This window comes from Manduca sexta, chromosome 27 (assembly GCF_014839805.1).
Source record: "Manduca sexta isolate Smith_Timp_Sample1 chromosome 27, JHU_Msex_v1.0, whole genome shotgun sequence".
NCBI lineage: Eukaryota > Metazoa > Arthropoda > Insecta > Lepidoptera > Sphingidae > Manduca > Manduca sexta.
The window spans coordinates 6,772,822-6,844,910 of NC_051141.1; the positions used below are offsets into that span (position 1 = coordinate 6,772,822).

The following is a 72,089-nucleotide window of genomic DNA, read 5'->3' on the forward strand; positions in this document are numbered from 1 at the left end:
ATGACGTATGTTATTATTTAATTACAAAGTAATAACTACGGGAAGACTTGAATCAACAAATAAATATAATAAAATAGATATGCGTCGGACAGCTATCCAGCGAATGAGACAAACAGCAGAGCTGTGCAATTTGAACCAGATACCTTGTTCAAACCCAATTACTCTCTAAGCACCGAAGGTAGACGGTGATAAATTCACGCCGTGACCTGCATCACCAAACTGAATAAACTTCACGAATTTTATATCTTATTTTATCTTATTGTGCTGAAATTTTTAGAAGCGACACGTAGTAAAATATCAAGAGGCTGTTAAAAGGTAAATTTAAAAGACGTGGCTGAAGTTATAACTGTCTCTTTCGTGGAGTATTTATTTGCATATCGCCTGGGGGAAAATGGGAGTTACAAGCCGCGCCCAAAGACCTATAGCTTCTTAAATATTTGTTGACTTGGTATTCATAATAAAAATATTAGAACTAGCTGTTTGAATATTTTTATAAACCCCATGTTGCAGCATGTTTTAGTATTCAAAGACACATCATAAATATTCTTCCTTTGCTCGTCTACTGTAAAATTACATCAAAGGCGATATATAGTTATGAATAAAATTAAATTTGAAATCGGCAAACTTTCGAATTAAGGTTTTTAATTTACATTCAGCAGTGTGTTTTATAGAAAGCTAAGAAAGTTTCTCGAACATGAAAAGAGAGAATTTCGACAAAAAATCATTGAGCAAAAAGGGTCGAACAAAGGAGAACGATAATTATTGAGTTTTACGACCAACTGATTTCTGAAAAGAGCGAATCAGTTTCATTTGAACTTTAGAAAAGTTTAATTACTGGGACTACGTAATGTGGTCATTAGTCATTTGGTGATGTGGTGTCTACTGTCCTCGGCTTTGCGAATGATTTTACTTGTTTCACCCTCCGTTCAGTCACATCGTTTGGACTGGAAAAGTAAAAATAATATATTCGTTTATTTTTGCGCCTAATGTCGTCGACTCGTTCTGATTTAAATTCGAATATTTTATTTAGTTATTAGATCTTTAAGGGCATTTTTATTATATGTAATATTTTACAATTATTGAAGTCTAGCTTGTACCCGGAGCTGTCCTCAGTTTAAAGACGTTCCAGATATAACGGGTGTCCTTTAGCAATGACGAATTTAAAAGTAGATTTTTTTTTTTAATAGAAGCAATCGTTTAAGGACTGGTAGATACGTTTAATAAAAACTGATTAGGTATCTGCCTACATTGTTTAAATGTAACCGCTTTTGTTAATAATAATTGTGGAGTGCAATAAATAAAAATCGGAAAAATCAAAGTTATATATTATTGGGAGTTATAGAAGAAAGAAAGAAAAGAAATTTATTTTGCAACAAACACAAGTTACATAAACATAACAAACACACATCACAAACGAAACAGACAAAAAAACTTAAAACTATGTTTGTCACAAAAAAGGCACCAACTCAACAATATGCTGACAGTGAAGCCAGCGCTGATCTTCCGTTGGGCCGTTATAGATGTGAATAGTCTACTGGTGTCGGAAATGCTCACTAGCGTAAAGTGAAGCTCCATTACTAAGGACATTCTAGATAGGATAATCTTATTTTTTGTATTGCAATTGATTTTTATTTTTACTAACTGAATAATATTCTAATGGACCCGAAATCTAACCAAACTAGGTACATATGGATTTTCTTTTAATCTCAAGAATACATAAGATGCCTTTAGACTCATCATCCCAAAATATTATAATTATTATCGATAGAAATGTATGATACATAATCATGCAATGTACAGTGTACACTCAATAAATACATTGTCAATAATCATTCACTCACGTCCGCAATAATAATAAAATAGTTTACAGCTCCTAAAACCGTAACATTGTCGGACTACTTACTACCAAAAACATTTTGTAAATAAAGTCACGCTTAGATCAACACGACGCTCGTGAAAAAATATTAACTACACGAAGCTGTTGAGTTTATGGGAGGTGTAAAGTGTCATCCTTAATGGCGTTGACGACCGTCTACTATATTCTACAGACCCAAAATACTTGATGAACAACGCGATAATATTTGCCTTACAAGCCAGGAGTGATATAGTTATCTTTAGGTTAATGGAAATTCTTTTAGTAACAGGAAGCTAAATGAGAGCCATGGGCTAGTTTTTATTCCGGGTGTGACTATTATCGAGGGTTGAGCCGCGGGCAATTAATCCTATGGGAATATTGATATCTTAATAGTTTGGCTCACTTCTGTTGATCGGTCGCTCCTGATAATTCCTAAAACTTTGGTAAACTGTAAGTTATTTTATTATATTATGTTACTAATATAAGCAATACCGGCTGTTGTTCGCGGCTTGGAACGCGTGAAAAGACTTTCCCGCTACAAAATTTCCTAAAACAATGTACGACGCCAGCGGTATCTATTGAAAAAATCATTATTTCCTATAGGCGTAAATTACCGAGATAAAGTAGACGCGTGCTAAATTTCATCCAAATCAATGCAAATATTACTACGTTTACTTCTAACAAACATACAAACATCCAAACAATATCAAAAACTTTTGCATTTACAATATTCACAAGAATAAGAGAGGAGTAAGATAAGAAAATGATATGAATAACAAAATAACAATAACTTTAAGTCTACTCTTTCCCAAAATATTGTGATCTAAACCTAGACACCTAAAATCTATTAGAAAAAATATTTAACTTCGAAGCCGAAATTAAATTAGGAAAAAATATTAGCGTGAGAATCCGTTAAGTGGTAATGTCCTCAAACAAATTCAATACACATCCGGATCCAGATGATGTTTAGTTCAAAGGGCTGAACCTCGCCGCTGGGCCGTGAGGGTCTGCGTCATCTGCGAGAGGCACTCATCTTAATTGCACACTCACAACTTTCATATTTTATACTGACGACAATTTGCGTGTAATCGCCATGGATTTATCTTTGTGTTTGCGTCAATTTCTTGATATTATCCGGGATTATATCGTTAAAAATCTTCATCGTTGTACTATTAACGTTCTTTTAAAAAAAATATTTCGATATTGCGGACATTAGTGGAGGACCTATTATATAATAATATATATGTATTTCCACCTAACTACGATCTAAAAGTTTTAAAAATATCACTCCATCAAATAAATGCCATTTCACGCGGTAACAATCCTGCTATAGTACCCGCATTCACAAATCCTATTAATGGATTTGCCGGTGCATGCCTTTGTTTTTTTTGCATAGTGGTCACAAGCTTTTAAGTGAAAGCAAATTCTCAACCGAGCCAACTATCAACATCACTGCCTAGGTTTAAAATGTTTGTCAAGCTTTAGTACCTGAACTACATACGTGATAGACTAAAGCCTAAACCCTCTTCCTACTTGCTCAGTAGTGGGACAGCACAATATACAGGGCTAGTATTATTCGTATTATTATTTATGGTACGAAATATGTATCCGTTTAGAGGAATAAAACATTTTGATACCTATATAAAAAAAAATACCTTAAATATGAATTGTTAAACACAGAAAGAACTTGCAAAGTGTGAAATGTTGTTTAATCCTTCTAGAATCATGAGCATCTTCATACTTCTTTGCCATTTGGAAAACACTGCTTGTTTACACATTTCTTTACCATACTACGAATAAATAATAGTCAATAGCAACTCTAAATATGGTTAATATTTATAATAATGTGATATCACCATCACGTGTGTGGTTGCTTCCTGTATAATTTCATTGTGCGGATGCACTTCCGTCAGTCGCGTCTTGCATTTATCCACAAAGTTCCCAGAAGTTAATCCGCTTTTTGTTCCAAAGTTACTGGGAGATACCCCGCAGGATTTCAACATCGTAAACTTTAACGGATTTTCATGTTGAAATTAAAATAAATTGTAGTCTCACTAGTCCGACATGAAAATAAATTTTCTTAAAGCAGCTTCTTACGGACAAAGGTCTCATGACCACCTCATTAAAATACTTTTACAAAGAGATGTCGGTTTCTGAAGTAATTACCACAAGCAACAAACCGACTGAATCGTACACGTTCTGTTACTTTAGATGAAACATTCAAACTCGCGTAAATCCTCAAAAAGTTAAATTAAGTATGTTTCAGTGGATGAAATATATTTACTCACTACTGATTGTTGATAATGTTTTTTAACACCATGTATCAACTGTACTATTAAACTCATACCGCATATCTTAAAGAACATGGCGCGTTTTATAACTTGATTCATGTCACTAGAGCCAACGAACTATACCTGGAAAACATAACGTATTGGGACATAGTTTTAATCCCTAGACTTAACTCGGCAAGCTTCGTATGAATACGTACGAGTAATTTTCATTGAGTGACTTGTTTTTGAGCGAATAGGTAATTTGCGAGAGCGCGCACCTGCGCACCGAGGTATCGACTAACAGGGGTCCTGTGCTTCACGGCGATTATGGCAAAACGTTCTTGGAGAGCCGTACCAAATGAAATTGACTTTATTTAGTTACGCGATCGTGTCGTACTCACTGAGTATGTCTTCACGTTTATCGGCGAGGGAGTTGAGAGTAATGAGCCCAGAATGGGATCACGCAGGTTTCGTTACTTAGCCTACATACTCGGGGACTTATTACTACCAAACCGCTTAAAACCTTGTCAAATATACTTACTATAAAACACTTTATAGCTCTTGTGTCCCAAACACATATAATTAAACTGGGTTCACGTAGTTATATTTATTTTTTTAAGCTTCGTGACAACTGTCTTGTATAAAATAATAATATATTATAATATCAGCCCTGTATTATATGCGGTCCCACTGTTGGGCACGGACCGCTTCTACTACTGAGAGGAAATAGGCCTTAGTCCACCACGCTGGCCTAATGCAGGTTGGTAGACTCCACACACCCTCGAAAATTCTTAATAGAGAATTTCTCAGGTATGCAGGTTTCCTCACGAATATGTCTTATATATTCCTACGCAAATTAAAAAACCCTACAACAGAATTTTCGATTAGGGTAAACGTGTCATATATGGATCTGACTTTTAATACGGACCACTGACGTTTCTCAAAGAAACGTATCGTCGGCTAAGAGTGCTGAGCTGCTAACTCCATTTTTACCGAAAATGAGGTTTTGATACCATCAGATAGAGCGAGCAAAACTCTACAAAATCGTAAAACATACCAAGTACCTCTAACACACGACAATATCACTTTTTGAGCCTCAATAATATCTGACAACTCCTTCGATGTGAAATTAACTCGCGTAAAACTTGCTAACTCCCTCATTTGGCGCCATTTTGTGGGCAAATGTGCAGCTCAAATTCCCGCGGCATGGCATCATAACTCCTATATGAAGAAAAACTACAATTTTACTTCGTGTGTGATATTATTGAACAATGGTGATTCTTGTTTTTTAATTTTTCTGTTTATTTTATCTTTTGAATTGTGTTAATACATAAAAGCTTAAAATTTGGCATCCTCTTGCTTGGCTTGGGAGTTAGCCCATTTTATTTCTTAGAAATAAGTCTTTTTAAAGGAGTTAGACATAATGATTTTTTGCAAATCAATACCCTTCTATGCTTTAATAACACTTTTGTACATGAATTACATAAAGTTGGTATCCACGGTTAAGAGAGAAAATTTGCGTGGCCAAGTAATACAGTAAAGGGTAGCCGAGACATACTGCGATGTTAATATATAAATATTAAATTTACAAATAAATCAGCAAATTTTGGGTATTTTATATTGCTATATCCAGCGATAAACATTGCACATTGATTGATTGTTGGTGAAATCTTTGGGAAAGTATTTCTGTAGCCAGTGATAGTTCTCTTTATTTTAATCAAAATAAAAGACTCCAACTTTCAAAAGTACGATGGCATCCATAAAAAACGAGGGAATCCTTTACGAAGTCAGTCACTCGAAATTTTCTATAATGTTTATACATATTTTGTAACCTAAGCCGGCAGATTAAAAAATATAAGGATTAAAATGTAAATAATTATCGTAAAAAGCAACACGAACGAGTGGCAAATACCACTGGAAATTTAAGGAGAACTTTGAAAAATATATTAAACGAATTCGGTACTGAAAAACAGAGGTTAACAGAATTTTCAGTGGACAAGTTACTTGCTGAACACGGGCACACTATGTTGTGACTGCCACCTTATCAACCCGATTCTAATACAAATTAAAATATGTGGTGTCGACTGAAAGGCTATGTAGCCGCTAGAAACGAGGATATGAATTAGATTACAGTAAAAAAAATATTCATTGAAAAGTAAATATTACCGGGGCTGAAGAATGGAAATAGGTTTGCGATCATGTAATCAAATACGAGAATGAGTATCTAAGAATTTAACACGACATAGAGGATTACGCTGATAAACTAGTAAATTATATGGCCGATAGTGACAGTGATATTGAACTCTTTGAGAGTAAAGATATTTAATTCGCGAGACAGGGGGGATGGCATATCCCTAAAACTGTTCAAAAGCGTACTGTAGGATTTGTTCATAACTCTGAACTGAACAGTGAACAGGTATGGCCATTAATATGGTACAACATAAATGGTGATTACATCTCGCACTTGCAATACGCAGACGACATAGTGATAATGGCAGAAACACTGGAGGAGCTGCAACAGATGCTGTGTTCAGCCTAGCATCAGCCTCACAGCGAATAAGTCTAACAATGAATTTCTGCCTTTAAAATTTCGTCATATTAAATTTTAAAGGCCGAAATATCCATGATTATTAATTATTTTTACGTTTTTCTTTCAACTGCGAGAACTAATCACTAACTAGACGTGAATTTAAATTCTTTACTTGCCAATACTTGTTTAGTTACCCAGATTAAAGGTGAAACAAATGTATGAAAATGGACCTTGAGGTATCGCCTTACCCCCTTATTCATAGACGTTATTTATCTCAGGGCAGAGCATTGCTGTGATAATAGGTCTGTTTCTCAGCTTTGTTTATTTGACAGCTTGCTGTTTGTTCAACTTTGTTTATCTGACAGCCAACTAGATTCGAGTTGTATCTCAATATTAGCCAATCACAACGGCCCTATGTCTACGCACTGCGAAGGCTGCCATGCCGTCAGCACTGAGAAACAGACTTATTATCACAGTAATGCTCCGTCCTTAGATAAAAAACGTCTATGAATAAGGGGGTTAATATATATTTTTTTATAAGCGCATTCTACTTAAAATATTAAGATTATTTATTTAATGTGATAAAATGCTAACTCCAATTTAATAGCAATATAAATCTAATTTTCTAAAACGAAAAATGGCTAACTCCATTTTTCTGTAATAATTCTAAATGATTTGATAGTTAATAGTTGTTTTGTGCAAATATATAAAACTTAAAGAAATATCTACCAACGGGATCTTCATTATTTAGATGTTGTAAGAAATAAAATAATAATTCAGTTTTTTTTATCCTGTTACTAATTGTCTATTATGGAGTTAGCAGCTCAGCACTCTTAGCCGACGGTATACTTTCTTACGATACAATGTGTAAAATAAGAATTTTACTCATTTATTATAACAAAATTTATCTGATCCCTATTGAAAACCATGTGATTCATATAGTGAATGGCTGTTGCAAGTTCTTAAAAATGGCAAGTTGTATAAAATGTTGATTATAACAAAGATAGTATTCGTATAAAACAATGTAATTAATCCCATTTCATGCCAAACTATGGTACTGGTTAAGATAAATAACGTTGATAAAAATTCATAAACCAAAAAAAGGAAAAAATTAAACATCCATAAACCTAGAGACGAAATGCCTTCGTAGAAGAAAACAATTAATAATGCTTGGTAGTTTCGCAGATCTAATGTTGCTACTACACCATAAATAGTAGTTAAATGTTGTGAAATGAACACTGACTATAAAGGAATGTCGATACAGTGATTCACGAAACCTCAAATCGTTTCACGTCTCAACAGACTACGTCACAGAATTATTCTCAGAAGGCAATTATCATACACAAAGTAACATTGTTACCCCTACGTTTTGTAGTACTTTCATATAAACCGCTTCGTAAGAACAATACCATTACATTTGAGTCCTCATTGAAGTCAATTGCATACCATGCACATTTTGCTAAATACGACGAAACGATTCATAGTTACGGGACTTTATTTGTCATAATTAGTTATAGCGACTTCCTAAGTCCTACTATATACATAAAAGTTAGCACCCTAAAAAAATTCATAACTGTTTAAAAAATATGTGAAAATAAGAATCGTTGTATAAAATTGTACCTAATTCACTCATGGGACAGTGTAGCCTCAGAACAACGTACATAGGAGACCTTATTTTTCACACCTGCCTACTGAATATAATTGGTATAAAAATCAGCCATAGGTCAAGTTGTGGCGTGTAGGTTGACATCCACTATCATTGATTAAAAAATATATGAAGTTCCGAAAGTCACATGTCCATTGATAAACATAGGTCTCCATAGGTTTTCAGACTGACATTTAGAAGCAGATTTCCTGCAAACTTCATTTAAATCTAAATAAAATACCGTGTCACCAAAGGGGTTAATTCTTCGCTTACAAAAGCTATGTATATAATCAAAGCACCATATTACGTAACCGTCTTATATAATACGCTAAGTAAGATAAATTTGGCAGAAGGTTCGAAGATGGACCTTTCCCCCAATTAGGCAATTAAGAGCGGTTAACCCTTCGAAAATTGAATAAACGTTTACTAAAAGCGAACGGCAATGTAAAAAATACCTTCTTCATTTTGAAGAAATTCCAGCATTAAAGAAATGACAGCCTTGCAAATACGAGAATGGATATTAGAAAGACGTGAGGTTGGGTGCTGCGAGATATGACGGTTTTCAGCTGTCCGATTTTGATACGATAACATGTCTTCTTCCGAAGATAAAGACGTGTTAGCACTGGCGTAGACTGTAGGTATCTCGCTAATATACAGGATTATTGCAATACTCTGGTCTATAATTATAGAGAACTGAATCATTTTCAATTAAACTGCAAAATTGAATGTTGAATACATAATCGTCTCGTATTTTCACTTAATATACATACAATGATCTTCCCAAGCACGTCGCAATTACTCAAGGACGCAGGTAGATTTGTACTAAGATGTTTTTATTACATAGATGCGTTGTCCGAGCTCAATACTGGCAAGATGAAAGCAAGGTAATAGCCCGACATTCACTTACTCAACCTCCAACCATAGACTAATATATAATACTGGAAACCTCCAACCACTGTCTCGGCTAGTCGGCTTACTAACTTTTGTATTTTTATAAATAAAATGCCTTCCTGTGTTTTTAGACGATGTACAAATTTTACTTCAACTGTGAATGAAAAAATACTTTCATTTCATACGTTAGTAATAAGTATACACTATTTTACTTATTTTTAACTAATAAATTCTTTTAATCGACTGTCATGGCGACGGGGCAATCGACGCTCGACTTACGTCTATTCCGCAACTTCCGTAACTCTGATTATGCGTAGTACGTAACCTATATTTTTATCCCGGAATAACTTTTTCACGCAGGCAGAGATGCAGGCATACACTAATAATGTCAGTAGCAAAAAAATATTGTGCCTTTTAGATAGATATATTGGGTAGATAGAAATTGTATGAACTACAGGAATAACTAAGTATTTTTTTTAATGAATGTATATTTTAAAGTAAGTAATACTTAATTGTAAAACTTGATCGAGGCCATAAATAATCTATTGACAAAAAATAGTAGCAGTCATTAGCAACAAACAATTAACGGCTTTACACTTGCCGACCCTGTTTTTCCGTTTATAAACTTGTAAACACAGAGGTTTTATATAGTTATACAGCATTTACTCAAAACCCGCATGCAAATAGAAACAAAATCGTTCCACAACCGATTCATATTATCATACGGGTAAATACATTGCGACTAGAGATTCTTCAATAACTAGTCTGATTTAAATTTTCAACCCGTTATTAGTCAGTTGAAGTAAGTCTGATAATGCTTGGTCACTAACACCCTTGCAAATAAGGTAAAGACCTTAAGATTCTCCTATTCTTTTTACTGTGAACTTATGATGAGATATAATAAACGATATGTTGATTATTACAATCAACTTTTATTAGACGACTATACAATTGTACTTTTTAGATACCTACCTATACTATGACGTACCGACTGTACTGCCGCGCTAAGCTCAAAAGCGGTATCTCAAAAAAAAACAAAACCTTGATTTTTATCTCGTTAGATAGCTTAAAGAAATATCCATCTAATGAACTTGCCTAAATAACGGTATCTTGTTTAAAACTTGTTACAAAAAACCTTAAAAGAGTTTCTCTATCTCAGACTTACATAAAAAATTATAAAACTATATTTACAAAACTTCGATTATCTTGAAATAAGGTTTCCCTGACATACCGCTTTTGCGCTTAGCACGGCAGCGTACGTGCTTACAGTACGTACCGTAGTATTAATATTATATTGAAACATCTCACAGCCTATCTTCGACACGTATATTGTTATCTCTACTCGTTTCTGAACCTCGTTAGTATAAAGTTATTATTAAGGTATTCAGGTTTTTACATACCGAATATTTTACGACTTATGTATTTTTTATCGTTATTAGAAAATAATTTAGTTTATCGACAAACAGAAATGTGCATTAGCATTTCAGCCATTGTATTGTGTCCAGACTCCAGACATCGTAACTGTTAATTGAAAAGAGCAATAACAGCTTTAATATATATGTGTGTGTGTGTGTGTATCTGTGTGTTTATCAGTACCGGATTTATATTTTTCATGAGTGTTGGCCACTTTATTTCCAAGGCCCCATGTAGGTACGTTTAAGTATGTATGTACATATGTATGTATGTAGGTATGTATGTATGTAGGTTTGTACAATACTTAATATTTTTTCATTTGTTAGTATTATGGGAGGTGCTAAAGTTAAATGAACGTATTATTAATTAAATCGAGTGAGCGTCCTCTGACATTTGCCGCCCCTAAGAGGCTGCCGCCCATAGGCCGCGGCCTATACGGCATATTTACAAATCCAGGACTGGTGTTTATTTGTGTGTACATACGGTGCTACCTTACGACATGATCCATCGTGATTTGCGAACTCCCGTAACGGCCAAACATTGAGTTAGGTTTAGGTACGTTACGTCTAGTGTAGCGGGTTGTTAGCCGCGATATCTCTTCAGCTCGCCAGAAAAACACACGTCATGAGTTGACCAATCGAAATGCATTTTTTTATAAAAAAAACGATTGCGTTCCGGGTTCGAAAGACGTTCACAATTGTAACTATGCGTATTTGTGTGTTAACGCACGAGTCCCCGCTTCAACATAAATTTAATGTACCCTGACACAGTAAACATTGCTCGAACATCCAACTCACGTGTATTTGTAGCACAATAGTACATAGACGATAATATTTTTTTAGTAATATTATATATTTAGACCTATGACTAAATAACTAATTGAATCCCAATTTATGTGTATAATAGGAATTTGTGATGTAGTGTATGTATGCTCCATATATTTTTTTAATAAGTTAGGGGACAAATGACCATACGGTTCACCTGATGTTAAATGATCACCGCCGCCTATAAACCTGTGTACCATGCATTATGAATGTTTCAATAGTCAAATAAAAATTGTTTCATTTTTATATTGCGTGCGCAATATGATTCCACATCACCACTGAGATTCTGGGTTCAAATCCCGGTAGGGCAATGTGATATTGGGGTTTTCTGTCCTGTATCAGCCCGAAGTGTGGAATCTGTGCCCGCTATGGCGATAAACTCGCTTCATATCACTTCACAGGACGGAACGTGGCGAAAACTTTAATACTCTGATCGTACCTTAGCTCAACCTTTCGAACATAAAATTCGTGATTCTTGTGTTTTTGGATTTGTTTCATTGTGTTATTACAAACAAGAGACACTAAAATATTATGAATAATTTAGAATAGAAATAGTACAGAAAAAATACAGACATGGTAAAGGCACAAGCGGTTGTTTAAGTTCCCATTTGTAGACTTTAGATGGCTTAGAGTGTGACCTACACTTTTAAATTATCGTATTCGTGTTCTAATAGTTTACACATGTTGCCTCCGTCCACACGGAGCGTATTCGATACGCGGTGTTCGGTTCGAATCCGAGGTTATGATGACGTTTGGACACAGCATAATGTTTAGGTTTGAGCGCAGAGCGATGTCTTAATAATAACTATGTCTATAATTAATATAATTTGCAAATCGATGTTCTAGATGACGTTACTATAGGCAATCATAATTCTTACTTTTTATCGTAGTGCAATCGAATTGCTCATTTTGTTTTTAAAATATAAAAACCCTATAAACATGAAAATTGAGTTTTCGAACTATTTAATTTGTATTATTGTCTCCGAAGGCAGATGTGCTAACAGATTACCTGATGGTAATTGGTCACCAAACTATCAGAGGCACAACGAAGCCGCGGTATACCCTATTATCATAGGTGTCATCGTTAATCTTGTCAGATTAGATATTGTTTATATTCTGAGGTCTATACATGATTTTATACAGAAATGTCTTCTTTCTTCACTTGCCGTTAAAATGTAATAAGGCGTCACATCGATTAGCCTTCACTGAGTCAACAAGAATGGTAACAATATTACAGATATTGTGACCAATAACGTACCCTCCCTGCGAAGCTTTAACGCTAAACCAATTCTCTTTTATTGATCTAATATACGCTATTATACAAAATTGTGCCATTAAGTAATCCTTTGTTTTTCTCGTTAACATTGTTTATTTTTGAGTAATATTACTCAGGAAACAACAAGATAATACAATATCAAAATGAAATATGAGTTTATGATGTTAATATTCATTTACAATATTGAAACCCGGAGATTTTGAATGACAAGAATGAATAACATGCTTTTTGCTATTTTTAAAAACCTCAGTTTCACACCGTCAACAGAGATAACGCGCCAGTACGTAATTCTCTTTTGGCTTTAGCACAGGAATTTATATTAAGTCTAAAATATTGCAGTGAGTATTTATCACCCATTATGCATTGCAATCTAATTTGCAACCATGCTGTACAGTACGCTTGCAGAATCCTAGTAATTTAATAAAACATGGATATTTACTTTATTGAAATTTGTGTAATTATTAGGTGTCAACAGCTTTTACGCTATACATAATACATTCCTATTATGTAATTACCTACATCCTATATTATTTTTCAAAATTAAATATTGATCACTAGAAATTCATTTTGGATAATTTCTCGATTTCACTTTGGCATTTACTAGATAGGTATGAATGCTGATGTTTTTGTTTACAAAATGGAAAAAGTCATAGATAACAAAACCAATTGGTAGAACAACGAAAGCCACCCGTATTAGGACAGTTTTTTACTCGACTTATTCTTGAGTATATTGCCTGTTGGTGGTATAAAAATATTTAAATACTTTTTAGGAAATGTGTGATTAAAATTTGTTAAAATATAAATACCTTTTGGGCTTTAGTTAGTTAAATACTTTAAACGTTAATATTTGCTATCGATTCTTATCCAAACGTTCACACTTGTCAATAAACTGTCCGCGCGAACCGGATGAAATTCAGTTTTTTTCGTGAGCGTCTAACGAGGTAAGAGGCTCATTAGCTATCTCGAGTGGTGAAGACGAGGCGTGTCACGACCAGACAACCTACTTCGACCCCACACCTTGTTAATACTTGAAAGCTTTGGTATTTGACATGACACGATGATGTGAGGTGATATTGAAAAAATGCTTGTTAGTGTACGTGTTTGCGTAGAGCACTTTGAAGAAAGAATCATTCATGAACCAAGTTTTCTAACATGTTATTAACGCTGACTCTCTCGTCTGATACATGAAGTATCTGTAACAGCAATAGGGATAATTAAAGTGATAACATTTCAAGCCCCTGACTTGCCATTGCACCCTTGCCAGCGATATAACGAATTTGGTTCTGGTACAGTAATGAAAATACATCTCGCAAATATAGTCAATTAATAATATTCATAAATTTTATACATAATATTTTGATTAATCGTAATCCCATTAAAAATCCTTTTTCTTTTATTTCACAATATGTATTTGTCATGCGACGCCCATATGTGACACTCGCACTCATTGATATCTGCCCGCCTTCGTGTCACCAGATCTAGCGACGGTGCCACTAGCTCTCGATGTAATATCGGAAACCTTCCTTAAATTATTTTATAGCTTACGAGGATACGTTCCAACTTCCAACTTACGCAACTTAAAAAGGCTTTGCCTGAAGTGGTTTCTTCACTTACTTAGACTTAAGTTCAAAACTTAGGTAATGTAAACGTAAACATACATCACGTAAATTCTACTGGCTCGATTTTTTTTTTTCATAAGCCGTCCAACTAGCACGTACATAGATCATCGGATAAGGTAATCTTAGGATCAATGTACAACCATGAACCGTTTTTTTTTCGGCTGGGTTATTCTAGCTTCCACCGAAACAGCTGACCTGAATCTAAAAGCCTTTAAGGACTGACAGTTAATTTTCTAATACACAAAAACATAACGAAGCTTCCGCGTAAGAAAACCGTTGAAACCGCAAGACACATATTTCTTGTACGATTGTTATTCAGAGAAGACTTGGACTCCCGAGTTAAAACAAAAAAACAGTGTAACAATGATATTTTTAAAATTAGTTCTTATTATAGTGACAATGAGTTTGACAGAAGCTAAGCATTTCATACATATTTTTTTTTTCTATAAAACGGGTATTTGTAAACAGTTTACAAAATTGCTGTAGGTATGTAAAAGACAATATAGTTCCTACCTATGTAAATGTATCTAGTGTGGTCAGTTTTTATTCATTTATCGCAGGATATAATGCATTCCATCTCAGAAGAGGCGGTCTGTGTATTTGCCGGTAATCTTCCGTAAAACTTGGACGTCTGCGACCCACCCCTCTTCCCCCTACCTATGCTATTTTAACCCTTTTCTTGGCAAGAAAAAAAATCTATGGAAAATCTTTTTTTTTGTTTAATTCTGTTTTGAGCATAAATATTAATGATATAAAAAATGGAAAAAAAAATCCTGGGTATCTAGTTTTGGAGATATACAATGTATCCCACGAGATACATTGCCAAGTATCTGTACTTTTCCCCATATAAGCCAATGTATCCGAGAGGATACAATGCTCAAATAAAATAAAACGACACATTACTTAAAAAACAATTATAATCAGAATGAAAAAAAAAATGCAAACTTAAACATACATCTATTCAGGTCCGGTTTGAAAAAATAAAAGCAGTTTTTATTGGGCAGAAGACAAAGTCTTAGGCCGCATTTTGAACACATAACAGTGGTTTGTCCTTTAATGCATAACTTGCACCCCCTCTTGGTACTGAATATTGGGAAATGTCCAATCTGACATAAGGTGTGGTATAACATTGGCTTTAATTGTTTTACCTGGAGTAGGCCCTGCCGCGTCTAATTCCTCTAATGAAGTCTCCTTTTTGTGCCTTCATATAAATTGGTTTGAACAGATATCATACCCAAGATATCATAGGTATAAAAGCATTTAAAATATTCTAATGGGGTTTTGGGTGCTTCTTCTGAAAACTTTTTGTCAAATATATCTGCACAGTGTTGATAGCTTTTATTCGTCCACGTTAATTATAAGAGGTTTTAGCGTATAGGCTTTGGGCGTGTAATTACAAGCCTTAGTCGTTTAGATCGAAAAGACGACGCTACATATGATGATTAGTTTGGTGTATGTGAAGAGGCTATATTTACACATATATAATGAACGGAAATAAAACGGATGTCGATGGCTGTGTAACAATTAGTGACGGCTGTTGAATCATTGGCGATGGCAAAAGTGGAGACCCAGTTACCGCTGCTTGAACGAGCGTAATTTCTTCATCGGACAATAAATTAAGATTTTCAAACGACGACAGTAACAAAGGCAGATTAAGCGATGAATAACTCTCCGACCTTGCTATGAAGACGGGGTCTATTTCACTATCTGAATCTGAAATCTCATCTAAGTCTGATTTTCGGCCGGACTTAGGTACTGAAGCAAATTTTTTTTTCGCTCGGTACCTTCGCCGCGTCGCTTGTTCCATGGTATTCTGCGAAGAAAATATGCATTCACCACCAACATTAAGCATAAACACCGGCCTGTTATAATCTTCCTTGCAAAAATAGGGGTCCGGTAGTTGCACTTCTAGTATTCACACAAATATGATTAAAAGGACCATTGAGCAAACGTTTAGAAAAATGAGCAAGACTATAAACTACTTTTTTACAGCAATAACTCACCGTCAATGCATGCGGAGACACGTGCAAAGCTAATGCATGAATATCCCTATATATGGCAATGTGCACCATGAGATACATAACATGCATCACCTAATTCTGTTATTACTTGGTGGTGTGCACCTTGAGATACATGCAAAAATAAGATTCGTTTTTTTATACAATAATCAACATATAGTGTGAAAACACACTTGATACACATGTTTACTTCGTAGAGAATATAAAACAATCGCACTCCATAAATATCCGCATAGAATAAAAAAATAACAATATACTTACCTCCTTGCATGGGATCGTGTCAATTCGGTAAACAGTTTTGCATTCAAAATTTAACGGTACTACTAACATCATCATGCTAGATAAAAAATCGTTTGGAATCATGCAAAATATAAATTGTTATGTGAGGTTTCATTTCATTCACTTTATTTTCGAGACAAGGATTTTTTAAAGTTGACTGTATCTGACGAGATACATTGTCAAGAAAAGGGTTAAGAACTTAGTCACAATTTCTACTATATGTCATACGACTAAATCTGTTCAGTCCCGAACGATCTGGAGACCCCGACCGCGCATCGATGAATGTACGGCCTCGGCGCGAAAAATGATCTGACCCCCGAGATGCACGATAGCAGGGGCTCATCGTATTGTTAAGCGTAGAATATAACGGGTATGGTATTCGTTGTATAAAGTTGCATGTTTTATAATGTAATTAAAGCTTTCCAAAAGCTTTTCTGTTTAGACAATAAAGACGGGAGCTCGAGTTTAATGGTGCCACAAAGCGATACCGACCCTGGTCCAGCGAATACGAATGCCTTAAAGACCTCCGGAACCATTCCAATCGCAGAATCAAGTGATCGTTTTATTCAGTATGGCGATATAAGTAAATTCAGAGTTCATTGAACTAACATGTAAATTGGAAAACCGGTGCCCGAATTACCATTCTTGCGCCCCAACGGTACTGGATCGGTATCCATAAGAAGTACTTTTCCTGCGAGAAAAAAAGAACTAATGAATCTCCTACTATATACAATATACACAAATATTTTTCTAACAATTCAAAAAGTTAGATATATTCTATCCGAACAAGGACTGAAACTATAGAACTTTATACCACCTACGCTCATTTCAAACTAGAGGAGCAAAATCATTTTTTCTCAGTATAGAGGTCTATCGTGCGCAGGCTTCAATAATTCATTGCTTAACATGTCAAATTCCATTCATCCTTTGCATTTGACGCGACTATGGGCACTCTGTTTGTCATATCTATAACAGGACCTAGAAAGGAGCTAAAATTTGTTCACTGAAAGCTATAATATAAACAATAACCTTAGAGACTCTGCCGTGTACAAAAAACTATCAAAAACAACCGCGCATTAGACAGTATAAGTTGGCTGGACCAAAACGGTAGATTTGGCAACGCTATAAGCATGTTGAGATTTGTAGTAGTGTTACTAGGTTAGGCGTGTTTTTACTATTTAGGCTATCTTGAAAGGCCCGCGTTATAGTACCCATGTTTAATGGTTTTGCGGTCATTTTTAGGTTTTAAGTCTTCAGTCTTTTTGGTAGCCAGTGTAACAATAGGACATAATAAGACTTTTACCATCTCACGTCTCAGGATGTCGAGCGCAGTGGAATACCAAAGAATACTTTGTAATTCAACGTGTTGGATGGCGTTTCGGCTGTTGATGGGCGGTCGTATTGCTTACCATCTAGCGAACGGTAGGCTCGTCTCGTACTTTGCATGATCAAAGCAGTAAAAAAAGGCCAAAATAAAAATTTATTCTGACACCGATAAATGGAAAATTGGACACATTCCTTGGTCCTCGCCTTCCTACACGATGATGCGAATTAAGTCTTCTTTAAATTATCCGCAACCTGGACCGCCATACATGTAAAGACTCGGCCGACATCTAGCATTACCTTTGTATGTCCGACGTCTACGAGTAGTGACGTGTACTTTTCAAGAAATGTGTAATGTATAAAAATAAATAAGTGCTTAGGTACTAAAACTGACTACTAACACATACATTCTGGTTGTAATATTAATAAGTACGTATTTACTAGTAAAGTGACAACAGATTTTCGATAACCGCATGGATGAGGTCGAGATATATGTACATAGATACTTTTGATAACGTGATATGATATATCTTAAGTAGGTTTTTTAGACTTTTCGTATAGATATTTGTCGAAGTTGAACTGATCTACAACAGGTACTTATTACCTATATTAAATACCATTTCTTTTATTTATTTCATAATTTCTAATAAAAAACAACATTGTCGAGTTCAATCAATTAATTTGAACAAATGTACGTAACTTTTTAAAACAATAGCATCGAGCGAAATGACTAGGTATCATATTATGGTCAGTTTTTATATTGTAAGTAGTTTTCATATACATAACAAATCTGAAATAAACACATTTACAACGGTCAACGTCGAAGTTTATTTAATCACGCGTTACAACCTTCATAGTGAAAGCCTAAATAAACCAATAACCCGCAAGGAAACCCTTTTAAGTCGAATTTTTACATGCCGCAATAAAATTTACGTAATGCTAGAAGGGATACCGCAAGCCACTTCCTAAAGCCTCGCATACATAATAATGATTAAATTCATTACGAGATTTCGTACACTACGGCCCATTGTGATTGTGCGGCCAGCGTGAGCAACGGAAAAAAGTTTATAGCGTTCTACTGCGCTCACTCCGTTAAAACAAATCCTGAAACATCACTGACATAAATTGGCTGCCAGGTTTGTTGCAGCATACATTGCGGGATTTTTCCAATTCTATAGAAATATAAGTCTTTAATTCAGATCGATAAAAGCAAGCAAAACAGTACGTAAAGCGATTATAAACGGGAGAAGTAGTGGAATTAATAATTATAATCATTATTAATGACTTGTGTCTTCTTGTACTTACTTTTTTTTCGAATACTCTTATAGCACTCCAGTACGGAGTGGGCGCAACGCACTTTTCAAGCAAGCTGCAGAAGATTTGACTTCATCCGCATGCCTAGCGGCAACTTCTTTAGAAAAATGTGTTAGATAAATCTAGACATTATGGGATGCGAACTCTAGCATTTCTTATCCTTTCTTATAAAGAGACGAAAAGTGACAATCAAGATGAAACTCGACTTTATTTTATAAGTAAGTAGGTATAGGAAATTAAAAATAAATGATGTAGGTAAGAACTTATGTTATGAGTGGGTTTGAATAAATTCGGAAAACCTCAATTGTTTAGCAATTGATTAATTTCATTTAGGATTCAGAAATAAATGTTCTTGCGCCAGGATGCGAACTTACCCCAAAACACGTACAAAGCAACTGCAATAAATAATTCCTTTGTGGGTCTCAATTATCCTGCTTGCTATCATTATGTGAACTATGATTGAGATTTTAAGAAACTATTTATATTATACAAACAGGTTAAATTATTGTTCTTTTATCACTAACAATATTTTTGACATACTTACTTAATATGTGCATAAAATGCAATATTTTTTTTATGAAAAATACTTATATTGCCATGCCTTTTTCTTTATTAATTCAAATGATTTAGTATATTTACTTAATGTAAAAAATAATAAAAGTACTTACCTTTTATTAGAATCGTAATCTCAAAAATTATTATTCTTACTATTCCAAAAATAACCTTCCTGTCTCCCACCCTCTTTAAATACTACACATGTTGTAAAAACTGTTTTTAGGTATATTGGCCTCATATTTATCGTTTTTTTTTTTGAGATAGTTTGACTCTCTTGAATCCCAAGTCTGAATATCTGCTTGTCATTGTTCTGGGTGAATATCTGATTAATATACAGGGTTACAGGTTAAGTCGACCTAGATCCTTTAAGAGGTTATAGTTTCCATCATTTCTGACTACTTTCACTATGAAACACCATATCCCAAAACGAACCGTTTTCAAGATATTGGACTTTGAAGGTTTTTTCAACCCTGTATAGTAAGTAAGTACTTAATATCTACGGGAAAATAATTACGGGTTACCTACCACCAAGGCTGGAAATTATGGGCGTAAGATTTATTTAAAAATAAACCTAATCATAAGACCAACCCAGAATACTATAAAACTTGCCGGTTCATTAATGCACTTTTTTTTTATAAAATGCGAATAAAATAAACCCTTATAATAAAAACTTTGTTATGATTTCTGGCGCGCATTATATTTGTCTAGTTATTCACATCAGCCGTGACCTTCGGGCCTTCGAAGGTGGGCGAACAAAGCAACTGCACAGGGCCTCGCGCAAGCTTATAATTACTTACCTAGTATTGTTATAGTGTTTTCTAAACTTCATTATGACATTGGCGATATACACCTGCAAGTACATATTATACTTACCTGAGAACCCGAGACAATTAAAAAAACAACAACCTCGCACTACACCGGTGGGCAAATTTATATAAATAACTTACATAGACACCGGTGTAAGGCGAACATATTCCCACTTCCCTCCCCTTTTCCATCTATTGGTCCCTGCAGCAACTCATGGGGGATACCAGTATCAAATCGCAGGATCCCCCGGAGCTGACTGTAATTAGTTCAAAGCGGGGGCGGTTAGGCAACGTATCAAATAGCGGAACCTGCTCGCCCCTTCTTCCCTACCCAACTCCACTATTTCACATATTAAATAGAACTACATTTCCTTTTAGACCAATTTGGAAAAAAAAAAAAAAACCCGTGACACGGGATCCACATTAATGGGGCTCTTGGTGACAAATAGCTTATGATATCAAGTTATCCTACTGCTGACTGCTCATTACGTACACTTTAAGGGCTTTACGAAAAATTACCTGGAAAAAAATAAGAAGCGTGTGTGAATCCTGAACGATATATAATTTCGGGCACAAAGTTCCATGGCACCAGTGGTGCAGGTAAACTACTTTTAGAAATAAAAGACAGTACAATACTTGTTGGTAGGTTCATTTATTTTCTCACCAAACAAAATATTTTTGCAGGATAAATACAATAAGAATGCATTATGCGTCGATACATTAAGAAAAGTAGCATTATTGGTAAAAATTGTTACCACGACCTTATTTATTTGCAATAATTATTCAATATCCAATAACATAACGCCGATGAACTTTCACGTAGATATTATATCTCGCCTATTTATTATAATTAGATAACTTTAAATATGATTTACTGAACCATAATATTTTTATATTTACCGAATATAATCAGGTATGAAAATGAATTTTAATAATTGTATATTGTGTTTCCATATACATTTGACAAACATTAGGCAATAGGCACACAAAGTTTAAATCGATTGACAGTTTTATAAACAACCACAATCAATTTTAAGTCACATATTTACCTTTAAAATTTTCATTATCAGTAACAATAGGGCAATATAATCTAGACCACAACTTAATCAGTTTTATTTACTTTTATATTCCCATTCTCACAATATACTTACCTGCTTACCATATTTCATGTTACATGGATGATACATTTTATGTAACATTAATTAATTATGCATGTACTTTTAATTATTGTACTTGGTTAATCACTTTTGATACTTTGGTGCTTTTGTAAGAATATCTCTTAGTTTCATTAGTTTTAGTTTGTGTTCGAAAAACCGTCCTATTCCGCAGAAGGCAGTTATAAGTAATATTGTATTTATTTTTCGCCAATCAACAAACACCAAAAAGGCAGCTAGTACAGATTCTTATAAACAGGTCTCAGTAATAATACATTATCACAAGCATGTGTTGTTTATAGCTATCACAACATCACAACACAATAAGAATGTGTCTACAACATATAATATATCTAAGTAATATATCGATATTAATACTAGTCAGGGAATGCAAAGGTGCATATAATAATATGTGCTAACACAACTGCTTTAAGCAATCTATAAAATATAAATATTACAGTACTACATAATATCATAGAAATACTTTACATTTCTGCAAAACAATCACAGAAATTCAAAGATTCTGGAAAATACTTATTATATTAATTAATATATTTAAATATCAAAATGAGATACATTGTTAATTTGAAGACAAATTCTTAAAAAATCTATTTCAACATTAAAGGCTCTTATGAAGGCATGCAATATCCAATATATTTATTGTACAGAGGAGGAAATTTTATTGAGTGATCCAAATATCTATAATATTCTGGTATCTAAGGCAAGTACAGTAAATAAAAAAATCTTTGGCCTTGTTCCACTATGTCCGAGTAAATTTAGTAATCCCATATTTATAACACTATATATTTTGGGAAAAATAACAGATGTGGAATATATACCCAGAGATAAGTTTTATGTGTCGTAAGAATGGAAACGAAAATTTAGATGATAGAAACTTTAATCTCTGTCTGTACCCAAACAAAAAATAAATGGCTTGGTTTTAAAGGTTCGTTTTGGTTATCATTTTTCCTTTTATTACACAAACAGAATATACTCGAATATTTTGAAAGAGAGTTTGAATTTTTTGAACTACATATTTTAGTATATATTAAAAGTTTAAATTTGATTCAAAGTCTACTAATGGAAAAAATATGTATCTTTTGATGATTTATCACTATATTAAACTAATTAGACACAGGGCTCAAAATAAAATTATTATACTTACATATTTGCGACAACATATGATAATCAGATTGTGCGGCGGTATATAAAGAACTCAGTTCTATTATAATATCTTGTGCTCAATAACAAAAAAAATATATATACTCGTATAGTAAAAAAGATCACACTAATTACACAAAACAAAAACAATTGAAGCTTAAGTCTAACAACAATATAGTAATATGAAATAAAATTTGTTATAGTTTTTATTACAATCAGAACTTTTGTTATTCATTTTTAACATTTTTAACGTATAATGTGTTTTCGTGTTAACATAGTACAATAGTATGGTGCACAAAATGATTTTTTTTAGCTAGATCATACACATTATATATTCATATTTTATGTATATCAATAAATGTCAAACATAACAAACATCATAATATTATACCTATTTAAAAACTACGAATATATTATTGGAATACTAATTAATATCTAAACGTGGGAATGCTATTTGAAAATTTGTAATAAACATTGCAATATTATAACTATTACGGAATCAGTCTTGATATTTAGGGAATGGAATTTATATGAGGTAAGTATAGTATATGTAAACATATTATGCCTTTGTTTAAAAGGTAATTTAAAATGGCATCCTCAATGCCGCGTATAACTTTCTTCCGTACAACAGCTTTATAAGTATAATTATATCTGTCTAAGATAAATTCGAAATTTCGCAGTCTGTGCTTTAACAGACATGATACACCAAAAGCATGTGAAAAATAATCAGATCTAGTGAAAAATTTGTTTAGCTTTTGCAATAGTAATAAAGCATTGGCTTTGTACGTTTAAGGCTAGACTTAGAAAACAAATACTGTATTGCTTATCATGACAACTCTTTAAGGCTTCCTCACCAACAGGCAGCAGGTGCTGAGCCCCATCTGCAGTTTGGCCAGCTCGGAGAAACAAATCGATCTTCTGGCAAAGTCGATTTTCTCACAAAACACCTGAAATTTTACACTTAATATGAAACTTATAATATAATAACACAAAATTACCACATCATTATCATTAGTAGCCGCATGTAGTCCACTGTTGAACTTAGGCCACAGTTTACCACATAATAATCTATCTATATATATAAAAATGAATTCCTATTTCCCTTGGTCACGCCATCACGCGTGAACGGCTGGACCGATTTCACTATTTTTTGTTGTTGTGTTTGTTATTGTCAGGAAAAAGATCTTATGAATGAAAAAATTAAGGAAGTTGAGCGGAATGTTAGAAAATTTAAGAAAAGTTAATTTCAGCGATTGACGGAATGCGTGCTGCAAATTAATAGTTAAGTCTGGACGTCTGTCGCATCAACTAGTATACATTAAAAATCGAGAAATATATATAATATACTTCTCGATTGCCATGAGAGCCACTCTTTCCTAAACTTTTTGTCACAATTCTAGAGTGCATTTTTAGAAAATTAACATGGCATACCATCAGGATATGCATGCATGAAAATAACATATCACATTTACAGTTTTCGGATTACATAGTGGTAACTCTCTGAGGACCCAAGACTGATGCAACAAATAATAGATCCTTAAACTTGAAACTTCGGCTAAAGAAATAGAGACAAACAAAATAAATAGCCAATGGCACTCAAGTTCCAATGAAAATAGACCAGCGAACATATTATAACAAAACATGCACCCCACTTTAATTGAAAGTTGTGTTCTGTATAAATTTTCACATCCCAAAATCCATTGATTTTGACCAAATGTACACACATATCGGAAATAAGGCATATTTTCAGTCACCATGTATAATACTGTTTATTACCTTAAACGCTTCAGGTATTTCTTCAATAGCGCGATGTATGAGCGTGCCATTAATGTAAAGGCAGTTGGATGCTTCATCCTCAGGCACAGTAAGCGTTTGGTAGGAAAAATTTGCCTCCCTCTCCATTCTCTTCAGTAGTTCCTTGGCTTCCTTACTGGCTCCAACACAAAGGATGTCAGGCCCAGCAACGGTAATGTATTTCTTCAGATTTCCGGCTCCCTTAGACACCTGAAAAGTAAAGTGATAATGCAGTGTTTAATATTTAAGAAATTATTCGCAAAGTATGTGTTTAGATTTATTTAAATCATGTATATTGTGTACCAATCGATTTAACTTACATACTTAACAGATTGAACAGATATTTTTTTAACATATTAGATCTTATAGCACTTGTGCAGTGTGTACTTCAAAAAACTTAAATCTTATTTAAATTCTATTATACCTTAATAGGAGTGCAGGGGAACTCTGGGTACGCTTCTGCGACAGCACTAGCCCCAGCTTCGTTAGTTGTATCGGAGATGCCCACAAAAAACTCGCGCCCTAAAAACATTAATGTGACATATTTTTCCCCATTGTACAATAATAGCATTAAAATAATTATTTATATGCACGCATGACGTAATAAGAGCATAATGTTCCGACCCAAATTAATTATGACTAATTTATACTGACCCGTAAACAGGACATCTGAACAGCAAATGCTTGCCTCTGGATCGAGTTGATCGATAATAGTCTGCCCGAGGTCTTCCTTCAGCACCTTTTTAAGCAGTTTCATCTAGAACAATATACAAAGAAATAAATTTCGCAAATATAATTCGAACTACAAATATTATGCACCCAAAATATTATAATTTGGCTTTTAATCTTGAAAACTAACAGTGCTGCAACTTATCACAATTAAATAAAAAAAAAATATCTATACAGAAAGACAACCATTCAAATATATAACATTTAGTAGTACTAAAAAGGAACTATCATGCCCCTTTGGTCGAGAAGTCAAGCTGAGGGTCAATTTGATAAGAAACAAGGACAATCTAATTCATAGCCACTTGTGGATTTAAGCGTCATTACCATACTACACAGTATGGTAAAGATGGCCGTAATGCTTGAAAAGGAATATATTATGTATGATATGAAATGATATAAAATTTATGAATAATTCTAAAAACCAATATTAATCAAACACTTTTAACAGTCTACAAAAACCAATTCAATTTAATTCAACCCATATGGACACAATAATCCAAATAAAACTCCATAAAATCTACATTGTAATAACACTAATGTTACAACATTCCTTCATACATGACTTGTATGTACTTAGTACAATTAACAAGGGTTCAGTTACAGTACATTATATTTATTAGATAAATTAAGGGGTTTTGTGCTTGCAATTCAACATCCACACACAATAATATGTCTGTTATTTTGTTAATATTAAACAAATGATAAAAAATTGTTACAAGGTTTTAATATTATATTCACGTAGAAAATATTAGTAATGCAAGAATTATTATTTACCCATACATTCCACACAACTGAAGTCACTGTAATTAATAAATTCTAGTATTGTCATTGCATACAATTTCAATGATATGCCTATATGGTTGGTTAGGCATTCATTAGCATTTTAGTAATTGTTACGTTTGATAAATTGTATAGTAATAATTAGTCATTAAATTCCGATGTTATATGTGTATTTGTAACTTCATCAGTATAAAGTAAAAATAGTATATAGTATATATACAAAAATATTATAACATTATTATAAGTATAGATAACATACATAGTCTTCACTGGAGTAATACTAAAGTCTCACAGAACACTACCTTGAAGTGACTGCTTATTATTATTATTGCCTTTTGTATTTGTGAGATAAATGAAGTGTGATACAATAACCTAATGTTTATTTTCCTACCCCCATATTCATAGACGTTTTTTATCTAAAGTCAGAGTAATGCTGTGATAAAAAGTCTGTTTCTCAGTATATGCATGCCGAATGGCACTGAGAAACAGACATAGGTCTGTTGTGATTGGCTAATTTTCAGATACAACCATATAAGCCAATCACAACATTCCTACGTCTAAGCACTACGAAGGTTACCATGCCGTCAGCACTGAGAAACAGACTTGTTATCACAACTTTGCTCCATCCTTAGATAAAAAATGTCTCTGAATACAGAGGCTAACCTTTACTAAAATATTTATTTCATTTAAAACCAGCAAGCATCATAAAAATATCAATATGATACAATATGATAATTAATGATGTTTAATATTTTTACTCAACAAAATACTGATGTCATTTGTCATGAACTAAGCAAAATGTGATTTATGAGTGGAACCTTTAAAAGAATGTACTTTAAAAGCTGTGGCTGAAGGAAAAAATCTTAGAAAACTGTCTTCATTTTTTTTGCAGCATTCATAGATTTGGCATTACAAATTAAAGCAACTGCTGACGGCAATCCAAAAAAGAATTAACTTTTATTCTATTATAACACATGTGCACATTACATAAACTATATCTTATTGATTTATTGATATGAAAATTTTGTGTTTCTAAGTTGCTGTACAATTATGAGATTTGTGTAATAGTTGCCTTATTGCTTGCCCGTGTAAATGTAAAGAGTTGGTGGTACTTGTAAAGCAAATAATATCATGTTCTAAGAAGATTCATGTCTTCTCAGAATTTCTGGTGCACAAGTTTTAGTTTGCAGTGTTGCAGGCGTGAAAGAGTTTTCCGGAATAAAAGTCCCACTATATATTTTGCCAGAATAGAACGTAGCCTATGACTTTTCCAGATTCTCCATTACACCCATACCAAATTTCATCTAAATCTGTTGGGTATTTTTGAATTTATCACATTCGGACAGGCAGGCAGATACAGCCAGGGATGTCCTATTATAGTTTTTTGTAAGAACTTTTTAAAAGGAACAATTTTATAAGGAACAGTAATTTGCTCCAATGATAAATATTAAAATTTTACAAGTAGATGATGCTGAAGTATAATTGGCACTCATAGTGCCTATAGCAATTTAGGGCCTTTTATAGTTGGATAGATTTTTAACACAGATGTCACAAACACCTATAAAATACATCATGTGGATGTTTTTAGCACTTACTATGTGCAATGTAAAACATTCATTATTAAATAATATTCACTGAACTAACCTTAATAATTATTGTTCCTAATTGAATGTTTTTCCATAAATTACCACTACTGTAACCGCATTTTCAAACTAAAAATACATAAGTATGCATTGCCTCTAATTCTTCAGTTAATTTTTAGATTGTTAATCAAAAATATATTTATGACCCAGTGGTTAAAAAAGGAACCATTATCTGTACTGAAAGTTATCAGTAAAGGCAAGTTTATTACAGCTGCAATAGGTATAGTATTCTTGATCTATAATACTTAGGGTGGTAGCTCAAGGTCCATTTTCATACATTTTGTTTCGGCTTTAATCTGGGTAACTAAACAAGTATTGGCAAGTAAAGAATTTAAATTCACGTCTAGTTAGTGATTAGTTCTCGCAGTTGAAAGAAAAACGTAAAAATAATTAATAATCATGGATATTTCGGCCTTTAAAATTTCGTCATATTAAATTAAAGCCGAAACAAAATGTATGAAAATGGACCTTGAGCTACCACCTTAAAACTGATCCTCCCCAACATGGCGAATGACGCACTACGAGGAGACGCAATAGGAAAACCTTACAGCTTAGCATAATTCAATGTCACCAGCATATCAAACCATAATATAATTATATTCACAAAACGTAAAAATAGGTACAGACTTACGTTCTGGGCACTAATGTCCGACTTTGGTTTCGGCAATAACGCGATGCCATGGCATATAACTGCCATGTCTTCAAGAAACAGGTTTTCGCGCATAGAACCTTCAAAATCTAGTTCAATTACATCTACGTTCAATTCTCTCAGCAGCCGAAGGTAGCAATCGTGTTGGCGTCGGGCATCATCAAAATCTACATTGTCCTCAACATTATGTTTAAAATCAGCACTTATTTTTCCAACTAAAACATGAGTATATTCGTGCATTTTAAATTCCATGTTTGAAAGTGCAGATTATGCGTATTTGTAGTTACGTAGCTCTGTAGTAGCAGTGATCAATCAGCTTACTACTTTCTGCTACGATGAATAAATATGCAGAGTCCCGAGGAGCGATCCTAGTCAATGTGATTAAAGATACTCTTGGGCGAGTACGTTTCTTGAAAAGGATACTGTAAGCAATTTAATGTAAGTCTAATTACTCTTCAATAGAATCTTTGGCTCGGATAGCAATACACTGCCTGAAGAGAAGAGCATTTATAATACGGAAAGCCTGAAGGCTGAATCGACAGTCCGCAACAGAGACAAATAATTAATTAACGTAGAGTCCACATTCCGCAATTCGCACTCAATACACCCCACACGAACAGCCAGCCAGCAATGTTGCCAGTTTTTTTTGCAAAATGTGTACGTAATATATTTTAGTCGACATACATACACTCACGCCCTCCCCTATTGGAATAGGTACAGTTTAATGAGTGACACATGCTACAATCTTGCTCTTTGGGTACATTGGTAGTTCTTTTAGTACATTGTACATAGTACATACATATGATCTCACCGGGCACGCCGCGCCGCACCGCGTCGTTCCAGCCACACTATCCATCTGTATTCACTATTCCTTTAATCGGTTTTCATCCATCCTTTAGACGTGACCAAAACATCTCGGCATTAGTATAAATGTATCATACTTATAACATTCTTAGGCCCCACATCACCACTAATGTTAAATTAATCCATTATCTTTTTCGCTACATTGGGGGGACAATCCACCAGTTTTAGTAATAATCACACTAAGTTGACAACACTGGCACCACAGATAAATGAATCGTATGGACTAACTACCATAGAGATAAATAAAATGGTGGATGACATTCTAACCTGATTCTAACACGATAACTTTTTACAGGATGACATTCTAGGCAAGAATATAATATATAAGTTGACATTCTCGATAAATTAAAACTTGTTGTATCGATAGGGCAGCACTGGAAAGAAGTAGAAAAAACATTTCGGTTTCAACCATACAATAACATCGACCTATCCGAATAATAAAGGTATATATGATGATGTAACCAAATCGTTTTTATTTCATTTTAATGTCTATTTAGACCTATATTTTTTTATAGTAAAATCATAATTTCAAAATGTTATATAGTTTTGAAGATCACAGAAGAATAAAGGTACATAAGTTTTATTACTCCAGAGAATAACCCCGCAACGTCACAAGTAGCTATCGGGACCGGTGCAAGCGCACCCCGCGCGGGGTTGCAACTTGCATCGTCAGTCGTATCTATGTTTTATGCAAAGACCGGCGTGAGCACGTCCACGTTGAAATGCTCATTTCGTAACTTTATATGTATAAAAATAACATAAATATCTTATTAAAATGAAAAGCACGAGATCTCAACGCATGATTAACTTTTTAATAAAGTCACCAAGTGAAAATTATAATGCTTTAGCAGGTAACGCAAAAATAAATAACGCGTTTTAGACGTTTTAGAAATGTTCATATTTGAGCACGCAAGTAAAGTGGCCAGAGTTAGGTGCACAAATTGTCTGGGGTAGTGGATAAATTTATTGTGTAGTGAAATACTCTAAGCGACCGTAGCGTCGTATATAGCGTCGTAGGTATACTGGCCTTATTTTAACGATTTTATGCTTTGGGCATGCGCTAATGAGTGATGTACTGATTTGAGTACCTGTTGTATTCGAGTGTTTACCTTTTAATATAATTGGTATAATATTCTATTTGGGGGGATTTTTTTTTTTATATATCCATTATTCATTTTCCTGGACCTGCCACACTGCTTTGCAAATAAATTTGCTCCTAGTATTCAAAGAAACAACAAACACGATGGACCGCGATTTTGTGAACGCGGTATACTTGTACTATTTGTACATACATAACATACATAACATCACGCATTTTATCCCCGAAGGGGTTTGCAGAGGCGCAACTAAGGCACCCACTTTTCGCCAAGTATGTTCCGTCCCATGATGTGATAGGGGGCGAGCCTATCGCCATATCGGGCACAAATTCCAGACTCCGGGCTGATACTGAGCAGAAAAACCCAAATATCACTTTGCCCGACCCTGGATTCGAACCCAGGACCTCAGAGCGCTATTGTACCGGACGTGCAATACAACTACGCCACCGAGGCAGTACTATTTGTGAATATAACTAATTATTCAAAAGTAGTACCTATCTAAAAATAAACTAAAAACTCCGATATGAAGATAACAATTTACTTGTTATTCTGATCCAGGTGACACGGACCAAATTCAATTTTTATGGGTTTTTTACGCAACGCAAACATTTATGCCGGCGCCACTTATAGCAAAAATATTTGAACTCATGCATGGCGCGGGTATTTGCGTATTTGTACAAAGTTTGTTTAAATGTTTGCGTATTTGCTATTCGGTATTGGTTTTTCGACCACACATCAAAGCGTTCAAAGTTATCAGATTGCTTGAAGGAGGACCGATTATATGGAAACCTAAAAGCACTTAAAAGCGATAAAAATTGAAATTTGGTCCGTGTCTGTAACTGTGTCCAAATGTGTGGCAAAGTCTTTGTACAAATATTTGTTTATGTGTGTTGTTAAATACGCAAATACCCGTGCCGCACATGTGTTCAAACAAGTGTTCAAATACTTTTGCTATGAGTGGCGCCGGCATTATAAATACCTACATCTCCCTCTTATTACCGATCATTATACTGACTAAATCGATATCGAATCTCGAGATGGCATAACAATCGATTAGTTAGATACTAGTTTATGCCCACCACTATTAAGATTAATTATCGATTGAAAGTTCTGCTGATTTCTGTACCTATCTGCTTCTTTGCTATCTGCTGAATTAGCATTTCGACATCATTGGATTCAATTTGTAAAATAACTATACAAGTAACTTGTGATTCATTAATGTTGGTTGTTTAAACACCGAGATGATGAACAGAGATAAACGAGAACCAGAATATCCAACTGAATTGGAGTCGCAATTTGTATTGCGGCTTCCTGAAGAACCAGCAAAGACGCTCAGGGAATTGTTAAAGTCAGGAGATAGTTTAAAAAATCGGCTCACCATACAGATGGATAGTGACATGAGGCACGGGCAGGTACGTTTAGATCATTGGCTAATGCATTCCAAAGTTGTAGACTTACCAACCATCGTAGAGTCACTAAAGACTATTGACAATAAGAGCTTCTATAAAGCTGCAGACATTTGCCAAATGATGATATGCAAAGATGAGCCCGATCAACCATCCACGGAGGAAGAGTCCCCAGCAAAGAACAAAAAGAAAGATCCTTACAAAGTCGACAAGAAATTTTTATGGCCTCACGGAATTACTCCACCAACAAAGAATATACGTAAGCGTCGCTTCAGGAAGACCCTAAAGAAGAAATATGTTGAAGCTCCAGAAATCGAAAAGGAAGTAAAGCGGCTGCTGCGTGCAGATAATGAAGCAGTAAGCACAACATGGGAGGTCATAAAAGAAGATGACGAACAAAACCCAAAACAAGAACTTGGTGCTGTTGCTCATGTCAAACCCGAAAAGAAAACAAAAGCTGAACGCAATGTAAAGCGTGAATCAACATCGGATGCAACAAATCCAGAATCTTCAAATGTTGTTGACATATTTGGAGGTGCAGTGAGCGATAGTGACTTAGAGGATGAAAACATCAATGTGGAATTGGAAGACAGCCACCTGTCAGCATATGACAGCCGTCTGTCGGATAACAGCTCCATGCTAGGACTAGGCGAACCATCAAGTAAACCTGACTCGCTGCCAATAGAATTTGACTCTGACATGTTCCATTCCCCACAAGGAGCTCACAGCAAAAATTATCCTAGGCACAGTCATTCAGTGACAGCTGCTACAGCAAATAACATTAAATGTGGTGGTATTTCATCGGAAGAAGATGAATACCAATCTCGCGATATGTCCAAAGAAAATATGACATTCCGCATTGAACAACTTAAAGCTGAAGTAGAAGAATTAAAGCAAAGAAGGCAAAGAACCCAGCATGAAATTGCAGGAATGGAAAATTTGGCCCTTCGTCAAAGATTCCAGGATATATTGCATACATTGAACCAAGATATTATGTTTAAGGAAATGGAATACCAGGGCATGCTCACGCTTCAAAACTCTGACGATATATAACTCTATCCTTTACAAAAGGTTTTGAGTCAATTGGAATTGTAATAGAGCAAAGAGCATGAAGTTGTCAGAATGATAACTTGAGCGATTTGTCCACATTTCCAAGATATTTTGCATTCATTGGATTAACCCATTATTGACCAGTAATGCAGAATGATCAGACACTTACCTTTCAACATCTAGAAGATGTTAACGTTCAGTGAACACTTTGGACAATTTTGTAGACTATAAGCTGTGGTATAGGATGGGTATTAATTATAATTATAAACATTTTTATTAAATTTAGCAAGTGATATGAATACTAGTGAATTGCATAATATATTAGAAGAGGTTCACCTTATTCTCCCATTAAGAAATAAAAAAAGTAATGTTTATAATTATTAGAATCATTTTTATTCAATTTAATAATTATATTCAGGTTTATGGTGTTCTTCATATTATTATGTTATAGTAGAAAGATTCACATTATTCGCATATTAATAAATATTGCAAGTCAATGCAACTAATCATGTCCACAATTATTAAGTACATTATAATTCTATTTGACAGATAATATAGCTTTTGTGTGTTGAATTACCTATGTAGCAATAGACTATTACATGTTATAGTATGCAGCTGCTGAACATTAACCTTTAGTAAGTAATGTTATAATTATTATAATTAAACACTTATTCAATTCAATAGATATATTCTCTGTAGTATGATGTATTATTGAAAAAATTTGCATCAATCTCATATTAATAAAATATTGTAATAAAAGTAATTTGTCTAAAGTAATCTATAATATTTATAATTATGATTATCCTGTTCTGTGAAAAAATACATTTTTTTTTCACCTTATATTAATGGTGCTTATATATCATTATTAAAGATTTGATCTTTCTAAATCAAAATATTGTATACAAAAATATTATACACTTATGGTAATGTCCGATATACTTTTTTGTAGTAGTGTTTACTAATTAAATAAAAGGTTAAAAATAGAAATTGTCCATTTGATTGTGAGTTTTCCCAATGTATTTTAAAAACATACTATTAACAACTATTGTTGTTTACTTACAGATTGTTTCTATTTCTTGTATCAATGTTTGGATAGAATACTAGAATTGGGCGTTTGTATATTAAGTAAGTATAATTTTTGGGTACATTACCACATAATCTGTTTTGATGTCAAAGTTTAGCCATCTATTTAAGGACCAAGTATTCCAGAAGAAAGTTATGTTTCATTCAAAGATTTCATTAATCCCCTAAATACACATATCAAAGGCTCTTAATCCCAAAGGGGTAGGCAGAGGTGCAATTAATGCACTCACTTTTTGACTTGTGTAGGTACCTACTACCTACTGTCTAGTCTACATGATAAATAAAAGTATTAATAATATTATCTTGTGGGAGAGAGATATTTTGATCATATTTTAATATGTATATATTTATTATATTAATTATTTTTACGTAATACCAAATTTCAATCGTATTTTCAAAAAAATATAGCAGGACATAAGTAGATATTTCTCATTTTAAAGAATTATGACTGACACTTTATATTCTGACTGGTTATCAAGAATAAGAAGTATTTAAATCATGCTTTATATTAAATATTAATTTAAAGTTAGGATAAAATACTCTAGCTCTGGAAAAGAAATGGGCATATAGGATAAGTACATTATTGGCAAATTATTCACTTAGAATATCCCAAAATTTCATCGTCCATGTGATTGACACTACATTTCTAAAGAAAAAAACATTCTGTGATTTATCTAATAGAATAAATCTGTGGATGGTTGCTAATAATTTGTTGAATATTGGCTTTTACGTAATATTGAAGTGTTCTTTGTATTGGGTCTATAAATATATAAACGTACATAATATCTAAAGCTACAAACCTACTTATAGGATATAATTTAACGAGTCACGTTTGTGATAAGTATCTTTTTGTCTTTTCCATGGATGTATGCAGAGAATCATAGTAAATGCATACTTACAATTAGTACTTATATGAAACCAGGCATACCTACTTAATTAAAAAAATATCGCGCGCTTATAAGAAAGAAGATGGTCATAAATTAGCCCCGAAACGCATTAATTGGTCTCAATTAAATTCTCGCCAGAGGCATTAAGTACCATGTGCAAGATATGACATGTTGTGATTCTACTTTTACAAGTCGTCAAGCATAATAAAAGGTCACATTCGTAATGTTAACAATAAAAGAGAACTAAATACGCAAATTGGAATTTTCCTTTGCTTTTTTCTGGATCCAATACGTTTTTGCTAAGCACGTAAAGCCGTTGGTCCTGCGCCTGATCCCTCTCCGGTTATGTCAGATTGCCATCTCAGCAAACTATGAGAGTGAAGGAACAGAGACTGCAGATATGATACATTGGAAACCGGGAGTTAGTCTGTATATTGGTCCAATATAAATACTTATCGACATTGAGAAGTAAGTATGTCAATGTATCCATTGTCTTACATACTTATAGGTGGAATAATTTTAAAGATAGTTCTTTAAAATTATGATTACAAAATAATACCTATAAAGTAGGTGTAGATTTATTTGATTTCAAATCACAGGAATACCTTATCATAGTGGGTTATTTGTTTAAGTATGGAAACAATCTCCTAAGGTATGCATATAATAATTGTACTTACACCTGAAATCCGAACATTCAAAAGTAATACAAACCCATACCTTGTACTTCTGTGATACAGAAACCCATCCAAGGAGAGCTTATGATCTACTGCTCAACTCTTAATGTCAAAATACCTAAATAATATTAGTAACAAAATATTATTATTTTTGCCGCTGTACTAATATATAAATTTGCATGTTATGGTTTCCTATAATTTAAGAGGCACGTCACATTGTTAATTGTACCAATATTACGTCATTGTATTTATTATATGCCGTGTATCCTTTGTTGGAGGTCCTTAAATATAAATAAATCTTTATGAACTAAGATTCCAATCTTGGGAATGACCCTCAAACCTACAGTTTGTATAATAAACAATAAGGGTAATTAATGAGAAACACATTACACAAATACAAGTTTATTACAATCAGCACACAAAGAATTTGTCACATTTGCAAGGAGGAGATAAAGTATCCTTCAAAAACATGCCAAACAGCATGTGAATACAGGAACTATTGTACAGTAGTCCAGAACCTTATTCTTATAATATACAAACACCAGACGGTACTTTCTGTCGTAACAGGCAGCATATCCTTAAGCCTAAGTATTGTTCATCATCTCACTAACCATCAGTGATATTATTTAGCCATTGCAACCCACCTATAAAAACACGGACACCAAATAAATAAGAAACTGTTTCAAATAGCAATGATGTACTAAAGCGTCATCTACCCAGTCTTCAGATTATACACCAATTAAATTGTCTTCCTGTCGTCGAGCAATTAGGAAACCTATTAAATTCAAGAAAGATTTAATATTTTCACAAAGTTGATGTTCTTTGTAAAGCGTAAATAAATTGTGAACAATATAAAAATATTGTAATGTTTTTATTTTGATATAATCAAAGCCAGAGACCAATAAACTAGAATAATAATGCCAGAAGTCATTGGCCAGAGCCCAGATATGTCATATATGACGTGTTCCCTTAGTGATGACCATTAGTGTTGCTACTTGCTCTGTATTTATTGAGGTTAAGTTAAGATTTATAAAGTTTTGACGTTCGTGGCGCTATAACTGGCTCCGCAGCAACCCATCTGTAATGAACACTATATGGGAGGCGAGTATTTACAATGACCCGACTCGCTACGAACCGTCAAGTCAAACACATTATTTCATATTCTCCTTCTCAGCAGAAGTACTTTGTTGGTTGCCAGTAGACCGATGAGGTTATTGAGTATATAATAAATAATAATTTCTAATGGTCTATATTCGAATGATCAACTAGCGAAACCCAAAGTAGCATCACTAGCAAAAAGGGATAGTTGATAGGTATGAATTGAGATCTGAAGGTTGCTTGTCATTGGTCTGATGAAGGTGATTGGCAAAGAGAATTATTAGTCTGTAGTGTCTATACTATACTATCTTACTTACCAAAGAGCATTACAGTTACTTTATGAGAATTAGTGATTGGGACACGTCAATAAATCATTTTAAAATTGTTGTTTTATAATAAGTACTTAGTTACGATAGTGGATATATATCGGCAGCGTTTCCTATGAAACTTTCATTATAGAATTTTTTATTTGTGACAATGGTGAGTATATTTTTTAATTTCGTTCAGAGTCGTATGAGTCTCATTTATCTATTAAAAATAAAATATGTTTGCACTGTATCGAACGGTTTTCCCCAGTGTTTATGACATAAATTCAGTTAATTGCAGTAAACCGATGATTGAACAAGTTATATCGCGATTTGCGTCTTCCTATGCAATTAAAGTTGCAATAAGAAAATTTTTGCCACATAGAAAGGCTATTTTTAACAAGAATTCCGAATTGCCTATTCGATTAACTAGTAAATGGTAATAGATTAATATGACAAAATAAGATATATTAATTATTGATTACTAGATAAGAGTTGAATATTAAGTATGTGTTTTTTTACTAGGCCACAATGAGGCTGGTACTAAGTTTACTTTGTATGGCGCTAATTCTTCACTGCTCATATGCGCCGCCAGTATCTCCAGACAAAGGGAACGAACATGACAGTGAAGTCAAGGATGACTTGGTGAGTATCAACTATAACTATATTATGATATATGCGAACATAGCTTTGGGAGCTGATTGAATCAAATTTGATTGTTTGATGTGAAGTAAGCTTGAAAATTAAAAATAATACCTTGAGGCTAACTTTTTAAAATGTCACTAACTATTAAACGACAAATGCTATTAAGTGAAAATCTGATGCAATCTCGTTTTTTGCTTTCTATATTACATCAGGTGTTGCTCATCTGAAAGATCTTTACTTGTATAGCAGTACCACTGTAATATTCCTGATATTAAAATTGTATATAAGTATATGTTAATCGCAGGGCAGGTCTTTATGTAACACAAATTACATCCAAATTGGTGTAGCACTTTCAACATGTAGGTACTTACCTCTAATGAACATCTGTTTATCTATAAACATCTATTTTAGTACCGTGTACCTGCCAAAGCCACTGTAGCCCAAACTTCATAATGGCCCATTGTTGTTACCTGTGTTGGGAGCATGCGCTGATAAACTTTCAGCTTTTATAAACTAACAAAGGTCTGGGGTTCATAGGCTCTTAGACTATTACAAAGGCGGGTACGTTGTTTCTTTCTGCCCAACCCTATGTATGGTAGCTGATGCTATAAACAGGAACAGGTGTGCAGTCAATTGAAAAAGATTGATTTGGCTTTTCTTAACACTTATGAGAACTTCACTTGATTTTGTGGTCTTTATCATACTGTCATGCTTTAGAAGCGTTATTAGAATGAAACTTAACCTGCATGTCTTTTTCTTTCAAGAGGTTTTGAATTTTTATAGACATCAATAATATTATGACCTATTTTCAGGCTTACACAGAGACAGTTGGAAAGTGATTAAATTGTCACTAGAGTAGCTTTTATTATAACCAGTTTGATGCGTAAAATGTCATTATTACTTTAATATTTTACGAGGTTAAGAATATTTACGAGAATACTCTCAGCTCTGAAAAAACGTTCGAACATAGCCAAAAGCACCTTATAATATTTCCTTATAGTAATGTAGAAGTAGAAATTAGATAAAGTCACCACCAGTGATGGTATTCTTAATTTTTATGTTTACATTAATTGTGTTATTTGTATTGATGGCATCTCTCACAAAGTTAGTAGGAATTTGCTAAGAGTAACTTAACTGGTTTCCTATCATTTGATTCTATTTCTGAATTTTAATCATAAAGCATCTTTCTGTTTATACGCTACTTATCTCATTTCGCTATGAAAATGTTTATGCCTAGTTATTTGCCTGGTGGTATTTTCTATTTTTCTATTTAAAACCCCTATTGTATGAATTTAACAATATTTTGTTAATGGCTGCTGGTAATATATGAAGTACACCCATGCAAAATATTATTTTAAGCTGTGCATTGCTATGTGTTTAGTGTTGCGAGTTTAAATATTTGCTGCGGTTTTCATTGTATATTGTAGTGAAACTTGCTTACACATCCATTCTTACGTTGGTACGTGACTTGCACATAAATTAACAAATGGTACAGTTTTATATGTAAATATATGATTATGAAATCTCATAAAGTATGTCAAGGTACTGATGATTTTAGTGAAACAATGATTATGCTGTGCTAATTACTTTGCAAATTATTCAATAATTATGTGGCTAATGTCGAACTTCATTTACTTATAAAATACTAATTATCTGGCATGTATTACAATTGTCATTATTACTTACTTACAATATTGAAATGTAAATGTATACTACTTTTTATCTTACTAATATTCTAAATGCGAAAGATTGTGAAAATTTTATATTTGTTTCGTTTAGTAAATGGAGAAACACTTGAACATATTTAGATGTAATTTGGACACAAATGTTGATCATGTCCTTTTTTATCTGATTTTTTAATTGGATGGCGCTGGCGTCGTACATTATTTTACAGAAATTTGTAGTGAAAAAGAAATTTATGGGACCCCGAACTCTGAGCAATTCCTATATTTGCTAAGTTGTATGAATGCATTTGTGTATGTTTGTTACAGGAAGACTATATGGAGTATCATAGATACTTGAAAGAAGTAGTCCAAGCGCTGGAAAGTGATCCTGACTTTAGAGAGAGGCTCGAAAAGGCAGACGAGGAAGATGTCAGGGTAAGTAGCCTCTGTGACTTTAAAACATATGATAATAAAGTACATTTCCAAATAATTACTCTACAAATATAATACAATTATTAACTAATTTTCTTTCAAGAATTTTATTGATCATAATTATAAATAAGGTGCCCTTTTTGTGTATATGATATTAAAGAAAATGTGTTCCTATTATATATCTTCCATTCATCGAAAATGACATATTTAAAATTAACTCCATTACTTATTTTAAAGAAATAGGACCATGTTATTATTGATATTAACATCTTACTCTAAACAACTTACCGTTTCTTTGTATTATGATCTCTATAATAATCTGTAAAATTATTGCAAATTGATTCATTGTCAATTACAACATTGGCGATACATCTATATAGTGCTTGATTGTTATGCTGCCAATCTTGATAACAAATTGTAATTACTGTGCAATCTAATCAAATTACATCCAGTGATAAATCTGTTTCAATATGTTGTAATTTTTATGTTGTTTGTCTGCATGTATAATGACAGTATGATAGCGTCGTTACTAATACAGGAAACCATATTATAGTTATAAAAATATCTTGGGAGGCATTGCAATCTAATATAGAAGAATTGTGGTTTACAAAAGATTATTTCAAATAAAACTCTGAATTTATTGATCGCTTTACGGATTAAGTAAAACTAGTTCTGCAGTATATTTATACTAACTTATTTAAGTTGCCACTGATAAACAGGATATAATACATTCTTTAAAATAAAATGTAGTCTAAAATTGGAATACTTAATTTTATTTTCAGACAGGCAAAATTGCCGAACAACTTGACTTCGTTAACCACAACATTCGTACTAAATTAGATGAGATTAAACGTCGAGAATTGGATAGACTCCGTCATTTGGCAACCAAGGTGAGGTGTAGGATTACTAGATATTTGGCTTAATAGTATGCTTAGGTTCACTAGTGGTGACCTAGAATGGCGAGGTAAATTTCAATTCGAGATTAAGGAACGTGAACAAACTTCTTGGAGCAATACACATTTATCGATAGTCGATAAATGTGTATTGCTCCAAGAAAAACTATGTATACTTAATGTTACTAATTATTTTAGTATACAAAATATAAGAATATCCTATTGTCCTAAAGGAAAGAAGAAAAAGTATAATAATTATGGGGGAAAGGCAGTGGAGTAATTTAGCCTCTACAAATTTCACTTTCTAATACCTTACGAAACTATAACACTAAGGTGTTGAATCACGTTTATTGTATTAATATTTCATTATACATATTGGCATTGATCAGTATTCCCGCTAGGTATAAATAAGATCTTAACATGGAATTGTAAATGAGCCCTAGTTTATCGAGACACAATGTAACATAAGATGTATTGTTGCTTGTGTGATAGACCTAGATTTGTGTTAATTATCCTTATGCTATCTACGTAATTTTTATTACTGAGGTTTTTAAATGATTTAATTAGGTAGTGAATGGAATCTTACTGATGCTATAAATGCGAATTTTTATTTATAATTTTTATATGTGAATATAGTTGAATGAATGGACTTAAATGAACTTTGGCATAAACCTACATACAGATAGAGGTTATCCCTTCACCAGTTCTTTTACGCGCGTTAAGCCGCTAACAACATGTAGTGTTTTATATATGTTTGGTAATTTGATGTACTACACTTTGTAATAATTTTGTGTTACACTTGTGTAAAATTTCATCCTAATTGGTTAAAGGTTCGAGAATATCTCAATTTCATAATTTTAACTGCCTATCTAATTAGAAAAAGCAATTTTTTTTTCAGTCTTCCATTCAGTGGTTCACCGATTCCCATTCAAAAATTCATAGCCCTATTTCACCTTCAGGAGTTGATTTGATATGCTTATGGACTACATATAAAAATTATTAATGATTTTTCAGCAATTCGAACTGACCAATGACTTGGATACTAATATGGGTAAAGTGCCATCAAATGAACATTTGGATCATGCCAATCCCCACACTTTTGAGATTGAAGATCTTAAGAAACTCATCAAAAAGACTACTGCTGACCTAGAGGCTGCTGACAAGAAGCGTAAAGAAGAATTTAAGGTATAATATTCGCTAGTTGTGATATTTGCGAATTTTTACCAGAATTGTATAGGAACAAGTTCCGAAGTAACCAGTTACAAACATATTGTCCAGGCTGTTAAAAATAAAAAAAATGGCATATATTATACAACATGAACTTAAAAATACGAAGTACTTCGAGACAATACAATGCTGTCGGTACAGTGAGACACTAGATGTTAAATCTAACAATGTCCGACAACTGCTTGTAGCCAGTGTAATTACAATGGTTTACAACCTTTAGACCGAAATACAAAAGTGCTTGCATAATGTTACTTGTCGATCAATTAAATTGCGGCGGTACTTACTAACTTAACTAGGTCAGGGATGGCGAACCTTTATTGATTACTTGCCATTACTGATTAAAAATGTAATATGCCTGTAACATGCCCCCCGGGGCGGGCCTTAGCTATTCAAGGGCGTTTCTCTGGTGACAATTTTCTTTAGGTGCCTTTTTATTTGCATACAATCTCATTTTTTTATTAGTGAGCCCAAATTATTTTATTGCATACCACCCACTGGCCACGTGCCTTTGGATCGCCATCCTTGATCTAGTAGTTAGCTATAAATTGTTATTTGGTATAGGAATACGAGATGCAAAAAGAATTTGAGAAGCATCAGAAAATTGAAGCCATGAACGAAACAGAGAAGAAAGAATACATGGACAAAGTTAAGCAAGAGGAGGAAGCTAAGAAACATCACCAGCCTGTAAGTCATTTGGTCCATGTTTGTTGTCATTTAGTAAAAATAAAAAAATGATCGTATTGGCACAAAAGTGAATACATAAATTGAAGTGTTGAATGTGTTCAGTTACTTTTGTGCCTGACTGTACATGCATATTGTTTATACAGCTTTTTATACACAATCATATTTTTATCTTCGATTTTGTATGCAACAGTAACTTTTTATTTATTTATTTATTTATTTATTTATTTATCAATTAAGTATCACAAAAGCTTACAGTGGAAATACACCAAGACGCTTGAGTGAAAAAAAAACAAAAAGAAAAAACAACAAGTAGACAAAATAAAACAAAACGAAACAATAAAAATTATCAAAAAAAAAACAACTACTTACATTCTACATTATGGGAACAGCTTATTAAATTTAAGTAAGATGCTTAAATTAAGTAACAAAATGACTTAAAAATAAGTACACATTTTATAAATGGTGTGACTATTATCGACAAATATGTCGGCATCCGGCCTACTCTCAAGATACGCATTTAATAAAGCTATAGCCTTGGCGGTGGGAGTATTGCTTGTTTGCGTAAGATGCCAAACAGCTGGACCAGTGAGGAGATTGTGTCTTCTCCGCCCAACGGCCCGAATGTACTGGTTGGGAACGTATAGGTGAATATTGTCACGTACCGATGGATTGTCAATTTTATGCCGCAAAAGTAAATAAAAATGTAAAATGCAAGCTAATTTGCGCCTGAGTTGCAACGTATCATAACCTACCATCCCAGTCACAAAAAGTGAAGGAAATAAAAATGGATAGTACCCATACATCCGAAGATATAAGTGTCGACAAAACTTTTTATGTATTTTCTCCACCATGAGAGTATACATTTTTTCACGGGGATCCCATATAATAGCATTATATTCTAATTTACTTCTTACATAGGAATTATATAATAATTTAAGAACGTTAATATTTGTGAAATGCGCGGAGGTTCTGATAATGAAGCCTAATGACTTGTGAGCAGCTCTACAGGTGCTTATAATGTGCTCATGGAAGTTTAGTTTGGAGTCAATAATAATTCCTAGATCACGTATAGATGTAACTCTATCAAGGATCACCCCTCCTAGTGTATAAGTCATTGTAAGTGGTTTCCGGGAACGTGAAAAGGTAATAATGTTACACTTAGAAGAATTAAGTGGTAGCTTATTTATTTCACTCCACCTTGCAACAGCATCAATATCACGTTGCAGCGCATCACTGTCACTATCATGTGAAATTGACATAAATAATTTAATATCATCAGCAAACATTAAACACTTTGCATTGCGTAAAATATTGGGTAGGTCATTAATCATGATCAAAAATAATGTGGGTCCCAAAGTGCTTCCCTGACTAACACCAGAACGAGTATAATATTGTTGAGAACAATAGTGTGCTATTCTAACGTATTGTTTTCGGTCTTTGAGATAATCAGCAAAAAATGTAAGGAGACGTGGGGAAAAACCTATAGATGAGATCTTCTGCAACAGGATGTCATTGTCGACAAGATCAAATGCCTTACGGAAGTCTAAATATGCTGCGTCGACTTGGGAGCCTGCGCTCATGCTTGTGCTAACATAGTCTACGAAATTGACATGATTTGTGAGAGTAGATCGCGCTGGACGAAAACCATGCTGTGAGTCAACCAAGCAGTTACTGATTAATGGAGAGATACAATGATTTATTACAGATTCAAAGAGCTTTCCAAATACTGTAAGAACTGCTATAGGCCTAAAACTAGTGATATTCAGAGATGAGGCGCATTTTGGTACTGGGGTAACTCTTGAAACTTTCCATTTACTGGGATATATACTATTTTTAAGTGACAAATTGAATAAACATAGGAGAGGCTCCTCAAGTGCTAGATAACAGTCCTTCACTATGAATGCTGGTATAGCGTCAGGTCCACTAATTGGGGAAACTTTTAGTCGACATACCGCTCTACGCAATTCACGTTCGCTAATAAAATCAAGATTGATACTAGCTACACAGCCATTGTCGGTTGCATTGAGTTCGGCAGTTGCTGGATGTAGATTTGGGACACATTTATGGAATACGGAGCTAAAGTACTCAGCGAACGCATCTGCAGCTTCTTGGCCCTCCACCGACTTATCTTTAAAAATGTATTCTTTGGACTGATAATTTTTTCGCCTCTCTTTTATATATTTCCAGAACTTAGAAGGATCACGCGTTATGTTTAGCTCTAAGAGATGTATATAACTTTTAAAAGCCCTATTAATAAGTTCTTTAACTTTGGATCTATAATATTTAAATAATTCCTTATTCACTTGCAGTCCTAGAATTTTGTACTTTTTTAGGTTAAAATGCTTTAGTTTAATGTAGTGAATTATTTCTCCATTAAACCATATAGGGTACACATATTTTTGTTTTTTGTAGGTTACTTTTTTCGGTGGAACATACTTATTAATTACGTTATACAATTTATCATAGAACATATCAACTGCAATATTTACATCCTGCTGATATGTTAAGTCAGTCCAGTCTATCTTGGATAGGGCATCATACAAACAAGGAAAATCTGCTTTATTGTAGTTCCAGTCAGAGATAAGATTTCGAGTCCTATTTAGATTCCCCACTGAAGTCTGTAGACTGTTAACGACAGATTCTTTCGGAAAAGTGAGAATTATTTCTAAGGGCGGATGATATGCATCCATCGGTACGAGAGCTTCAACATCAGACGTCACAGTAACACGATCCGAGTAGAAATTAGTTAAGACTAGATCTAAGATGCCGCCATATTTGTTACGATTGACATTATGTTGGCGTAGTTGACAATAATCCATAAAATAATTGAACTGAGTAACAACAGATGTATTGCAAGATTTGAGATTAAAATCACCGAGAACGACAATTTCATACTCAGAGTATTTAGAAATAGCATTTTCAATGCAATTTAATACATCAATATACTGTTTATCATTATATCTAGGCGGTAAATATACTAGACAAATAAATATTTTTATATATTTTTTTGTTACTATTGCAAACAACAGTTCTTTATCATCAGACAAACCTTCAATGTCAGAAACTTTTTGTACCGTATAAGTGTTTTTCACAGCCAATGCAATACCTCCCCAACCAACATCACCATATCTATCCCTTCGTAATACTACATAGCCAGGAGGAAATAATTCATTATTGTAAACAGAGCTATTAAGGAAAGTTTCAGTGAGCGCTATAAGATCATAAGAACTTACAGAGATGTTATTGTAGAATAGATCTGTTTTTGTTCTCAATCCTCTTACATTTTGATAATATATCGATACGGTTTTGGTTTTCAATTGGTTTTGAGATAGCTAGTTTTTGTTCTTACGAAAATTCTGTCGCCAGGGTTTTATGCATATATCTGTTGCCCAGTGTTTAGAGTCCAACACCAGATCTGCTAATTCATTCGGTATACCAATTTTGAACGAAGCATAATTGCCTCTAGCCTTGAGGGTTTCAACAGTACAAACATCACTGCCACAGATCGATTGGAGGTGACAGCGTACTTGTTCTTCAGGTGTACCTACTTTCACATAGAAGAGGTGTAAATATCTCCAACGTTGAGAGGCTTCAAGTTGCATGGTGCCAGGAGAGGCTGAGCCGCGCATAATTATGTTTGGCAACCTAGATCTTCTATTAGTTATTTCAGTTGATCGGTTTCGTTTCACTGGCGGTATGTCCCTGAAAATGTCATCCTGGCAGTTCTCATTGATGTCGGGTCCCGGAACAGTAGCTACATCTTTATTAGGTGTTTCGGGTTGATTATGGATGGCATTGGAATGGATTCGTTCAGTTTGAATTTTACCTGATTCACTTATAATTTTACTCTCTAAATCTGCCAACTTACTTTCAAGCTCGTTAACTCGATTATATAATGGAGTAATTGTGGTTTTCATTGTTATAGCAACTTGTTCTGCCACAATATTACCAATCATATTTGTTAAATTCTCATTTAAAGCAGATTTTAATTCATCCCTTATTATTATCCGCAAATTCTCTACAATGTATGTATCATCAAGGGCAAAGTCAACGTTTGTTAATACACTACTATTTCGACGTTCTTTCGAACACGTTTTACGGATAGTAACATTCTCACGTTGGTCGGTATTATAACTAATGTTGCCAAGGTGCTCTACCGACGTATTGTGATCCTGGGCCAAGTTAGTTTGTAAGTAGTTGCCGACGGAAGAATCAGTATATTCCTCAGTACTTGGCCGTGCCGGAGTATTTGAGTTGTCTATTTTTGGCTGTTTACTTCTGCATTCAATGCAGGTCCACTTCTTCTTTTGCCCTTGAGTCATTCTAGTATTATAGTGAATTTCTGATATGTTAGCACACAGGAGATCGTAAACTTGAAGACACATAAAGCATTGAAGGTTTAGTTTGCACTTTATCTGACTGCGACAACCAGCACAGATTTTTGATATAGGCGCCATCTCGTAATTGTAAAACGAAATCTTTGATGTGGAATCAATTTGGTAGACTTATTATGGTATAGTTATAATTATAGTCCCACAGATGGCTCTAATTTAAATTAAATAATGATAGTGCAGTTTATTAATTTAAAATATTTTATCTATGACGACCGAAGCAATCTGAGCGCCAATCATAGGCCACGATATTTTGCTCACCAATAAACAGACTTGAATGATTAAGGAACGTAAACACTAGACACAGTTATTTAAGTTTTAACGTATTATTAATGGAAAATTTGGTTTTGTTATATCGTTTCGTGCACTTTCTCACTATTCACCAGTTTAATGTTGTGGATTTACATCACAGTAAGTTAATTGTTACTAATATGTATAAGCTTCACAGTAATTTAGTTCAGAAGAAAAGTTTATTTACATACGAGCAATTTTATTGTAACCACTTCACTTTCTGGTAATTGTAGATTTGCCGTGGAGATAATAATTATACTCAACTATTGAACAATAAGTGACTAAATGCAATATATTTGAACTTCAAATTAACCCTAATTAAATTTGTTTTAATTATTTTTGTGCACTACTGCTACTCTATATCTATATGATACTCTCTATCTCTGCTTTTATATTTTTCGTTGGAAAAACGGTTTTCCGTTTAGCTATTTAATTTACGTAAATTATTATAATATTCAAATACATATTTTATTTTGTGCAAATTATTTGACCACTTATCTGAGTTATATATTAGTCATAGCAGAAATGTGCCTATTTTATAGCTTTCTATCAACATATTCACATTGTTTTGAAATGGTAATCGTAAAGTAGTATTTTGCGATAAAGTTAAAAAGCTGTTGCAATAACTTACGACTTGCTTGAAATACTGTACAGTTTCAAATGTAAACTGCTATCGGGATTATTTTAATGTTTTTTTGTTCTTATATATTGTAAATTGTCATGTACGTCTTAATTTACGTATGTCTTTAATGATTTGTATGATATTGCATGAGCATTATTTTCGACTTTAGTTGTTATGTATAAAAATCGTAAATATTGTATAATATGTATTATGTATTTGAAGATTTATGAGTAGCTTACTTCCTATTTACTTTCAATATGTGTGCCAACTATTGGTATGAACGCCCAAGGCCAAATCTGAGTGACTTGTTCAATCATAAAACTAGTAAGACTACTATAAATTTTAACAATATATTTTCATTAAATTGTTGTATAATACATTTGAAACCATACAGCTACATCACCCCGGTTCTAAACAACAACTGGAAGAGGTCTGGGAGAAACAGGATCATATGGACCAACAATTTGACCCAAAAGTTTTCTTCATGATGCATGGTGAGTTGTGTATATTGTATTAATCGTTGTTATTTGTAACAGCTTCACCACCCCGTGACCAGAGAACAATTGTTAGAAATATGGAAAAAAGGTGACAATATGGATACCAAAGATTTCGACCCAAAGGTGTTTTTCATGTTGCATGGTAAGATCCAAAGCGTGCGTTAAGCTTGCAACGATGCATTGTTTAGTTCGAAGTTGTATTGCACGTTGTTTGTTATGAAAATGACTTTATCAGTTGTAGAAGTACATTATTGCTTGCTTTGTGTTGTTTTTTCATTTTTGTTAGCTAGGTATGCATTGAGTTTAGCATTGTGCGTGTGTTACTTACTTTAGTTTTTATTTTTGTTGTTGTTTTTTTATACGAATGATGCATGTACTTTTTTTTTGGATGTGTCTCAGCAATCTTATTGCCAAATATGTTTGCCAAAATACGACGTAGTTATAAAATTAATTTCATTCTTTGATCAATTCCTATTAATCTATCTAAGAGTTCCAAGTCCAGCAGCAGTGTCAGTGTTGTATTCTTAAAAAGATTGAAATTGCTGAGATACAGTCTGTTTTGTTTGTTGTCAAGTTTTATATTATACTGAAATTCTTCAAAAAATTTGATTAGACCTATTGGTTTATCAGTTAGTAAGGTTATTGATTTTACAAAGTAGTTTATCGTATTTTAAAGAGATGCCTTCGTCCAATAGCCTGTTTAATAATAGCTAAATTTTTAATGCAACTTTAATTTGTGTAATTATCCTTGAGATCTAGCATTGAAGTTGATAACTAAATTATGCATTTCGTTCAGACGTGGACGGAAACGGTGTATGGGATGCAGACGAAGTAAAGGCGCTATTTATCAAGGAGTTGGACAAGCTGTACACTCCTGGAGGCCCAAACAAGGACCTCCACGAGAGGGCAGAGGAGATGGAAAGGATGCGAGAGCACGTCTTCAAAGAGAACGATAAGAACCGCGATGGTCTCATCGATTTCAACGAGTTCATGATGGAGACGCAGCGCGCTGACTTCAACCAGGATGAAGGTAATATTTGTTTGCTCTGCACCTATTTATGTTTAAGCAATATCTGAAAGTGAAGGACATTTCGCACCGAAAAAAAAATGGGAAATCACAAAAAAGCTTTTATATTTAGGACTTATTGTTTATTTTGATATAAATTTAACAATACGTTATATATTTTTATACTTATTTAATCAATTTTGAAGTGAAATTGAAATTAAAAAGAATTAGAATGAATTAGAAGTGAAATTGAAATTAGATTTAGAAGCGTGCGATTTATGGATGGTCGCTAGTAGGGCGGGCCTTAGCAATAACAGCCGGCAAACAACTTGGGCATAATACTGCCTTAGTATATATACACTTATGTAAAAAAACAATCCACTCCACGCGATAGTACGTTCAAGTTGTTTGTCTGCTTGGGCTCGGCCCCTTTTTCTGGCGAAATTTTTATTAGGTCACAATGATACTTTTGCTCGTAAAAGCTATTATATGTCGATGGTGCGCTTGACTTGGGGTTCATGTTCCGTGGCGCTCTACTTGGGATCTGGTGCGCCGGCCAAAAATCTGATTTAAATTGCACGGCACTCTTCAACCAAAGCTATTTCTGAAAAAAAAGGGAGGTTTGAATCAAGCATAAATAGACAGCTGAATTTTCATGTATTACTAAAAAATAGTGCAATGTAATTTTACTTTAAACATAGTAATATTGAATTGAATTTTGTTTAGGTTGGAAGCCCATTGAAGAGAATCAGATTTATACTCAGGCGGAATACCAAGAGTTTGAGAGGAGAAGGCTGGAGGAGCTGAGATACTTGCAGCAACGTGGCTTGGTCAGTACAATGAACAAGTTACTATCAGTGACATTTAGTTCTTATGGACTTGAATAAATGTTTATTATTGTAAAGTTAACAATGCCAGTTACGCATCTATGATTTCTTTGGTATTGCCCCCGCATTAATAATAAACCTCCGTTTATGGGGCGTGGTATCACTTACCATCAGGAAGTACTAGCTTTGCCCCCTCTACTATAAAAAGTGTAAACCTTCCGATATGATAGACACTTGATATTCTAGCTTCCTACGTTACTGACTATTTAAAATTAGTTGTCCATTAAGGTCATAAAGTGCAGATTTTGCTGATACATATTTATTTATTTTTTAAATAATAACCTATGTGTGTATAATGTGTACAAAAATACTCTAAAACGATAATTTACTCTTTGTAAAGACGATAAGGTATCATAATTTGTAAAAACATGCAAAAACCTACCCCCTTATTGTGATAACAAGTCTGTTTCTCAGTGCTGACAGCATGGCAGCCTTCGCAGTGCGTAGACATAGGACTGTTGTGATTGGCTTTTATTGAGATACAACTTGAATTTAGTTGGCTGTCAGATAAACAAAGTTGAACAACAGCAAGCTGTCAGATAAACAAAGCTGAGGAACAGACTTGTTATCACAGTGATGCTCCATCCTTAGATAAATAATGTCTATGAATAAGGGGGTTAGAGTTTAAATATTGTGTGTATGTTTCACTATATTTTGTTGGATATAAGTTATGTATTGCATCAGTCCAACAAGGTTTTGAATAAAACTTATATAATATAAATTGTTCAACAGCAATTATAGAATCACTCTGCGATTTCATTTCAGGTCGACGCCCAAGGCCACCCGATTCCTGGTGCGCAACACCAAATTCACCAAGCCCTTCAGCAATTCCAAGCATACCAACATCAGCAACAACAACAAGCTCACCACCAGCAATTCCAACAAGGATCCCAATATCCAGGTCAACAACAATACTATCCTCAAGGACAAATGCCGCAGGGGTACCAACAGCCCCCGCAACAAGGATACCAACAACCTCCTCAGTATCAACAGTATCAGCCTCCTCAGGGTCAACAGCAACAAGGCCAATTCCAAGGACAACAACCTCCTCAAGGTCAACAGCCTCCTCAGGGACAATACCAGGGTCAACAACCTCCTCAAGGACAATTCCAATCTCAGCAACCGCCTCAGGGACAATACCAGGGTCAACAACCACCTCAGGGCCAGTACCAGGGTCAACAACCGACTCAGGGACAATTCCAAGCTCAGCCGTCCCAAGGACAAGGTCAACAACCCTCTCAGGGCCAATATCAAGGACAGCAACCTCCAGTTCAGCAACAGCAACCACAGCAGGCCGTAAATCAAGCTCAAGTTCCTCCCGTACAGAATCCGGAGCCAATTAATAACGCCCCACAAGGACAAAACCTTCAGCAGGGTCAAGCTGGTCTATCCCCACCTGGACTTGGACAAAACCAAGCGCACCCAACTAGTTAAGCATTTGGCTTATATAAGCATTAGCTTTTAAATTATAATGTATACCCTTTAACTCTATACAGGTGCCAAATTCATCTCAAGCTTTTTTTATTCTTCTAAATGTACTGCAAATTTTAATTTATTGTAGTATATCAAATTTATGTAGACGTGTAGGAGATACATAATAAACGTAATTTCAGGACTCACTAATGGTTGTATTTTTTACACCGGGTTCCAGTCCTAGATTTGTAAATAGGCCGTATAGGCCTCGACCTATGAGCGGCAGATTTCAAATGACGCCCACTCGATTTAATAAATCATTCGTTTATTTAACTTTCGTGCCTTCCATAATACAAATAAATGGAAAATTATTAAGGATTTTTAAAACATACATACATACATACGTAAGCCTTAAATAAACGTGGGCCTACACTCATAAAAAATATAAATCCGGCACTGCCGGGGTCATACATATCTTGTTGAGTGTAGGCATTTTCTAATATAACTTGACCATAGTCTTTGACTCGTAGGCATAATGAATTTAATGTCTTTTGAAATCACCTTTTGTATAAACTCGATAACGTCTCATGAACCATATTCCTGCCATATACGTATATTTATAAAAGCTCTGCACTAAACGTTTGCATGGTGACTATAATTGATTATTTCATAGTAGCTGCTCTCGCTTTAGCTTCACTATTGTAAATGACGCCGATAGTTATTGCATTATTATTGAAGTATCAGTAATAATATTTATATTAAATTACCTGTATCATATGGCGATGGGCTCGCTGCTCTCTCCTTATCACTTCATGGGACGGAAAAAACACGGCGACAAGTGTGCCAATTGTTCCTCTGCCCATTCAGTTGGATAGGAGGTGCGCGTGTGTGTAGAATTTATTGGAAAAAGCCTAAACTAAAAAGTCCTACACTAGGACTCAGGCCGCTGCCCTAGTTTTGATTAAACTGGCCCCGTTCATGACAAGCGTTAGCAACAATGTGTTAACTATCTACTAGTTAACATAGGAACGAAACATCAAAATATATCCGATATATTTTGTGTCTCCAAGTGCCGCGTTTTGCTACCGTACATGTAATGCCTATAATCTGAACGGCGTCATATAGAATTCACCTCCTCGCCACTAAAATGCTGTTAACCTAGTCATTATTGCATCCATGCTGTTATTGTCTCATCATGGAGTTTAAATCTTTAATTGTTTTATTCGACTTAGTGCCTGTTTTACGATATCTAAGTAAACGCTAATAATCGAATACAGGATCACCAAATACAATTGTCAAGTTCTCAAATAAATTGTAAACTATAGAGTGCATACAGCATTTAAAGTTTTGTAAGTTAATCTGTATAAGATTTATTTGAATATAGTTAAAAGGACCTTATTGAAAAAAAAATATACAAGAATATAAAATTCGCCTAAAATTGAATAAGATATCTGCACATTAAGTCAATTTTTATGGACATCTGCAAATCCGCAAATATCTGCAAATATTTGGGTTTTTCTGCTCAGTATCAGCCCGGAGTCTGGAATTTGTGCCCGATATGGCGATAGGCTCGCCCCCTATCACATCATTGGACGGAACATACTTGGCGAAAAGTGGGTGCCCTAGTTGCGCCTCTGCATACCCCTTCGGGGATAAAATGCGTGATGTTTATGTATGTATGTATCTGCAAATCCCAATTACTTATCTTACCAATAATTCATTTTATTTCCTCTGAGACAATCACCCTTTCTGTCTAGCTACCTTCATAAAAATGGTACATTTATAATGCTACATCTTTTTTTGTATTAGCACTATTTTGCATCTGGTCATCAATCTGCCTGACAATTGACATCAATTTTTATTTTTATTGTTCTAACGCGAGGTTCTAATTCAGAGTTCTAACTAGGTAACTTTTTTTATTTTAATACCGCGGGAAGAGAATAATGGAAGCGTTCTGTGAGAGGTCTTTATCTGAGCATTATTCTCTATGCAAATATCTTTATTATTCAACGAACGTGCTCTGAGTGTCAAGGGTTAAGATAATTGAGCTGGTAGGTACGTGACAGACAACAAAGCATTATTAAAGATATCCAGAGGCCGCCCCCGCAGTCATCGTACTTAAATGTTGAGTTGATTCTGGGAATTACCCTGTACCCATCTCCATTATGATAATTTGTTGATCTACGAAATTTTTCTGGTGGTAAGTACGTACTAGCTTGTTTTTAACCGACTTTAAAGAAGGGAGGTTCTCAATCGTGCTGCTTTTTCTAGATTTCTTATGTCTACGCGAATGTTAGACGGCGGAAAGACGGCGAGCGGAAAATAGTCGTATTGCAATGAATCTAAATTGAAAAACATTTTGTGTTGGTTTGGTATTGCTTTATCGAGGATTTAATATCATTGGTATACTAAGAATCTTTAACTTCGAAGATGCTGCAAGGAACTTCCCAAAATCAAATAGGACGACAATAATTATTAATGTATTGCGTTCAATTACTTAGATCCGTTTTTAAAAACTTAACTAATAAAAAAGTAAAAAAGTTTTTTTATAAAACATTAAACCGCCTCAAAAACCTCTGTAAACCAAAAAGTTATTTAACATTAGGTAAGTAAGTAGTTTACACGAGGTTTTGAAAGCGGTAATTTTTTTTTAATGCATAAAATTTGTCCAATTATTTCTTCATTTACCTCTTGTATGTTATTTATCATATTACACACACATTTATCTCCAAAGGGGTATGCAGAGGCGCAACCAGGGCATCTACTATTCGCCAAGTGTTATCCGTCACATGATGTGATGGGGATGAGCCTATCGCCATATCGGGTACAAATTCCAGGCTACGGGCTAATACTGAGCAGAAAAACCCAAACATCACTCTTGCCCGACCCGGGATTCGAACCCAGGATTTCAGAGCGCTGCGACCGTACCGCGCATGCAGTACAACTACGCCACCGAGGCAATGGCGAAGTAGTACTGTACATATTATTCAAAAGCTCTCCTTTTTTTACAGTCTAACAGTAATTATCAGCTATTATTACATTAAACTGTTTGCAGGCGCTTTACCCATAAAAAAATATTTCAGTAAGCATAGAAATGTAAAACTCCAACGCCCCAATTATACAAAATAAAAATCTACGTCAGGAAATTTTAAAATAAACATTCTTTATACCTACGATGGAGTCAACAAGTTAAATTAAACAATGAGCATGAGTAAGGAAGCCGGCGGACGCTTGATTCACTCGTATCGCGCTTTGTATGCCAAGTATGAGTTGCACCTTGGTGAATCGTAAATAAGGCCAAGCGATATTACAGTAGGTACTCTATTTGGTTGTTTATACTTACCATGGATAGATGTAGATGGATGTATCACATGTTCAACATGTACAGTCACTCACAAAAGCGGAAGAAAAATATTATATTGGTTATAACACAAGTCTTTTGGCGAATTGAATATTTAATTTTTTCCAGCTATTTATATGGGTGACTGCTAGCGTGAATAGTGACAATAGCTAATGCTAGTCGTTGGTAGGCATTACAGACGAGGGCATGATATGAAATTCAATTTTAAATGAATACCATTGTTAAATTGAAAAACAGTAACGCTACCCTCGTTTATTCTGTTTTGATACTATCCTCATCTTGACGGCCAGCTGAGACAGAATTACAACCATTTTCAATAAGTGAACCCAATGGCAATCTTCAATCCGTTTCTAAAAATAAACCAATCAAAATAAGTCATTTGTAAGAATGTAAAAAAAAATGTTTGCTGATTGATCTACTTTTGAGACAAATTGAAAAAAGCGATTGGGATCGTTTCTGTGTTTTGGATAGTCAGAATCTTAGCCTAGTGTGCAAACAATACACGGCAATTGGTAGTGATACATATCGATGAATGTTTATTGTTGACTAGTTGTGTTGTACCTACTGTTATTTAGGTAAAAGATTTGACGTGGTATTACAGTAGTAGCCGTTGATATTATGTTAAATATCTAATGAGGACTTCAATTATGGTGCAGCCAATTGTTTATTGTTATGTATTTAATATGTTCATGCTGTGACAGCCTGTAATTAAAACAGCACTGCAGCGATTACTTACGGAATTGTTAAAAAAAAACTATGAAAAGTGTATGTTTTGTTGGCTGGTAAAATAAATAACTAAATAAATAGTAGTGCCACCAGTAATAGTACCCACCTACCTACTAACCAAAAACATATTAAGTAAGGATACTTATTTAAGTAGGTGCACTTCGCGTCTTTTCTACCCAGTGTAGAGATGTAATCACGCACGCAAAAAGTACTTACCTATAACTACGCCTTCGAGGCAAACGGGAACTACCCACCCACTACCTACTACCTATACGATAAATATGATAGTAACTAACAAAGTATATTCTTACCTAGACTTTAATTTGACAAATATGCATATCTCATGTAATCGCTATAATTAGGCATTGAAATAGGTAAGTACACACTCAGATTTTTGGTTTATGTTTATATCTGTATGTACTTATACCTATTACATAATTCGCAACCTTGGACAGATCTTTGAACTGTTCTGTTTATAATAATATACTTTCTGCAAAAAAATATTTATTCGCCGATGGTGATAACCCATGCGCGACATTCAACGAACAAGATTTTATACCTATTTACTCGCATAGTTACCTAATTTTTTTATTTGTTCAAGTTCACGTACTGTCCTTACTACACTTTCAGTGGATAAGGTTGAATTAATGCGAATTCAAGCGGTGAATGTAAATGTTTAAGAGCATCGGACCACGGTGACGTGGCCGGTGGCCCCTCTTTAAATGCCAGTAGAACGATGACATAATACCACTTATGAGAACAAATCCCTGCTAATTGACTACTTCCACTAATTATGATTAGTGGAAGCAGGTATTATAATTATTATAGTATCGTTTCCACTAAGACGTATATCAATTCTGAAAACTTGCTTTCTCAATGTTGTAAATACATTCAAACGACAGTAAATCCTAGATTGAATATACTTACTCAAAAAAAACCTCGTTCATTCAACCTAAGTAGGTATCTCAATTTACATTCGAAGATTACGTCACGTCTCATATTAATCTGTTCATATTATTATAAAGTTATAATATTATTAAAGCTGTAATTACTACAATCAAGGTATATCATTTTCTATGAGACTACTGTGAAGTTAAGGGAGAGAAAAAATTGTAATGAATGTAAAGTTTTAGGATATAGGTATTATTAATTAGTTATCCGATAAGTATGGATGCGAGACCTTACATAGTCAAGTCTCAGAAATAAACATTTAGTAAAGTGTATAAAGATTTGCCAGTTTGTATACTTAATAAAAACTCTTAACGCAAAAAATGCCGATGTGTCAAATTGTAATACTTAGTACTTGGATGGAAAAAAGATAAACAAATTAAAAAAAAAATAAAATAAAAGAAAGAAACCTTCAATAATGTCACAGACACTATATTGTTCGAATTCATGGTCATCTTAGTATGCAGCCAACCGGTTAAGGAAAAATATACCTATTGATATGACTGAGATTTCAGACTGTAGGTATGTACAATGTACAACTGTGGCATTACTAAGAAAACCAAACAAGAGAGCATCGTCATCCAATACAAATACATTTGTTTATTATTTGTAACTGGAATATTATGTTAGATAAATAGCAATGTGTACATAATAATGTTTTGTTATACCTTCTAATAAGTAAATCGATATTATAATTTTCCATTGTGCAATATTGTTGTGTAAATGTTTTTTAGCCATACAATTCAAATTATGAAATAAACGAATTCTCGAAAAGAGACTCAAATCTGCCATGGAATGAATTTAAAGACAAATAAATGAGTACTTAATTTAAAAATTAGCTAATCTTCATTACTTATATTATATTTACTGGACATTTCCCTATTTTGGAACCTTTGAGATATTTCATTGAATGCCTATATATGTAAATATTTTATTGAGACACTATCTTCATGTTTTACTTTTTCTGCTAGTTTTTAGATTATAATTATTATTCTATTCTTAATATGCAACCTACGCGAGTTTGGAGTTTGGACGCTTATCAATTGTGTTTTTATGAAATTAAATATAATATTGGTATTGGTTACTCAAACAAAAAGATATTTGATATTCATTAGTACGATAGTTTGTTTTGCTATCACTACGACTTAGCTAATTACGAGTTTGATGACTCTGGCATATTGTGACTTCGCTAATCCGTAGCCAAATTGTAGATAAGTCCTTAACAATTATAATATAATATTATTAACCGAAGTAAATCAGCAATGTCTACTTATTCAATAAGTATTCTACAGGGAAATGGTTAAATTAACAAGTGCTCTACGCATATGCAGTATATAGTATACACTATATATAATATATAGGTACATAATGATTTCATATTATGTTTCCGCGAACGTTAGACATCGAAATAAAACTAGTTCTGGGATTTTATCGCGTTGTCTTGTAGATATTCTTTTTCTCCAGACGTTTCGAAGACTGAAACCTTTATGGTCACAAGGTGGAATGAGGTGTCGGTTGTTCGAAAGGTCAAAGTTAATATTATATCTACCTACATTTCACAATTATACAAATCAACGTACAATTAGCTCAGAGTGTGCACTGCGTTTGGCAGCCGGACTTTTGGGTAGGTACCGTTTGAATTTTATGTGTAACAGGATCCTGAGCTTGTGTAAGTTTTCGACCATCTTCTATATTGAAATTTAGATGTTTTAATATCAATAGCCTCGCGAATCATTGTAGGTAGGAATCGGTGTTCTTTGGCAAGGATTTGTTGGCTTATATAATGGGAAATTATATTTGGAGCCGTCTTCCGATTGTTAAGCAACTGCTGACTTCGTAGAGCGTCGGTTTTTTTCGGATCGTTGTATTTCGTTTGTTTATGCTCTTAACAAATATCAGCAAACTAGTTTATCACCATTTTTAGAAAATCTCTCGTGGTTTTAGGACGCTGAACAAGAAAATTGCATACTTTACTTTGAAGTACAAGGTGGATTTGACTTCAAAATATATGAAGATGAATGTTCAAAATATATGGACTTTAAAGATTTTATGTGGTTATATTATTATAACTTCCAGAAGGAATTAAAAATGGTTTCTTGCGCGAGTGAGGCAGAGAGAAAAACTAGTCATACGACCTACCTGTGTAATATTTTTTAAATTTAAGAATTAGTGTCACTATATATTTATACTTTGTAAACTGTAATATTTGTAAGTCTGAGTACATTATTTTAAAGTTCTCTAGTCAGAACTCATCAGATCAGAGGAGAAAAAAAATATTAGGAAATGCATAATATATTGCGGAGTTAGAAATAATATAGCGTATTTTACACAAAAAACATTTCACTACCAAGAAAAAAAAATAGTGTTTGAATAAATAAATGTGGCCACTAAAAAGGCTGAAAGATCTGTAATTATGGTAGCATTCTTTTGAAATTTGCCTAAATAAAGATAAATAAGCATTAAAACCTAAAATTCTTCCAGAATTTGGATAGGTGTTATTAATTATTGACGAACGACATGTGTTTGCTACAACGAATCGAAATTCAAGGCGTTGTCGCCTCAACCTACTAACAGAAAATAATTGTATCAAGTTGGAAGTTTGGTAGTAAAACACTTTCTCGGGATTCTAAAGGGTGAGTATTTGAATTTTCCCACTCGAGAGACGCCAGAGATGTTGAAGATTATGTTTACAATACCTATATGGCATCCGTAATATGCTTTTAACTCTAAAATTAAGTAACCGCCCATCGCCTAATCGGTACTTTGCATATTAGCCTTAAATTCCATTTAGTTAAAGAACACACATATTCGTTATAAAAAATTTTAATGTTAAGGCTTGACTATGACAAAGTCGTAATGTTTCGTACATATATTTTTCAAGTTTTCCCTCTATACATACAATACGACAGACCCATACAGGCTGGCGAAATAGCTAAAAATACAGCCAGCATTTGACCGATTGTTGTCAGAAAAAGAAAAAAACGGCTCCTTTGTAGTCAGGTTTCCTCTTATTTTTTATGTAGACGAGACATTGAAATATCTTGTTGCGTCAGAGGGAGTAACTGATTGCTTTTAACCTAATACCCGGCAACTACGCTCTAGTACGTATTGCTTGTTTATTCAATTAACAAATCATGTTTTATGTACAATAAACTACTTCTTTCATTTGTTGTTTTTTTTACCGAGTTTACCTTGTGTATAGATTTGAATTATTCTCATTAACTTTATGGAAATATGTACCTATGTAAATGTACTTTTCGTAATATATAAATATGCTGTATTCTTTTGGTATGCAATATTTTGTAGCACGTATTATACGTTACCCTATAATAATTGAATTATTTTGGTTCTTTAGGAAAGTATGTTCAGAAGTACCTTCTAAAGTATTACAGTCGGTTTCTAAAGAATCCGAAGAAGTCTATTACACTTTTAAATTGAGTCTACAGATGTAGATAATACCTTCTGATTCGATAATTTATTTTTATTCCTCACCTACATTATCTAAGTATAGCTACATTAATATTTAAAAAAAGCGTTTTGAAAGTAACTATCTAAATATATTTTAATTATTTTAAACTTAAAATGATTAAATAAACGAAACGTTTCTAATGTTAGCGTAAGCGGCCAGCAATGTTCCACCAGCCCTTACCTCACTATTATATGCCCGGCACAACAAATTCCCTCAAGTATGTTGCAGAATTTATTTGGTTTCGCTGACTGGCCTTGACGGCATGCCGGTTGTAAGAAACCGGATGTGAGAAAACCATCTGAGGAATCTGTAACACGTATAAAATATAGCGTATACTATAAAATTGTATAATACTATAACTGAGAATGCATTTATGGATTCTATACTCCCGAGCTATGTAAGTAAGTAATTACTGAAAATAATTCGAAATAGGAATTAAAATTTAAAACTGTTTCAATAAAGCTGGAGAAGTCCGAGTTGTATTCGCATGCAGAGGGTTCCGTACAAATTTGTAGGCAAAAAGTATCAAAGTATACAGGTATGAGTACAAGTTATTCTTTTATAATATGTAAGTACTGCAAAATATTGCTTCTTGCCAAATTTCGTGTTTCCAGGTCAACGGTAAGGTCGCTTCAAGTTTAATATTGTAATTCTAATAAGTATTGGTCTTCAAAACTGTGGTCAATAAATCAAAACAACAACTAATGCCAATGAAAACAGATTTCCTTAAAGATATATCTATAACGAACTTGTTGAGTATCCGAAACCTTTTTTGTCGACTACCGCGTAATGCCGATGACATCATCGTCATTATGTCATAGAATAAAAAATGTACAGATGTCTAACATAAATAAAAAGGGCACAAATCTCAGTTTTCTTAAAAGGCTGAATATCTTAACATCTTATTGGTACGCACCTTAAATAGTTATCTATGTATGTAGGTATATTATTTTTTATCATGTCTATAATACTAATCGTCCAACATTTATTATTTTGTATAAGTAATACATTTTCAAATACTATAAAAATAACCGAATCACAATTTTAGTTAAAAGACTTCTATTACTACTTAACGACGAAGCCTAAATCAATTCGATCCACACGCGTAACATTCACGGCATATTAATTTATCACGTTCAACCTTATAAAACACAAGTCAGGGCTCACCAGTTTAAAAATCAACAACAACAGATAAGATTCGTTGAAACTCGCAGATGGGGTCATCATTATTCTATGACCTTATGTCAACTCGTAAGCGGCTTGCAGCTCAACTCTCATTCGCCACACAAACTTCGTGGGGATCAGTCAAGCTAATTTTATAATAATGAAGATTTTGATCGCTTTGGCCGGCGTCCTCGCCGTGGCCGTGGCTACTCCAGCCTCGGTTCCGAGAAAGGTGCTCTGCTACTATGACAGCAAGAGTTACGTCAGAGAATGTAAGTATTATTTTTTATACGTAGCTGTGCGAAGCGATCTTTGCTTTCTAATTTCGCGTATCTTCCTACCGAAAATTATTTCGATGTAATGTATCAGCGGCGTACATTTTACGATTTTTTAACCATTAAGGGTACACCTAATTACGATTTTCTTATGATTGATTAAAGGAGGTAATTTTTCGTTTTATGTTTAGTATCGAATGCATTAGCTGATAAACGTAATTATGAACGAGATACATACCTATCTAATATTTCAAAGTCCGAGTTATATTATGATCTTGGAACAGTTAAGAAGTCGAATTGTTTGTTGGCCGTACAAGTTTAGCTTTTGAACCATCTTTCAATTACAACATAACAAAATAGGATTTGATCTTAAAAAAAACATTTACATACAATTTTATACATCGAGACTGTAGATGGACTTGACAGCCATTTTTAAACACATCAAATTGTTAGATTATGGCGCAAACTTTGCAACTAAAAGAATTATTTGCTGAGAGAATGTAATCGATTCCACTTTGACTTTTCTATTTCAATTTAACAAAAGTCGGGTTTATTAGTCATGTTTTGATTATCGACCTTGCCGGTGTTCTGACCTTGAAGAACGATAGTTATAATGCGATTTCCTGTACTGTAATGATTGCAGATACAAAAATATTTTATTATACACAAAATTTAAGCAATACTATGTTTTGAATTTGGTGTTGTGAGATGCAGTGATGATGCAAGAGAAATCTACAAATTTTGAGCTCACCTAGCTAACATTACCTAGAAATATTATGTTTTCATTATTTATTTGACTAACTCGTATTTAAAGTAAAGAACATTTTTTATGCATGCTTGCGCGACTGACAACGTATTGTGGGCGTAAACAATTACATACGTACCCATTGTTGTTGCTTTAAACCAAACTATATGTATTATATTTCTTGAAATCATGTGGGTAGATATTAATTTTAATACACTGTGCAGCCAGAGAGCAAATGTCATTGCAAAATGTAGGTTTTATAGTGAGTCATCGCGCTACAATATTATGTGGCAATAGTAGAGTTAAATACAAGTCTACAGAATAATGTTCACCTTCCTTTTAATCATAGGCAGTTAAGTTGTGAGTTATTATTATGTTTGATAACATTGCAGACTGGCAGCGTTAACGGTCACTTACATTTATTGTGTAGATAGTTATAGATGAAGTACCTATTAGCCAAAAAACGCAGTGATTATGTTTTTGTTAACTTTAATATAGGTATGAAATATATATAAATTTTAGTAACTCAATAGACACGTCATATAAAATATACATCTCTAAAATTAGTAAGTTTTTTGTAAACATTGTTTAAAACAGGCCTTTTTTTATCTCCCATTCAGTTTATCACAACAATTGTGCATACTGTTTACATTTTGCGTATTCAAAATATTTTCCCGTCCTCACGATGTATTTCAACTTTATGAGTCTTTACGTTAGACGGGTAGGCACTTCACGCTATCTGCCATGAATAAAACTTGAAATGTACTTCAAAGGAACTAAAAGTTACACTCCGTGGTTCCTCTCTGTTCTTTGTGTACCTTCTTTAGACCATGCTAATATTTTCTTTGGACAAATACTGGCTATTCACATTTATCGACAAGCCTACCACAAAGACGAGGTTAGGAAGTTTGGATTTAATATATACGTAAATACTTAGAATTGATGCGTAAATTTGAAGGGAAAGTTGTATTTTACAGTGTATAGAGACTTGGAGACAAGCGGGCTTGATGCCGATAATGTCTTTCAAAGAGAAATGTTTGGTTCGTTGGGTGTTTGGACTTCGGATGTGTTAGTACATATTACATAAAGCGTTGAATAGATTTGTATATTTTGTTCATAGGTAGACAAAGTCCTGTATTAACATAAACTCAATATTTTATGCCCAAAACGCATAGGATATCCGAGAAAAGTCTTTTGTGCTGGCAAAACCGGGGTTAGAACCTAACAAGCAATAAATACTTAATTTGGATTTGTTGTGACCGTTAGTAAAGAAAATTAAATAATTGGCTATCATTCATTTGGCTTCTAGCCATGCCTTCGGAAATATAGATCTATATTTCCAATTTTCCAAGAATCGTCAAGTAAAGTAGAAAGCCGATTCCCATTTCAACACGCCTTTACGAATGTAATAATGTTTGAAAGTGTTCATTTATATTTGCCCTCGTTGACGAATATCTGCACAAATCGCACGAATGAAATCTAACAATACTACAAAAGCATGGCATTTTCGATAACAGGCTACGCGGTACGTTGTAATACCGACATTCTACTTTATTGCCCAATTATTTGGGAGCGAATAGCATTTTTGTGAAATAAAATTACCCGCATAGGGCGTTATTGGTTCCTTATCTTTCGATTGTTGGTTTAATTCTGTCAACATGTACCAATTCAATGTTTTATTGACTAAGCGATTAGACTATAGGTGTTATGGCGGTACAAGCAACTAATCAGTGTATCACATGATCTGGCTGCGCAATAATGTATATACTTTATTAATAAAATATTTAAATTAATGTTTTTTTGTCCAAGGCCTTGTGACATCATTGCTAATATACCGGTCCAATATAATTTGCTAAATATGGTTTATGATGAACTTAAGATTTGTTTTTATTTTGTATAATGCCAGCATAATTAAAATGGAACGCTAATAAAATGGTTTATAATAATTATGTGGGTAGTATTTCATTATTTACGAATACAATATATTTTGGTGAGAGATTCCTTATTTTATTCTCAGGAAATTAATGTATTGTCTTAGATGGTGAGATAATTCTGGATACGGTGTACTAGTATAATATACACTGTGAGGTCTTATTATTATTTGTTGCTTTACCTAAGAGTTTTAACTACAACAACGCGACGCTAAGTTTCAAACTTGTAGGTACTTTCGGTTTACGACACAGAAAAGTACTCAAAAAGGAATCATTGTTTCTTGTTTTTGTAGCATAGAATGTCAGTGCAAATTCAACAAGTAATACTGTTTTACTTTTTAAAAGTAGAGTTCTAATAGGAGAGCAACACTGAAAGACGGTGTTTGTATTAGGGAATGCAATCCAAAAATCCGTCATTAATTTACCTATATTTAGATTCTGGAATAAAAATACACACTCTCACGTCTTTTATAAAGTCAAAGTCGCAACTACAAAACTATGTAATTTTTATACTACTATTTTTTATAATAATTAAGTTAATGAAAAATGTAGAGATGTGTCCAAAATTATAATGTTAGGAGCAAATAATGTAGATTTGTTCGTCAATACCCAGACCGAATACTCTTAGCATCCCAACCCTTGTCATGATGATGAAGAGGCTCGTAACCTTTTATTGCGTTTATTTAATATTCTTTTAACAATAAAATATAAACAAATTAATATTATTTGAGACTCAAAGGTGTCGCTTTTTATATTTCCATTAAATTTGTTTCAAAGGTAACTTTAATTTTGATTTGAATTTTATAATGTTTCTTCAGAGGTTCTGAAACATTTGGAGCACTATTAGTCAGAATATTAAAAGCACACAAAAAGTACCATAAATTTAATAATTGTCATGATATTGCAGACAAATGAAATAAATAGAAACAAAAATATTTTTTATTCGAATTATTTATCTCGTATGACATTCCGATTTTCGGCAAACCAATGAAACTAAACCAAAACAGAGAATGTAGCACTGCGCTATACCTGCGTAAAAGTTAGCACAAAACAATATAAATATTTTTTGTGACAAAACTAAAATTCTCTACGCGTTAAATATAATTAATAAATTTTTTAATTTGTATGAAGTTCAAAATAAATTGATTCTATTTTACTTTTGTGAAAAGAAAAAGAATTGGTAGGAACTGCAAAGTGTATATATAGGCGATATGATAATGATTTGTTCAAGTACTTGTGTAGCTGGCTGCACATAAAAGAAGAGTCCGTTTTACGCAGAGAACCTCAATATCTGATACAATATTGCTTAAGTGTAAAATGATTATCTTTGTTGCTAGGTGAGACGTCACTCATTATATTATTTAAAATACTATCAGCTCAATATACAGTGAGCAACATAAGTACTTACCAATACAAAATTTAAATATACCTGTACATGTTCACTTAAATTAAAATATTTATTTTTATAATGATTTCTTATTTTTACGCGCATGTTAGACATTTAACTAATTTTCCGGATTCTATCGCAGTTTTGTGTATTTTATTTTTCTCCCGACGTTTCGAAGACTTTGCAGCCTTCATGGTCACGGGGGGGACTGAGGTGTTGTTCATCCGTAAAGTCAAAGTTACAATATCTACCTACATTTTACAATTATACAACTTTTTAAAATTTTTAGCTGTTGGTGGTCCGATCTACGCAGAATGAGCTCACAGTGTCTTGAAGTCTGGCAGCCGGTCTTTTGGGTTCCGATTTAATTAAATGTAGAACAGGATCCCAGGCTTGTGCAAGCTTCCAACCATCTTCCCTATTGAAATTAGGATGTTTTTTAATTTCAATAGCCTCGCGAATCATCCTGGGCAGGAATCGGTGTTCTTTGGCGAGGATGTGGCTTGTCTAGTCGCAGATAATGATTGGCGCCTCCTTCAGAGTGTTCAGCGACTGCAGACTTCGTCGAGCGTCGGTGTTTCATGTCAGCTATATGTTCTTTTACGCGGGTCCCTATATTTCTTTTGTTTGCCCGATATAAGAGAGGCCACAGTTGCAATCTATTTTGTATACTCCCGGTTCTTGTAGAGGTATATGACACTTGACAGGTGGTAAAAATTGACTAATCTTCTTAGGCGGCTTAATATAAGTTTTTATGGAAGCACGCTTCAGGATGTAGCCAATCTTGTCGGTGACCTCTTACTTTTATTTTTCTTCACTTTAAATAGTCACCTTTAAAATTTATTTTCATAAATCAGAAAACGATTGTTGATAAAAATACAAAAGTACAGAGGCGATTTGAAAATTTGAATATGCTCAGCTAACTTTTGTGGCTGATTGTATCTACGGCACATGCCGGATTTGTGGTTCTATAAAATTGATTAATAACGTAATTTCATTAGCGAGTAAAAACAAAAGATAAATGGTTATCAAAAATCACCTAGCGAGTGAAATATGTAATAACTTTTGACCCTCTATATCTAGGTGTCAATACTGACACTGCCGATAACGACTTTGACAAACAATGTTCTAGAAATTCTTGGAATTATGGAGGTAAACATTAAAAACATTATATGGTAACTAGAGAAATAGGATAAGGACAGTGCTAATTCTGAATGTATGGATTTTTTTTTATTTACTCATTGGGATTTACTTCGAAGTATATTCCTCGTCTGTGCCGCTGTCAGAGAAAAAGAGAAACTAATCGAGAATTAAAAAGCTGATTAAAATTAGACAACAAATACAATACCAAATACGGATTGGTTCTAGAGTTAAAGTGACGCCTAGAGGACAATAAAAACAATTTTTAAAGTTAATAGTCTGAGGAAAAATGTCAACATCTCGGAAAGTTATCGCATAGACAATATTTGTGTTGACACTGCCATATTCTAGGAACCCAACGATTTACATATTGTTTGCGTTCTCCGCGTCAAGTGGCCGACGTGATTTGAATGCAGTAATTTTACATACTGCTTCTAAATTAAATGTTAGTTTATTTAAGTAATTTCCTTACATTTTAAATTTCAATCCACAATATGGTATGGTATAACGGCACAGAGCTCGCGATTAAGCTTTAGTAATAAAACAGTAGGATTTGGATGGGAAATTAAAAATGTATGCTACTTAATTTACTTTCTTATTTGCGTTAAGCTCTTTGACTGCAAAGGTTTATTTAAGTCCATTTAGCGGTAGTGGACGCGACGGACTAATGCGATCCCCGAAGCACGTATTATGAAAGGAGTTAGTGCATATCAGTATCATTTCATGTTCAATCCCTTCATCTATTGTTAGGGGACGGCTAGAAAATATATAATGTTAGATTCACATTGGTAAAAGCCGAACCCCCGAGATGTTTGTTGGACTTGAATGCACACGACTTCTTCCTTTCGATAGTAATTAAGTACTTAGTAGCAATCTGTGTTTATATTCTACACAAAGTAACTTCACTGCCATTGATTGTAATGGAACTCAATTCCAAGGTCAATTTATTTATAGTAACAACTTATTTTCCGTAGCCCCAACAGGAATGCTTTTATTGTAAGTTATTTTAAGTCTGGTTCAATGTAATATCACAAGGTTATTTGAAGCTCTTCGTAGAATATAAAACGAAGACAACTACTGACCCCTCATTATCATTCCTGTTTTTTAAATTCGAGTCTTTCATTTGGGACAGGTTTTATAGGAGCATTGAAACTTTAAAGTAGCGACATCTGTTGCTGTAATTATGCGAAGCGAAAGTTAAATAAAGAAATTATACAAAATGTAGCGGCAAATAGCTGGACAAATTATTGTTCGCAGAAAATCCGCGTCAACCAGGGATTTACTAATTACAAAAATGTTCTCGAATATCTCGAAATTACAGATCCTTTGCTGGCATATGTTAGAAAATATTACTATTAACTTTTACTTTGTGTTATAAATTATTACACATTTAAGTTCACGGGGACGTTAGTAGCTACTTTTAGATCTTAAAAACGAAATATGGGCGAATAAAGGACAATCGGTTTACGGGTCAAATAGATAATGGTTGCAATTTTTGAGTCGAGTAAATTAAATCATACAATATAAACTTTTTTAGGTGCATAGATAAAATGTGCTCCTTCATCATGACAAGAACATGTAACTATTGTAATAAATTTGCCAACATGTACGCGAGTGCCTAGTAACGGCATTTAAGTATTTTTTTTAAGTCCTAAGGGAACCCATGAATAAGGATTGAATCGGATTATGCAATTCTGTCTAAGCTCGGACTTGAGGTGGTAGTTGTAGGGCTGTCAATATCTTCACCTTATGCGATTTCCTTAACGAAGAAGTATAAGGATTGAAATTGTTCATTTTATGATTTATGCTTATAGTGTAATCCTTACGTAGCCTCGCCATGCACTCAGAACTAAGTTCAACCCGTGTCTTTAATTAAAAGAAAGTTCTCTTTTTCAAATATTAACACAAACTTGCTTCTATGTTCAAATGGAAGTCTTCATAGCCTAGGTTCTTTTATGTTTATCCTTTATTTCATACGAGTCGAGTTTGAATATAATTTCGTGTTCTATATTTAACAAATAGTATCTGCTTATTTTATTACATTTCTTATTTATAAATAGATCTCATACGTTACGTTCATCCCCTATTTTATCTCTAAGAGGTTAATAACAATAAAGGTATGATCAAAATTTTATATTTCTAGTTTAATTTACTATGAATTTCCAAATATCCGCCCCACCCATTTCACACCTTTATAGTAGTTATTGGTAAAATCGTTTCTAAGCCGATCTGTTCGAGGCACCTAAAATTTCAAAGGCTTTTAGTGCTTTAAGAGTTAATCCATAAAGATTTCATCACAAAATTCATTGGTAATTTAATCATTTTCAATATTATAATATTTACCTTTGAAATATAAACATTAGTAACCCTATTGTATACGTTACGTCAGTTGGGTACAAGCCGTTAATGTAACGGAAACAATGGAGTGTTGTCACTTTATACCTAGGCAGAACAGATAGCCAGATTATAATAAACCCACGCCGACTGTACGTGCCTTGAATAAATCCGTTGCCCGAATAACACTGAATACACGCTATTTTGAAATATAATTAAAACTTGTACATTTTACGTCGCCACTAATCTAATACGAGAATATGTATTTCCTAAAGTTTTGTTTTTAAAATGTGCTGTAAGTGGAGGTTCTAGCCGAAAGCTGCATTTCTGAAACCTCAAATTATACGGGAATAATTAGGTTGACACTAATTTGGGATGGTTTAATTTATAACATTCGCTCAGTCGCAGATTTAACGCTCCAGCGACACCTATGGGTAATGGAGATTAATAATTTTTTATTTATAATTTTGTTATTATATTTTGTAGTTGTTTTTTCGGAATCTGTAGAATCCTTATTTTTGTGGCATTTAAGAAAGTAGCCTTCCACCAATAATTAAACGGATAATGTTATGCAAATGCGATGGTAAATACCTGATCGAATATTATAATCGCCTAATATTATAAATGAAATTTTTGTAAGAATGATAGATGAAGTTGAATAGGCGTCAGTAAACCAAAAAACAATGAAGCAGGCACGATCCCACCAGTTGAATAGTTAGAAAATGACGTAAAAACTCGATGATTTGGAAACGCAGCAACAGCGGAAGAGATTTGGATGAAATTCGGCACAAAGATATATCACGGTCTGGATTAGTATATAAGGTAACTTTTTTTGAGATAATATGCATCCGTAGGATGTTTTTTTAAATCTGATTATGAAATAGGTAGCGCCACGGAACGCTACGGTCACATGGAGACTTACGTAACGGGATGGCTGTCACGCGGCCGAAGCTGCGAGCTACTCTTTCTTTTGTATAACTTTTATTTATTCTGTTTGAACTAAAATATAGTAAAATATATTTTTTATAAATGGCATAAGCAACCAGGCTTAAGAGAAATATTATTATTGAGAATTAATAATAAACATCTCATTGTTTTTTAATAACAATTTTTGAAGTATTTTTTCTCACGCGTGTAACATTCTCTCAGAATAAAAAGTGGTATGTTGTACCAATCTAGCACAGGATATATTTCTGTACAAAATTTCCAATTTGCATTTCCATTCGAAGTGAGATGTAATATTTTTTTCTATTGCCTTTCGACAGTAAACATAGTAAAGCATAAGCAAATACAAGCTGATAAATCAATTCTGCAAGTTTGCTGGAAATCGTATGACGGAAGGAAAAGCTGGTGAAAATAGAAATAAATATGCAGGCCAAGTGATGCTAGGTTATTGATTTTATTTCCGTGTGTTCGTATGTATGTTATCTACAATTTCTGTGTGAATCGAAACTCTATCACGGAGTTTTGATAGTGTTTTCTCGTCTTTGGAGGAGATTGGCACAGTAACGTGTTTATGTAGCAGCTCTAAACCATTTTCAATTGACATCTACCTATGATTCAAGAATTAAGTTTATTAATATTAAACCAGTTGGCTTTTGTCCAAGTAGTGAATGACGAGAGCACTTATTAGTAAGATTTATGTTTGTTCATAAACAGTAAAATTACCTAGAATTTCAAATTACATCAAACTGTAAGCTACTAAATTGCGTTCGTCATCTTGATTAGATGCCAGTGGTCCATTGATGTACTGACTTTTTTACTGTTTACCTTAACCTTCGAGTTTTTATTGCAGTCTTAGAAATAAACAAACATAAATACGAGCATATCTATGTATATATACCAAGCGATCCTGATACATAACCATAGATATAGGTACTCGTATTCCAGATATTAGTCATCTTGCATGTGTTGTAATTCAAAATAGAATAATTATATAATTTAAAATAACTACTTCATTACAAATGAAGTGTTATTAGTTTTGAAATAAAGCAGAAACAGTTGTTTTGCATTTAGACCATAACGTTGCGTAAAACTAGAACACTTAAAACTGAATCTTGATACAATCATGTAAAACACAGATTAATGATGAAATATAACTATTATTCTCAATTCTAAATGTTAACCCTGAAAACACATTGTAAGTCCCACGACAGTTTGGTGGACGACACGTTCGACTCCATTAATTGGTTAATTGACGTTTACTTTTACAATTAAAACCGATACAATTAGATAAGCGTGAGTGTAACCGATGTTATAGATGTACTAGGTTAGATTGATTATATACGTTAAAAGGGTTAGAACGTAAGGTTCAAAATCGAATGTTAACTAATATCATCTATGTTATACGGAATTTGATAAAATATTGATCATATGTTTCTACTTTAAATGCCATGTTATAAAACTACTACCTATCTGAGAATGATGCATAGATATTCAAAACAATACTTATTATGAAACGCTAGTCTAGAGTAATTATTAAAACGGCTGCACTGATTATGAAAAGGCCTTCCTTCGTAAAAGACTGAAAGATTAATCTAAGTAGAACCACGAAGTTAATAATTGTATAATATTGTACGCAAACATATAATAGGATGTAACATTGGTTACATCATAATACAGTTGAAGGATGTATTTATCCAGCTCAAGCTCGCATGCTGCCGATGGACTTGGACCCTGCGCTGTCGTTCTGCACCCATCTCTTGTACGGATATGCTGGCATCCAGCCCGATACGTACAAGATGGTGCCTCTCAACGAGAACCTGGATGTAGACCGCGCCCACGCAAACTACCGCGCCATCACCAACTTCAAGACCAAGTATCCTGGACTCAAAGTTCTTCTGTCTGTCGGAGGTGACGCCGACACCGAAGAGGCGCGCAGAAGTATAACCTTCTTGTAAGTTATTTGAAGTTTTACGATTTTAATAAACTATTACAATAGTTATAAATCAATGCCAATAATAAA

At 33.8% G+C, this 72,089-nt stretch overlaps 4 protein-coding genes across 6 annotated transcripts in view; 3 read left to right on the forward strand and 1 right to left on the reverse strand.

The window, feature by feature from the left end:
* Positions 1-21,251: 21,251 nt before the first annotated feature.
* LOC115441162 (N(G),N(G)-dimethylarginine dimethylaminohydrolase 1) lies at positions 21,252-29,163 on the reverse strand. The gene is made up of 5 exons (XM_030165816.2): positions 28,511-29,163; positions 25,382-25,484; positions 25,152-25,249; positions 24,710-24,937; positions 21,252-23,880 (listed from the first exon to the last, which is right to left on the reverse strand). Exons 1-5 carry the CDS (start codon positions 28,778-28,780, stop codon positions 23,773-23,775), a joined length of 807 nt encoding a protein of 268 aa, XP_030021676.1. The 5' UTR covers positions 28,781-29,163; the 3' UTR covers positions 21,252-23,772.
* Positions 29,164-31,559: 2,396 nt separating this feature from the next.
* On the forward strand, positions 31,560-33,932 carry LOC115441164 (transcription initiation factor TFIID subunit 7). The gene has a single exon (XM_030165819.2). The coding sequence runs from the start codon at positions 31,731-31,733 to the stop codon at positions 32,946-32,948; it is 1,218 nt and encodes a 405-aa protein (XP_030021679.1). The 5' UTR covers positions 31,560-31,730; the 3' UTR covers positions 32,949-33,932.
* Positions 33,933-36,732: 2,800 nt separating this feature from the next.
* Positions 36,733-51,854, forward strand: LOC115441167 (nucleobindin-2). 3 transcript variants are annotated; one of them, XM_030165823.2, is made up of 10 exons: positions 36,733-37,167; positions 37,518-37,637; positions 39,629-39,736; positions 40,516-40,623; positions 41,641-41,811; positions 42,415-42,537; positions 48,236-48,335; positions 49,135-49,368; positions 50,071-50,174; positions 50,997-51,854. In XM_030165823.2, exons 1-10 carry the CDS (start codon positions 37,165-37,167, stop codon positions 51,663-51,665), a joined length of 1,740 nt encoding a protein of 579 aa, XP_030021683.1. In that variant the 5' UTR covers positions 36,733-37,164; the 3' UTR covers positions 51,666-51,854. The 3 variants fall into 3 exon arrangements, with proteins under 3 accessions (XP_030021683.1, XP_030021682.1, XP_037299716.1); XM_030165822.2 differs by lacking the exon at positions 48,236-48,335 and adding an exon at positions 48,378-48,480; XM_037443819.1 differs by lacking the exons at positions 36,733-37,167; positions 48,236-48,335 and adding exons at positions 37,411-37,431; positions 48,378-48,480.
* A 9,554-nt stretch (positions 51,855-61,408) lies between these two features.
* Positions 61,409-72,089, forward strand: part of LOC115441169 (chitinase-like protein EN03) — a 20,145-nt gene continuing 9,464 nt past the window's right edge. Inside the window, 3 exon segments of the mRNA XM_030165824.2 lie at positions 61,409-61,584; positions 71,768-71,997; positions 72,000-72,020. Of these exon segments, the coding sequence (XP_030021684.1) occupies positions 61,473-61,584; positions 71,768-71,997; positions 72,000-72,020 (363 nt within the window). The 5' untranslated portion in view covers positions 61,409-61,472.

Excerpts from the sequence above, each read along its gene's own strand:
- LOC115441162 (XM_030165816.2), bottom strand. The coding sequence starts at position 28,780 with ATGGAATTTAAAATGCACGAATATACTCATGTTTTAGTTGGAAAAATA. Across the intron at positions 25,485-28,510 it reads CGGACATTAGTGCCCAGAAC|ATGAAACTGCTTAAAAAGGT; the intron begins GTAAGTCTGTAC and ends ATATTGTTCTAG. Across the intron at positions 25,250-25,381 it reads TTCAGATGTCCTGTTTACGG|GGCGCGAGTTTTTTGTGGGC; the intron begins GTCAGTATAAAT and ends TAATGTTTTTAG.
- LOC115441164 (XM_030165819.2), top strand. The coding sequence starts at position 31,731 with ATGATGAACAGAGATAAACGAGAACCAGAATATCCAACTGAATTGGAG.
- LOC115441167 (XM_030165822.2), top strand. Across the intron at positions 42,538-48,377 it reads CTAAGAAACATCACCAGCCT|CTTCACCACCCCGTGACCAG; the intron begins GTAAGTCATTTG and ends TATTTGTAACAG. Across the intron at positions 49,369-50,070 it reads TGACTTCAACCAGGATGAAG|GTTGGAAGCCCATTGAAGAG; the intron begins GTAATATTTGTT and ends AATTTTGTTTAG.